The sequence below is a fragment of the Durio zibethinus genome, chromosome 19 (genome assembly GCF_047325235.1).
Source record: "Durio zibethinus cultivar Kanyao isolate XHJ-2024 chromosome 19, ASM4732523v1, whole genome shotgun sequence".
NCBI classification, from domain to species: Eukaryota; Viridiplantae; Streptophyta; class Magnoliopsida; order Malvales; family Malvaceae; genus Durio; species Durio zibethinus.
Window position 1 is genome coordinate 20,864,133 of NC_143180.1, and position 72,089 is coordinate 20,936,221.

Here is a 72,089-nt window from a genome sequence, read left to right on the forward strand (position 1 = left end):
ATTAATTATAATTTAACGTTATGTAGAGTTCATAAAAAAATTATGTAGAATCTACACTTTTAAATAATGGACTTTATATAAATTTTTATTGTGATTGGCTAATTACAAAATTGCAATAAAAATTATTTGTGAAATGAACCAATTTTTTTTACAATTAGTTTTGTTCAAAGCCAGTAGTTTTCCAAATAAACAAACAAGAGTACTCTTCACCATGGTATAAAAATTCAAAACGGAGGAAAAGAATAAAATAGTTATGGAAATTCATTGAGATTTAATAGTTTAGTCTCACACAATGATTGTCAAAATGTTTTTAGGATAAATTTGAAAACATGTTGAACTAAATTCAACTCAAAATTTTAGTTTGGGAAAAAATGTTTTGTATTTTTGTTAATAATTATGTTTTGTATTTTATTGGCTATATACTATTATTAAAAATTTTGGATTGAATTTAACTACAGTCAAACACTGACTATAATTAAATATTAAAAATGAAAAATATTTTGTGATGATAAGCGCTTGAATTTTTCATATAAGCCTCCACCCTTCTATTTTATCCAATTAAGTCCTTAAAATATTATTTTTTCCCTAAATAAATCTTTAAAGTACAATTTTGTTCCATGAAGCTCTTTTTTAAGATGAAAACTGCGAAAAAAAAATTATTTCTTGCCAAATCAACATATATGTCGTAGTTCTTTCTATGATGCCAACATCTGCATTGCATGTATTTGAAAAAAAAAAAAAACCTTTGAGATGCGATGCTAATATGGCCTACTATATAAGCTATTCATTACATACCATGTAAATGATAACTCAATTTAAATTTTTATATTTTTACTGTGAACATTGATTTCACAAAGACAATTATTACCATTGATGTGATAAAAAAAATGAATTTAAGTAGTTCTATGTAAAATAAGACAAACAAGAATAATGCTTTATACTATCCATTGGACAAAAAAAAGATAAAAATTTATTCGAGAAATGTGAGAAAAGTATGATATTTTTTAGCATTTTAGTAAAAAATAAGTACAAGTTAAACGTATAAGATATACTTCAAAATCATCGCTCTAGTCCATTTCAAGTGTACTCAATATAATTACAACTAAATTTTGAATGATTTAAAAGGCAGGGAGTGAAAAAAAGTTAAAAAGATGAAATTATAAAAAATCATGTGTTGAGTGTGTATAAGAATAAATGGCCAATAAATAATAAAATCAAAAGATTGTTGTGTGAAATTATGTTTATTGTAATTTGGTGTAGTCACCAATTGTATTCTTTGCTTGTTCAAACAAATAAAAAAAATTATATTAGAATTACTGTAGCATTCCAAAGTGAAAGTACTGTAGCAAATCCGTACAACAATATTACAATTGATATTAAAAGTTGAAATTTTACGTCAGGCCATTAGTTACATTTTAGAAATAGGAAATCCTAAACATACAAATTTAGTGCTTAAACACAGCTATTTTATGTCACAGCCAATTCACTACAAAAGCTATATTATTAGAGTGCTTAAACATTTTCAATACAAAGAAGAGAGAAAGAAATAGATTGAAAACAAATACACGTGCTTAGAATTGTTCTTCAAATTGTTATCACTTTAATATTAGCCACTGCAAACTTCATGATCCCATAATTCTCCCAATTTTATGATTGAGAAAGGATTGGCCAATGGACACGATTGACGGGTAAGGGCTTCAGCAACTTGTTGCATGGTTGGCCGAAGTTGGGGATTGCCATTCAAGCATGCAAATGCTAGCTTTGTAGCAGATACAACATCCTTTGCAACTTGTCTTACCGGTGGTGAAAGACGTTGGTCTATCACATCTTTAAGTAAAATCTGTTGGTTGTCATTTGGTACTGATGTCGATGTTGATGCTGATGAAGATGATGGTAAATATGAAATCAAATCACCAGGATGCCTCCCCATAAATATTTCCATTGTTAGCACCCCAAAACTGTAAACATCACATCTTTCATCTATTTTCATTGTATAAGCCAACTCTGCTTAGAAAATATATCTAATCAATGTGCTTTATTAAGCAAGAAATATATCTTATCAATACACTACTATGTAAGAATAAAGAATATTGAGAAGATTATAAAAATAATGTTGTAAAAAAGTTGTAAATGTTTAGAAGATTATTTGAAAATTGAAAAGTTCTAATAAAATTTTACATTTAGTTTATGAGTTTGACATATTGAATATTGAAAAATTAAGTGTTAAACTTCAAAGATTCTTTACACATTCGATACTTAAATTATAGTAAAATTATTAATTTGGTTCTTAAAATTTGAAAAGTTACAATCATAATACTACTTGAACTTTGTTTTAACGCATCAATTTGCACACAAAATTAACACTTTTAATTGAACAATGACATGTTTAAAGTATCTTTTTTTTTAAAAAAGATATCAATAAATACCTGGAGCTATGTATCCGAAAGTGCCAGCAAGTGAGGTCCAATTGGAAGAGTCGAGCTTTAAAAGTCTGGCTGTGCCGAAATCCGAGACATGAGTCTCATAGTCCAAATCCAGAAGAACATTGTTGCTGGAAATGTCTCGATGAATTATCGGTGGTGAATGGTCATGATGCATATAAGACAAGGCATTGGCCACTCCTTTTACAGCATTTAGCCTCTTCTCCCAATCCAACTCCATTGCCTTGTCCTTGTTGCTTAACACCATTCTCAAACTTCCCCTTTCTACAAACTCATAAACCAAAAATGACTTCTTTGGATGTGAACAAAAGCCATACAGCTTCACAATATTACGATGCCTTATTTCTGATAAAGCATGAATCTCGCTTTCAAAGGCTTTCAAGTTGTTGGAAATCATGCTATCTTCAGATTGGTGAAGTTTCTTCACAGCAACCACCTCACCAATGGGTAGCGCAGCTTTATAAACAGCTCCATAGCCTCCTGAACCAATGCAGTTGTTGGAGCTGAAATCTTCAGTGGCTTCAATAATGTTCTCATAGAGTATTCTTCCATTATATCCCCACAATGTGAAAAAATCTCCAAGTTGTGCCTCGATTGACTCAGATTTTCTGGTTTGGTTCTTTTGGCAAAGAATAAGGAAACTTCCGGCCATGATAAATAGCAAAAGCAGAATACCAAAGATTGGAATCACAATCAAAATGATGAGTCTGGTTCTTTTTCTATGACCCTTTTTGTTGCTAGTGATAGGAACACAAGGCATTAATCCAGTGGCATTACCACATAGGCCTCTATTGTTTCTTAAGGCATCAAATGGAGCCTTATGAAATGCCTTAATGTTGGGAATAGGGCCTTCCAATTGATTGTAAGAGATATTCACAACCGTCAAGCTTTGCAAATCATTAAAAGAATTTGGGATGGAACCATTGAGCATATTGTGAGAAAGGTCCAATATTTCCAAGGAATGTAATTTTGCAAGCTGTTGTGGTATCTCCCCAATAAGTAAATTCTGACTTAAATCTAGATTTCGAAGGCCATTTATATAGCTTACTGAAAATGGAATGCTTTCTCCAAGTTTATTCTTGCTCAAATTCAATTCCAATAACTTTGAGCACTCTCCAAGTTGATTAGGAATCGGTCCACTCAAATTGTTTGATGCCAAGTTAAGATATTTTAGATTTGAAAGAACTCCAATCTCTGGTGGAATTTTGCCTGAAAATTGGTTGCCACTTAGCAAAAGTTTGTACATCAATGTCAATGCTCCCAATTCCTTGGGAATCTCACCAATGAGATGATTTGAAGAGACATAGAGTTCGTGTAATTGAGTTGCATGCTTCAGCTCAGGTGGTATCTTTCCAGAAATCTTATTATTGGAGATCCGTAGGCTTGTTAGATTATGGCATTGCCCCCAGTTTGGCGAAAGTTCACCATAAAATTTGTTGTTGCTTAATGCAATATAATTCAAATTAGGATATATACCAAAAGCTTCTGATATATTTCCTGTCAACTGGTTTCCTTCAAGCCTAACTCTGTATAAGCTTTTGCAGTTTCTTAAACTTGATGGGATCGGACCCCTCAAATTGTTGTTAATAGCCCCAAGCATTTTGAGTTGTCCACCGAGGCATACATTCTCGGGTAATGGACCACTAAGATGGTTGTCCGATATTTGGAATGATTCCAAATGAGTAAGATTGCTGAACGAAGGAATTGGCCCTGATAAATGATTATAACGAAGACTTAACACCACAAGCCTCGTTATGTTTCCAATTGAAGCAGGGATTGAACCAGAGAAACGGTTATTGAACAAACTCAATTGATTGAGAGATTTAAGCATTCCGATCTCTTGAGGTATTGAGCCAGAAATCACATTTCCATTAAGTAAAAGACTGGACAATTTGGTCAAGTTTCCTATGGAAGTGGGGATGACACCATTGAGATGATTTGTTAACAACTGCAACGTGTTAAGAGATTGAAGCAATCCTATTTCATTGGGGATAGAACCAGAGAGCTGATTTCTATACAGATAGAGCCATACCATGTTACTTAAGTTTCCTATAGATGTTGGAATAGGACCAGTTAGTTGGTTGCTTGAAAGATCAAGCATATTAAGTGACTTCATCATTCCAACTTCTTTAGGTATGGAACCATTGAGCCTATTGTCAACGAGGATAAGTCGGGACAAATTATGCAAGCTTCCAATAGAAATAGGTATTGGACCGGTGAGATTGTTTGCATTAAGGGCAAGTATAGAAAGTGAACTCAACCTTCCGATTTTAGAAGGAATACTTCCAAAGAAATTATTCTGTGACAAGTCAAGCTCAGTGAGCTTGGAAAGGTTGCAAACCTCTTCAGGTATAGAACCACGTAGACGGTTAACATAGAAATAGATCTTGGAAACTGAACTCAACTTCCCTATTTCTTGTGGAATGGAACCATTGATCTCATTATTTGATAAGGAAATCAACTCAAGACTTTTCAGTAAGCCAATTTCGGATGGAATATTCCCAGAAAAAGTATTGTGTGACAAGTCAAGGTGGATAAGCTTGGAAAGGTTCCCAATGTGTGAGGGAATGGGCCCATACAGTGAGTTGTTACGAAGGTTAACCCACACCAGGTTAGGGAAGAAACAAAAGTTAAGACTATGAAGTGTACCTTTCAAGTTCAACATATGATCTGGAAGGCTTAGATCGGTGATGGTTCCAGCCAAGTCGCAAGTGATTCCGACCCAGTTGCAATGGCTGCCTCCAACCCACGAAGAGAGCAAAGTTTGGGTGTTGTTGTCAAGGCTAGCTTTCCATTTTAGAAGAGTTTCTGTTTCATTTGCAGCAATGGAGGATGAAGAAGCAAAAACAGAGGGAGACTGATGCGGGACAACTATGAGGAAGAACAGGGCTTTGAATGGTATCATGAAAGATGCCATGATTTGGATGGTTCAAAAAGTATTGTTTGTTAATTGTTGTAAATTACATTGGCTGGCATGGTCAGGTATTTATGCAAAATACTAGAGCATTTCAGTCTCTACGAAACATCCAAGTGGAAAAATGTAATTTTAAAATCTGCGGGTCTTTTACGTTTAAATCAATTTCTTTGAAATTTCTTTATAAAAGAAATTCTAGTATAGAAAAACATTTTAAATATTGATATTTAAATTTTAAATTTATTGTGATTATATAAGTTAATTAAATTAAATTAAAATTTTTTTTGTAGATAACTGATTACTGATTTTTTTTTTATTTTCTTTTATAAAGTAAATAAAAGATGATTTTATTTTGGTTGATTTGCGCTTATTTCTGTGACTTGCATGCATGGACAGGTATTTATATGTGCAAAGGAATTGAAAAGTCACAGAAATATACACCTCAACATGGCAAGAAATTTAGGGCATGCCCATCTTGTACGTCTGATGGATGTTGAAGTTTAAGAATTTGAAATCCGGAAAGTGGACATTTTCTTTCATATTTATTCTAATCTGTCAATATTTTACTAGAACTTTCATTTTGCTTCAATTTGATTGGTAGCTACTCATCACATGTTGGATGCAGTCCATAGCTCACTGCAAACACTTCATTGGAAAGTTTTAAGTTGACTTTCAATTGTTTGTTATGTGTGAAATATTTTAGAGCTTATGCGTGGACTTGAAATTCTAATTCATTCAAAGTCCATATATTTCGTTTCCACGTTCTCAAGTTTGAATTAACCATAATACACTCAAATAGACTTTACCAAGAAATATGGAATCTGAATTTCAGCAATTCCACAAGAACGAAAATCAAATTCATACATGTATACTCAACACCAAAAGGAAATAACTATTTTTTTAAATTTAAATACTAATATAATAATTTATGCTATTATTATATTGTGACCTGTGCAATAAATGAAATAATTTTATCTACTTAATATAAGTATATACATATAAATTTTTTTTTTCAAAATTATATTCAAATTTTTAAAATTTATAATATATATAAAATTCATATATACTAACTTGTCTTAAAAAAATAAATTATTTGATAAAAAGCAAGAAAAATGTCATGTCTTCCCTTTTAACTATTTTAACTACAATAATATATATACACATAAGATTATATCAAATGAAAATATATTATGTCTTAAAAAACAAAACATGTATATTATTGAATGATGAATTAAATAATAAAAGAATTATTAACATACTTTCACTTTGATAATCTTAATCAAATTGTTGTACAAAATATGAAAAATAATAGGAGATCTATGAAAAAAATAAATTGAAAAAAGAATATTATTTTTCATAAGAACCAAATTGCAACAGTAATAAAATATATCTTGGAGAAGAAGTTGTGACCAAAAAAAAAAAATCGTAATAGTAATAAAATATATAAAAAAGTTGCAAATTGAAAATAAAAAACTGTTTAACAAATTGCATTTATAATCTTAAATTTGTAGAAAAACTATTGTTGGCAATTAAGATTGAATAGGTAGCTTTTAAATTAATTTTTTAAAATTTAAAAAGGATATAATAAGTGATAAAGATGAAATCAAATTTTTTGTATATATTTAAAATATAAATTTAAAAATTAAATTTGAGATGAATATAATCCTTTTTATCATCTTACTATTTTAAAGATTTAATATGAAAAATTATTTTAACCTTTAATGTCTTACATAAGTTTTTGAAAAAAATATAATTTTTTATTGATTCAAAAAGGATTATTGAAAATTTTGAATACATTTAATCTTGTAATTTTTAAACATGATGAAAGATTTTTATAATTAAATAATTTCTTAAATAAGTTTGTTTGATAAACAACTAAAATTATTTATTATAAAGATAGAATCCATATTTCAAATTTTTAATTTTAAAAAAACATATCTAGATTGATTTGATTTTCAATTATAATTTGAATAATTTTATTATTTGAGAAATTTAGGATTATCTAACTTGTAATTAAAAGAAATATCATACTCTTTTAAAAAGCTACCTTATGTGTTATTCAAAAAATTGTCCACATAAGCATCACAAGTGTCCATGTGACAAATTTTATTATGTGTATATGTATGTTGTAATCTGTTAATGTATATATATTATATTACATCTTATAAGATTATTTGATGAAAATTGCTTATGTGGATGTCTAGGTAGATGGTCACTCCGAATAACACATAGGATAATTTTTATATTATTTTATTTATTGAATAATTTTGAATAAATTATTTAATTTAATATTTTGAATAATTATTTAACTTCAAAACAAAATCTATCTGAGATTAAAAATTTTGTATAAATTTTAAATTCAAATTTATTAAATCATAATTTATCTTTTCTTTTTAAATTTAATTACAGCTCCAAATATGTATACTTAATAAATTTTTATTTTTTGCCGAAATAATTTTATTTAATAAATTAATTAAATTTAATATTTTAGATAATTATTTAAATTTAAATAAAATTCTATCAAAGATTGAAAATTTAGCATAAATTTTAAATTCAAATATATTAAATCTTAATTTATCATTTTTTCAATTTAATCATGATTCTAAATATATATATGTGTGTGTGTGTTTAATAAATTATTATCTATTGCAATTAGAATTTGAAACCGAAAATAAAAACCATAAGGGAGACCATCCCATTCAAGCCAAGATTATTTTATTTGTTATTATTAGAATTAAAAATTGAAAAAGATAAGTTTTTTTTATTTGACAATTATGGTTTATTGGTTACGATAGGAATTAGCAAAAGTTAGAAAGAAGTGGAAGCCACATTATACTCATAAACAAATAAGTCCATTTTCTATCTTTATTATTCCTCATAATATGGTTTATATTGAAATTAATAATTAAATAAAAGAAAATAGACTGAAATTTAAATTGGTCAGGTATTAAGATTTATTTAGAACTTATATATTGGTTGATTCTAAGTTAATGAATTATTAATTAGAAAGTATGTACTACTAAACTAATATGATTTTACATCTTTATATGAAAAGATAAGACATTTGAATGTTGTTAAAAAAGTTCGATAAAAGGGTGATTTTGTTTTTGGAAACAAATATAATGTTTTATTTATGTTTTAATTTAAATATTTTTTATATTGCATATTTTGTTAATTTATTTGTTTCTCTTTAGCTCATTACTTTTTTAATTTTGTTTAAATTGAGTATAATTAACTTTTCATATTATATTTTTTTGTTTTATTTATTTTTTTAATGTTTTTATTCTTTGTTAATTCATTAACATATTTGCTCTTATCATTGTATATTTTTAATCTCGATAAATTAATATATAAATTTATATTTTCCATTTCCTTTCGAGAACTTTTTGTTATTGAATTTTTTTTATATACAATGGATGGTATGAGAAGAACCATGATCACTACTATATCTGATCCACCAAAAATATTCTAAAAATATAGGTGATACGTACCCAGGGAATTAGCTACGTAATGTTGAGTGGGGTCAACCCTAGAAAAGTTTTTTTTATGTACACATGTTAGGGCAAAATTTTTATGATTTTCTCATATTGACCCCACTAGAATTAAAAAAAAAAAAAAAAAAGCTAATAGAAGGGGACAAAAAAGTGTATTTTTTTTATCCTTTTTTTTTTAATTATAACAATGAGTATATATGCAGTTTTCAAGAAAATCTTAAAAAGTCTTTCTACTCTGTATTATAAATATAGTCATACACTTTATCAAAAAGAAAAAAAATGGAAAAACACATTTAAACATATTTGATTAAAATGTGAAATGCGGCATATGTTTAAATATATTTGTCCTATGTAAAAATGAAATCATGCATTTATTATGCATAAAATTATTTTTTAATTCTAACTTATTCAGAAATATCTGTCTATTATTGTGTCCAAATACATCTTTTGCCTTTTGCTTTCGGAAGTAATAGGTAAATAACAAGCAAAAACTTAATCTTTGAAGTAAATGAAGCTTCCTGCTTTAGAAAGACATTCTTCAAGCCTAGTCGGGGCTGAACCATGGAGCTGACCTAGGAAGCCTCTTCTTTTCCCCATTGAAATCAGATGATCTTCCCTGACTGACTCTTTCATCTATTTGGTTTATCGCCAATAATGGATAAGGCATATATAATAATGAAAAAGATTTGTTTACATTCGAAGTTTTCAGTTTTCCTTTTCTTGTTGACTGTTCTAGATATTATCCAATAGTGATGTCCTGCCTAGTCATTCTTTCAGTTGTGCAAAAATCATACTCTAGAGGTCCCTCTGTTTCCCTTCATTTGCTTTCTTCTTTATTTGCTGATGCTGTTATCAGAATATATTCTTACTTGAATTTTTGCTACTGGCAGTATGCTATTAGTCGACCGAACAAGTTAGGTCAGGTGAAATTATAAATTAAACACTATTTTTGTTATTTATTTAAATATATATTAAATATATTAAAAAATAAATCTTATTAGGCTTTGAAATCTCTCCAGTCGAATATTAAACTACTCAAATTAAGTTTGACTTATTATTCTAGTAATTAGAATTTAAGCTTGATTTGATGATAAATAAATCAAATAATTCATGAATAGCTTGATTTGTTTATATTTTTACAACATTGTTTTTAAATGTTAATTCAAGAGACTGTAGACATGTCTGAGAGAAAGAAAAAGAAAAGAATTGAAATACCAAATCAAAATAAATTTTGTTGAACTCAATTTTAACTCCATTTATATTCTTTAAAATTTGTAATGTAACTCAGTTTATATCCAATTTATTTTTTGAAATTTGCTTTGTTTTGTTTAAATCACGACACAATAATAATGATAAAAGAAATTTCGGTTTTTATTCATTTTTTTTGGACATTATGAAAATACAAATCATTTTAATTATCTTATTCGTGTATACTAATTTTTATTTTTTTACTTGGCCAATTAAATTGTTAAAAATGAATTTATTTCAAAATTCTAAAAATTCGAAACGTATATTTTTCTTATCAAAACATAAAGAAAAAGTAATCGAAAAGAGTGTTCTTCTGAAAAAAAAAAAAAAAAAGTAAAACATTAGGCTAAAAGCCGAATGCCAAACGTTTTTTAATTGAATAGTAGCTCGAAAAGTTTTGAAGTAACCTATTCCAGGAAAAATGTTTTGGACCGTTGATCTGAACCTATTTTTGTTACAACCGTTGATTTGCTCATAAAAAAGTAAGTTCATTCCTTCCTTCCCCACGGTCTCACTTTGCTCTCAAAATCATCGATTCGGGTAAAAAGCCAATTTTCCTTTTATTCTGAATTTGTCGTTTTGTCGATGATTCTGATGCTTTACTTTGTATTTTTCATGGTTTTGTTCGGTTGAAAATATAGTACTGATTTTTAAATTTACAAAGCTTTGATTCGTAATGGGTTTTGCTTGTATGGGTCTTTATGGCACGTTTGGTCTATTTTTTTAGAAGGGAAATTTGAATTAATGATGGGTTTTCTTCATTGTTTTTGAACATTTTCTTTGATCAAATTCTGGGAAATTAAGATTATCTTGACATGAAATTTTGGTTTTGTTTTTGGTTCTGTCTTGTCTGAATCTTATGGCCAAGTAATTGTTTTGGTTATAATGATTAGTGAGTGAAACCTTTGTTCTAGTAATTTTGGTTGGTTTAAACTAGTATTCATTTATAGTTTAAAAGATACGATTTTCAACAGGATTTTGTTTGACCAGCTTGAATTGAATAAGATCATAGAAAAGTTTTTGACTGTTCTTGAAGAAAATGCCATAGTTTTCCTTCGGTACTATCTGTTTATTATTGCTTTATTTTGATTCTGGGTTTGCTGCTATCCATATTCGTGGAATTGAGCATTGTTGATCATGTGGAACAGGCATTGTAGGGTTATATTTAACTACAATCTGGTAGATTTTCAATTAGTTAAAAACTAATATTTTTCAATCTTTTTGTTTGGATTGTTGAAATTTGGCTTGATATTGGGATAGGACTAAGTTGATTTTTGAATTCTTCAAGATTGATAGACTGTTTCTTCTTACTCTAAGGACATTGGTTTCATTGCGAATTACTTTTTTTCTTTTTTTTTCCTTTTTGTTGCATTTCCCTTTTGATTGCAGTTGCAAAATGTTTCTCAAGGTGCAGTTGCCAGGGAATGTCATAATTCCTGCTGACAGCTTGGATGCCAAAGGCTTGATGCTCCAAAAGGCTATAGTGGTCCGCCTTTTGGATGAATTTGCTCGCAAGAAGGCCACCAAGGATCTTGGATATTTTATGGCTGTAACAACTCCGGAGTGCCTTGGGGAGGGCAGATTTAGAACTCTGGGGATGTGCTTTTCACTGTTGTCTTCAGTGGGATCACCTTCAAGATGTTCAGAGGAGAGATTTTGGAAGGAGTTGTACACATAAAACATGGAGTTTTCTTGAAGCTGGACCAATCCAGAACATCTATCTGTCTCACGTAAAAATGCCCGACTACCATTATGTGCCTGGAGAGAATGCTATCTTCATGAATGACAAGCACTCGAAGATTGAGAAGAATGTTGTCATCCGATTTATTGTGATCGGAACAAAGTGGATGGAAGCAGAGAGGGAATTTCAGGCATTGGTAAGTTTGCAAGGTGACTACTTAGGACCAGTTTCCTGAATATAACTTTTGCTTCATCTTTGTATGATTCAGATGTACTTGTTACTGCTTTCTTAGGAAGTAGTTCACAGTAAGAGTGTTGGATGTTGAACTATTCGAGTTGTTGTAAATTCGACAGGACAAAGATGTTGAATTCTAGAGCTTACTTATGATGTTAGCTTTGTATAACTTGGTTCGGTTAAGTCGGTTTTTGGTTTTTTAAAACTGAATTGAATCAACCAACTGAACAATTGCTCACCCCTAGTCAAGTCTCGCTTTCCATTTCATAAGGGTTTTTGTTTCAATGGATGGAGCAGTGAATATAAAGTAGTGAAGGTAACTATGTTTATTTATTTAGAGTCAAAATCAAATTGGTTTCACATTTCTACATTTGTTATAGAGAAGAATTAATAGAAGTAATTTGTCACGGGTCGAGACTCAAGCTACGAATCTGCGCGGCTCCGAGACCCGGACATTCACCCTTCCGGCATCCCGAATCAGCCTGACCGCCACAGTTCACACCCTTGTGAGGTATTGTCCGCTCTGGCCCCCCTGACCTCACGGTTTTGTCCTACAAAAGGCGCCTCGCAAGGAAGAGATGGTGTGAACCCTTTTATACCCCAGTGACCCTCCTATTATGTTCGATGTGGGACTCAGGACTCCCCCTTAGGTCCGTGACATTCCCCCGCACCAAACCTCGTGACGCCCTCGTCACGGAGGTTGGCCACCCTGCCTACCTCCCTCGAGGTGCTTGGCGTGGATCGAACGGTTTAGGGCTGGCTCTGATACCACTTGTCACGGGTCGAGACTTAAGCTCCGAACCCGCGCGGCTCCGGGACCCGGGCATTCACCCTTCCGGCGTCCCAGATCAGCCTACCTGCCACGGTTCACACCCTTGTGAGGTATTGTCTGCTTTGACCCCCTTGGCCTCACGGTTTTGTCCTACAAAAGGCGCCTCACAAGTTTGGGATTAAGTCTCTACATATATATCATTCTTTATCCACACATCCTCCTGATGTGGGATTGGGGACGTTACAATCTTCCCACCTTTAATGCTTGACGTCTCTGTCAAGCCGAGTCCATCCACAGGACCAAGATCACACCAGACCATCGTGTAGCACTTAGTGACTCCCATGGCTCCACCGTGTAGCACTTAGTGACTCCCACGACTGCGGACTGGTGACCGCTCTAATACCAAATGTCACGGTCCGCGCGTTCCTCCTACTGAAACCACGCGTCCGTGCGGCACCAAGACTACTCGTAGTCTAGGTCAGCCTTCACCGTGTCCATTTTTCCATGGACGGACCAATTCCAGTCCTACAAGCCGCATGCCCATGAGCCTTTTCTGGCTCTGGCCTCGTAGGGTCGCTCAGTTCGAACTCTATAGGGAGGAACCCACTCCCCTCATACATCAGTCCACGATCCTCAACTTAGCCCCCGAGCACCCAGCTCGGCTCGCAGGGCTTTAGATCTCAAGGTCCGATCATCGATCGCCCTTAGGGACACACAGTCCCGGTTCTCATGGCCTTGAGGCCTCTTGACATGGTGAGAACCCAACACCATGCCCGCCCGCGTCATACACAAGCTCCTATATTGAGTTTACGCAAGCACCCCACTTAAGCTGGTCAGCAGCCAGCTCGAAGCCTCTAGGCTCATCTCGTCCCACGAGACTTGGTTCTTAGGGCTTAGGCCCTTAGCATCAGTATCGGCCGCCCACAAGCATGATTGACACCCTACATCATGCTAGTCCCGTAAGGGGACCTGGGTGTACTGCCCCAGCAGTAGCACACCAGCCCGACTGGCCACAAGGGTCTAGCAGCGTGCCTACCTGCTAGCCCGCACGCCCCTTTGACTCGATGGCATCCCTCCTACGTAAACACCATCACATGATCCTTCCGGCTCGAGGAGGGGAAACCGAGGGGCCTAGCGATCTCTACCGCCTAACCCCATGGTTCAACGCAAAGGCGCGATACGAGGCCCGTCGGCCCCAACCGTCCCCAAGTCTACCTTACCCGAGGAAACATTGTGCCACGCTCGTGACCCTACGATGCCCGCCCACCTAGCCACCACTAGTGACTAGGAGCAGCTCACTTCAGACTAGCCAGGCCCCCGCCTGCCCGCTAGCCAAGGGGGTGGTGGAGAGCTGACACCAGATCATCCCCCTATAAAGAGCATTAGAGATTTTCCCAATATGTTACCAGTGACCGTAAGAATGTCTGAAACGGGGACACTTTTCTGCCCAGCCATCTCAGGGCCTTTCTCCGGCTAACTCAGGGCCCGTAACCTTCCTCTCGGTCACCATTGCTCCTTGATTCTGCTCATTGCTCCACCAACCCACTCGAAGGTGCCCGTACATGGCTTAGACCGACAGCACCTGACTGGCTAGCTGGTCCCAAGGCACCGGCGTAATGTCTTATACTTACCTATGGAACTCGGGGTTTAGGACATGGACCGTCCACACACGGTATTCCCAACTGATTCCCATGCTTAGAATGCCCGCACATTGCTCCCACAGATGGCACCCGCCAGGCTACTTGGCTTGAGGGTGTCCGACCACTGTCCCGAATTTCCCCGCGTATCTTGCAGCCCAGGGCTTCCGTTGCCCCCACAACATGTTAGCATCATGTTCCAAAGCTCCGAATGCACGCCCGCATTCCTTAGAACCACTTTCCCGCTAGGTCGGACTCGACCACTACTCGGTTCAAGGTCAGTCATGGCAGGACCAAGGCCTGACCATGACACTCTCCCCCACTTACTATGTCGATGCCCTCATCGATGCCAAGACCACACCCAACTATCTTGTTGCACACAGCCGACATTTTACTCATATGTCTCTCACTTGTGCCCTCAAGAATTGGGTCGAGGTCCCGTCACATGAGGCACCGCCCACAGTACTCGTCCCTTGTTGATGTAGATTGGTCACGTTGCCGTACTCGTGCCACTTTGCTCTGTTCCTGTTCGAACCATCTAACCTTATCTTGGTTGTTCCATATGGGCCATACCATTGCTTCATCTCTTGATCATGTCATGTTACGACCTTGAGGCACCCTTATTGATCAATGACCCTCAGTAGAATGAATGATCACCCGCTTTGCCACTCATTGGTACGTCCCGCCGGACGCGACCCCTCACACCAACTGCACGCTTGCAGCATCAACCCACTGATGCGCCCCTCTGGACGTGGTGCTTAGGTCAACCGCACTCATATGGCACCCTACATGATGACCCTAGCACAGTGGCATTCAAGCACTTTGGTCATCTCCCAACTTGGGTCCTCTCGGCCCCTCCAAGGTCACCTCTCTAGGTGTGGCCCTCTGGCCAACCGCCCTCACGACGGCACCTTAACGCGCGCTAACTTGGTTTCTGCTCCTAGTCTGCACACTATGCTCCATTTGTTCAAGCTCACTTTGTCTTGGCTCAGTCTCACTGGGAGTTGACAGGTCTCTCCCACTTTTACTCGAAACTCAGCACAGCATTATGCGCAACCCTGTCTCCTCGATGGTTCTATTGCTCAATAGTTTTGACTCTGGCCCAGTTCCTAGGGCATCCCAAAATCCACTTATACTCAGAGATCCACTGATCTAATAGCACTTCTAGCCCACTGATTTGCTTGACTCGGGGATTCACCCGCTCGATCCTCAAGGTCCAGTGACCTGCACGTCTGAGGCCTTGTCAACTGGCCGTTTCCCTTCGCTTGTTCCATTGGATTACATCCTATCGTGGCCCACTGACCACCACTACTCATGAAGCCTTCCCTTTCGGCCAATACAAGTTCGATATCTTGGTTCACACACACACTCTCATGATCCTCTGACCACAAGAACTCACGGTCCACTGACCAACGCAGCTCATGGTCCACTGACCATCCCGCTTGTGGCTTCAATCTTTAGCCACTTCATACTCTTCTGTGTAGTAGTCTCATGCTTGGACCCGAATACTTCGGCTTGCACCCCCGCTGGGGCACCTGCACCATACAGCAAGTGCACACATTAATAATTAATCTTGCAACTCGACACCTCCTGCCCCTCAGGACAAGGTTCACTCGGCCCACATGGCCTTACGCAACACCATTTCATGGTGTAAGCCCCTTTTCGCATCTCGGTCTCACTACGGTTTCTTCCACCGTAAAGGCATCACCTGCCGCAACATATGCCAACACCTTTTTTCTAGGTGAGGCTAGACTCTGGTGCCCTTTTTCTTGGCATCCAAGAGTTTACTCAAGAGCCATTTTACATAGGCCCAATATTTCCCGCAGCACGCATCGTTGGCTCTTTCCCAAGCCCCCATAGGCACAAAACCCGCATTTGTGTCTCGATAGCTTCATTTGAGCTTGGCACCACTACATTTTCGCATCATTAGGCCCACACATCGGGTCGCGTAACTCTCTCCACTGAGCCAACCTAGGCTCTGATACCACTTGTCACAGGTTGAGACTTAAGCTCTGAACCCGCGCGGCTCCGGGACCCGGGCATTCACCCTTCCGACGTCCCGAATCAGCCTGACCACCATGGTTCACACCCTTGTGAGGTATTGTCCGCTCTGGCCCCCCCTGGCCTCATGGTTTTGTCCTACAAAAGGCGCCTCGCGAGGAAGAGATGATGTGAACCCTTTTATACCCTAGTGACCCTCCTATTATGTTCGATGTGGGATTCAGGACTCCCCCTTCTTGTGAGGTATTGTCCGTTCTGGCCCCCCCTGGCCTCACGGTTTTGTCCTACAAAAGGCGCCTCACAAGGCGGAGATGGTGTGAACCCTTTTATACCCCAGTGACCCTCCTATTATGTTCGATGTGAGATTCAGGACTCCCCCTTAGGTCCGTGACATAATTGCTATGCTTTAGTTAATTGTTTATAGAATCCATTTTATTTCTCATGTTTTGGTACTTCTGCTTCTAAGATCATACTTTGTTTCTCAATCAACTTCTTTCTATATTTAGTTAATTCAATTGGATAGCAATCAATAAATAAAATTTTAATAATTTTTCTAAAGAACACTAATATTTTCATCTTACAATATAATAATTATAATATTATATAACCTTAAATCTGTCTAGATATGAACTTGATCCAATCTAATTTAATTAGAAAAAATTAACAATCAAAATGTGCTCAACTCAAACTTAAAATTACTTAAACTTGAATTAATATGAATTCGAAATGATTTGAACTTAAATAACTCGAAAAATTGATTCAAAATTATTGTTTAAAATAAATTGATTTGATTTCAAAATATAATAATTTAAACTCAAAATAATCCAAATCCAATAATCTTAATTTCAAATAATCTTAGTATCATCTGAATGATTTATACCCACAATGATCCAAAATTTCTTTTACTCTAATAATTCATATGAAGTAAAATGACACATAAAATTGCCACCATCATATCTATAAATATTTTTCAAAAATTATTTGTACAACTAAATTCAATATTTCAAAAAATGTCAATTTGATGTGCGACTAATTAATGTAGAGATAATTGGTAACACTCTGAAAATTTTGAGTAAAATGTATTCATCCATCGATTGCCATAAGATTTTATACAATTATATCAAAGCAAGATTGTTTATTATATTATTTCCTCATTTTATAAACTATAAAGAAGTTTGCAAAATTTCTGAAAATCCCCCTAACAATGCAATCATCATGGAAGACATACCTGCAAGGCATTGAGGCAACTTCGTCTCCAACCAAGAACTCCTCTAAACAAATGGTACATTGTTTATTGGAACTCAAATCCTCAAGTCTTCTCCTTTTCTTGATGAGTAAAAGACTATCTTATCGTATCACTAAATATTATTTTTTTCAAAATTTGAATAGAAGACTAACTAGCAGGCTTAAATGAATAAATATGGGCCATGTTGGTAGGCTATTTGTGTTACAGGCCTATTTAGTTTTATTTGTTTCTTTTATGAAATATAAGTTATTACCCTTATACTAAACGAGAAAGAGAGAGAGAATTATGACCTGTAGTATCCAATGTTCACGAATTACAGCTATGTTAAGTATTCTGCTAAGAATTACAAATGATGAAAAGGAACATTGTATACGGTTTTGTCAAGAAATATCAGCAGTTATTCTCTCTTCTATAATTCTTTCTTCTTTTCTCTTTCTCCTTTTTTTTTTCTTCTGCGATCTATCTATTTTCGTTATTTGAAAAATTTAAGCTGCGTCATTTTGATATCAAAGCATTGACCTGGAGATCATGGCGGACGGAGTCTCTACTAGGATGCAAAAGGAAATCCAACAAAATGAACAGGAAATCTCTAAGCTCTAGATGAAATCCAGTAGATCGATGCAAAGATGGAAAGGAAATTTAGGGAGATACATGTCAAGATGGAACATAGGTTTGGAGTGATGCAGAATAAACTACGAGAGCATTTGAAAAAGTTGTTAGTAGCTCGATGTCTAACAAGCAAGAGGGGGACTTTGTCTCTGTTAGCAAAACACAAAGGAAGCGGGGAATAGAGCCTGTTTCTGATTGCGATGCAGACAAACCTTCATCGAGTGGAATGATGTTCAATAGTTCTTCACATTCAGATCAACCCAGGTACTTGTTTTGTAATTCATGTAAGCTGTTTAATGGTCATGATTTCAGGGTTGGGTTTTGAAACTAGAATAGCACTTTGAGGTTGACAGCGATTATATTGATTAACAAAGTTTTTTTTGAAAAATTAACACTTGTCTTATTAGAGTATATTTATAAAAATTTAACAAATTGAATAATTATTTAAATAGATATAATGAGTTTTTAAAAAACCCACTATTTGTGTTTTTGTATAAAATAATAATCCAAATATTAAATGGATATAACAACTTTAAAAATAATTTGTAAAATTAAAAATTACCATAGTAATGCTAAAATATGTATAATTTTTTTGTATTGTGTAAAGTTCAAAAAAAATCTTATGTAAAACCCATACTTTTAAGTGGAGGACTCTGACACAATTTTTTTTAATTGGCTAATTACAAAATTGCAATAAAAATTATAGGTGAAATTAACCAATTTTTTTTGCAATTAATTTTGTTCAAATCCTATCGTTTATCAAAGTAAATAAAATAAAAGTACACTTCACCATATTATAAAAAAAAAAGGGAGAAAAAGTTATGAAAATTCATTGATATTTTATTTGAAAACATGTTGGACCAAATTCAACTTTAATTTTACTTTGGGAGAAAAACGTTTTGTATTTTTATTAATAATTATGTTTTGTATTTTATTGGCTATATATTATATTATTGAAATTTGGATTAAATTTAATTACAATCAAACCTCCGCTTTAATTAAATATTAAAAATGAAAAATATTTTGTGATGATAAGTCCTTGAATTATTCATATAAGCCTCCATCCTTCTATTATATCCAATTAAGTCCTTAAAAAATTATTTTTGTCTAATTAAATCTTTAAATTATAATTTTGTTCCATTAAGCTTTTTTTTTAGATAAAAATTTGAAAAAATTATTATTTCTTGCCAAATCAACATATATGTTGTAGTTCTTTCTATGATGCTGACATTTACTAGCATATATTTGAAAATAAAAAAGCTCTTTAGATGTTAATGTCGTCGAGCCATTCATTATTTATTATATAAACGATAATTCAACTTAAATTTTTATATTTTACAATAGGAACATTGACTAAACAAAGACAATTATTGCCTTTGACATGGTAAAAAAAAATTAATTTTAGTGGTTTTCATGTAAAATAACACTTAATTAAATAAAGATAATGTTTTATGCTTTTAATTGGATAAAAAAAGATAAAAGTTTATTTGAGAAATTTGAGAAAAATTCAATTTTTTTTAGTGTTTTAGTTAAAAAAAAGGTACAAATTGAAGGTATATACTTTAAAATCATCACTCAAATCCGTTTTAAGTATACTCAATACAATTACAATTAAATTTTGAATGATTTAAAGGGTAGGGAATGAAGAAACGTTAGAAGGATAAAATTATGAGAAATAATGTGTATGAATGTGTATAAGAATAAATGGTGAGTAAATAATAAAATCAAAAGGTTATTGTGCGAGGTTGTGTTTATTGTAATTTGGTGTGCTCACCAATTATATTCTTTGTTTGTTCAAACAAATAAGTGATACTAAAATTGTTGTAGCATTCCAAAGCGAAAGTACTGTAGCAAATCAGTACTACAACTGAATATTACAATTGATACTGAAATAGGAAATTTTGAATATACAAATTGAGTGCTTAAACACAGTTATTCTATACCATAGTCGATTCACTACAAAAGCTTTATTACAAGAGTACTTAAACATTTTCAATACAAAAAAAGAAAAAGAAATAGATTGAAGTAAATACATGTGCTTAGAATTGTTATTCAAATTGTGAGCACTTTAATATTAGCCGCTGTAGACTTCATGATCCCACAATTCTCCTAATTTTATGATTGAGAAAGGATTGGGCAATGGAAGTGATTGACAGTTAAGGGCTTGAGCAATTTGTCGCATGGTTGGTCGAAGTTGGGGATTGCCATTCAAGCATGCAAATGCTAGCTTTGTAGTAAAGACAACATCCTTTGCAACTTGCCTTACTGGTGGTGAGATACGTTGGTCTATCACATCTTTAAGTAAAATTAATTGATTGTCATTTGGTATTGATATTGATGTCGATGTCGATGCTAATGTTGATGACAATGACAAACATGAAATCAAATCACCAGGATGTCTCCCCATAAGTATTTCCATTGTTAGCACCCCAAAACTGTAAATATCACATCTCTCGTCTATTTTCATTGTATAAGCCAACTCTGCTTAAAAAAATATAACTAATCAATGTGTTTTATTAAGCAATAAATATATCTAATCAAATACACTATTATGTAAGAATATTGAGAAGAATATAAAATAAGATTGCATGAAAATTGAAATTCAGATTTTAAATAAGATTTTACATCTAGTTCATCAGTTTAATATATTGAATACTGAAAAATTTTGTGTTAAAGTTTAAAGATTAATTATACATTTTTATACTTGAATTAGAGTAAAATTCTTTGATACTTAAATTTAAAAAGTTACAATCGTAATACTACTTAACTTTGTTTTAACTAATCAATTTGCACACAAAACTAACACTTCTAATTGAATGATGACATGTTTAAAGCATCTTAAAAAAAGAGATATTAATAAATACCTGGAGCTATGTACCCGAAAGTGCCAGCAAGTGAGGTCCAATTAGAAGAGTCGGGCTTTAAAAGCCTGGCTGTGCCAAAATCTGAGACATGAGCCTCATAGTCCAAATCCAGAAGAACATTGTTGCTGGAAATGTCTCGATGAATTATAGGTGGTATATGGTCATGATGCATATAAGACAAGGCATTGGCCACTCCTTTTACAACATTTAGCCTTTTCTCCCAATCCAACTCGATTGCCTCGTCCTTGTTGCTTAACACCATTCTCAAACTTCCCCTTTCTACAAACTCATAAACCAAAAATGAGTTCTTTGGATGTGAACAAAAGCCATACAACGTCACAATGTTACGGTGCCTTATTTCTGATAAAGCATGAATCTCGCTTTCAAAGGCTTTCAAGTTCTTGGAAATCATGCTATCTTCAGACTGGTGAAGTTTCTTCACAGCAACCACCTCACCAATGGGTAGCGAAGCTTTATAAACAGCTCCATAGCCTCCTGAACCAATCCAATTGTTGGAGCCGAAATCTTCAGTGGCTTCAATAATGTTCTCATAGAGTATTCTTCCATTATATCCCCACAATGTGAAAAAATCTCCAAGTTGTGCCTCGATTGACTCGGATTTTCTGGTTTGGTTCTTTTGGCAAAGAACAAGGAAACTTCCAGCCATGATTAAGAGCAAAAGAAGAATACCAAAGAGTGGAAGCACAATGAAAATGATGACTTTGGTGCTTTTTCTATGACCGTTGCTAGTAGCAGCGACAGCACAAGGCATTAGTCCAGTGGCATTACCACATAGTCCCTTATTGTTTCTTAAGGCATCAAATGAAGCCTCATGAAATGCCTTAATGTTAGGAATAGGGCCTTCTAATTGATTGTAAGATATATTCACAACAGTCAAGCTTTTCAAATCATTAAAAGAAGTTGGGATGGAACCATTGAGCATATTGTGAGAAAGGTCCAATTTTTCCAAGGAAAGTAATTTTGCAAGCTCTTGTGGTATCTCCCCAATAAGTAAATTCCAACTTAAATCTAGATTTTGAAGGCCATTTATGTAGCTTACTGAAAGTGGAATGCTTTCTCCAAGTTTATTCTTGCTCAAATTCAGGTCCAATAACTTTGAGCACTCTCCAAGTTGATTAGGAATCGGTCCATTCAAATTGTTTGATGCCAAGTTAAGATATTGTAGATTTGAAAGAACTCCAATCTCTGGTGGAATTTTGCCTGAAAGTTGGTTACCACTTAGCAAAAGTTTGTACATCAATGTCAATGCTCCCAATTCCTTGGGAATCTCACCAATGAGATGATTTGAAGATACATCGAGTTCGTGTAATTGAGTTGCTTGCTTCAGCTCAGGTGGTATCTTTCCAGAAATGTTATTATCGGAGATTCGTAGGCTTGTTAAATTATGGCATTGCCCCCAGTTTGGCGACAGTTCACCATAAAATTCGTTGTTGCTTAATGCAATATAATTCAAATTAGGATATATACCAAAAGCTTCTGAAATATTTCCTGTCAACTGGTTTCCTTCAAGCCTAACTCTGTATAAGCTTTTGCAGTTTCTTAAACTTGATGGGATCGGACCCCTCAAATTGTTGTTCATAGCCACAAGCCATTCGAGTTGTCCACCGAGGCATACATTCTCGGGTAATGGACCACTGAAATGGTTGTCCGATATTTGGAATGATTGCAAATGAGTAAGATTGCCAAGCGTTGAAGGAATTGGCCCTGATAAATGATTATAGAGAAGATATATTGCCATAAGCTTCGACATGCTTCCTATGGAAGCGGGGATTGAACCAGAGAAATTATTTTGACTCAACTCCAAGTCAGTGAGAGATTTAAGCATCCCTATCTCTTGAGGTATTGACCCAGAAAACATATTTTGATCAAGGTAGAGGGTGGATAGACTGGTCAAGTTTCCTATGGAAGCAGGGATTGAACCAAAGAAATTATTTTGACTCAACGCAAAGTCAGTGAGAGATATAAGCATCCCTATCTCTTGAGGTATCGACCCAGAAAGCATATTTTGATAAAGGTAGAGGGTGGATAGACTGGTCAAGTTTCCGATGGAAGCAGGGATTGAACCAGAGAAATTATTATGAGTCAACTCCAAGTCAGTGAGAGATTTAAGCATCCCTATCTCTTGAGGTATCGACCCAGAAAACATATTTTGATAAAGGTAGAGGGTGGACAGACTGGTCAAGTTTCCTATGGAAGCAGGGATTGAACCAGAGAAATTATTTTGACTCAACTCCAAGTCAGTGAGAGATTTAAGCATCCTTATCTCTTGAGGTATCGACCCAGAAAACATATTTTGAGAAAGGTAGAGGGTGGATAGACTGGTCAAGTTTCCGATGGAAGCAGGGATTGAACCAGAGAAATTATTTTGACTCAACTCCAAGTCAGTGAGAGATTTAAGCATCCCTATCTCTTGAGGTATCGAACCAGAAAACATATTTTGATAAAGGTAGAGGGTGTACAGACTGGTCAAGTTTCCTATGGAAGCAGGGATTGAACCAGAGAAATTATTTTGACTCAACTCCAAGTCAGTGAGAGATTTAAGCATCCCTATCTGTTGAGGTATCGACCCAGAAAACATATTTTCATAAAGGTAGAGGGTGGATAGACTGGTCAAGTTTCCTATGGAAGCAGGGATTGAACCAGAGAAATTATTTTGACTCAACTCCAAGTCAGTGAGAGATTTAAGCATCCCTATCTCTTGAGGTATCGACCCAGAAAACATATTTTGATAAAGGTAGAGGGTGGATAGACTGGTCAAGTTTCCTATGGAAGCAGGGATTGAACCAGAGAAATTATTTTGACTCAACTCCAAGTCAGTGAGAGATTTAAGCATCCCTATCTCTTGAGGTATCGACCCAGAAAACATATTTTGATAAAGGTAGAGGGTGGATAGACTGGTCAAGTTTCCGATGGAAGCAGGGATTGAACCAGAGAAATTATTTTGACTCAACTCCAAGTCAGTGAGAGATTTAAGCATCCCTATCTCTTGAGGTATCGACCCAGAAAACATATTTTGATAAAGGTAGAGGGTGGATAGACAGGTCAAGTTTCCTATGGAAGCAGGGATTGAACCAGAGAAATTATTTTGATTAAGCATCCCTATCTCTTGAGGTATCGACCCAGAAAACATATTTTGATAAAGGTAGAGGGTGGATAGACTGGTCAAGTTTCTTATGGAAGCAGGGATTGAACCAGAGAAATTATTATGAGTCAACTCCAAGTCAGTGAGAGATTTAAGCATCCCTATCTCTTGAGGTATCGACCCAGAAAACATATTTTGATAGAGGTGTAGAACAGATAAGCTGGTCAAGTTTCCTATGGAAGTAGGGATAGAACCACGTAGATAGTTATCGAAGAAATAGATCTTGGAAACTGAACTCAGCCTCCCTATCTCTAATGGAATGGAACCACTGATCTTATTACTTGCTAAGGAAATCAACTCAAGACCTTTCAATAAGCAAATTTCGGATGGAATATTCCCCGAAAAGTTATTGTATGACAATTTAAGGAAAGTGAGCTTGGAAAGGTTGCCAATGTGTGAGGGAATGGGCCCATACAGTGAGTTGTTACGAAGGTTAAGCCTCATCAGGTTAGGGAAGAAAAGAAAGTTAAGACTATGAAGTGTACCTCTCAACCCATAATCTGGAAGGCTTAGATTGGTGATGCTTTCAGCCTTGTCGCAGGTAATTCCAACCCAGCTACAATGGCTATCTCCAACCCACAAAGAAGAGAGCAAAGTTTGGGTGTTGTTATCAAGGCTAGCTTTCCATTTTAGAAGAGTTTCCAGTTCTTTAACTCTTGTAAGTGCAGCAATGGAGGATGAAGAAGCAATAAGAGAGGAAGAGTGAAGCAAGACAAGTAGGAGGAAGAGCATGACTTTGAATGGTAGTAGGAAAGATGACATGAGTTGGGTAGTTCAAAAATGATATTTTGTTAACTGTTCTAAATTACATTGGCTAGCATGGCCAGGTATTTATGCAGAATTGAAGAGCATTTTGGTCACTATGAAACATCAACATCAAGTGAAAAAATCCAACTTCAAGACTACATTTAAATTAATTTTGTTAGATGATGATTATTGATCTTTTAAGTTTAAAGGATGATTCTAGTTTTAGCTTGCACTTATTGTTAATCAAATGTTAAAAAAATCATGATAATTATTTTAAATGAAAATTATATCCTATACATCAATCAAAATTTTAAGTTCTATAAATGAGTTTATAAGATTACTAAATATTATCATATCATAAATAAAAAATTATGTAAAGAAATTAATGAATTAAATATTTTATATAAAATTTTTTAATTTTATAAATAAAATTAAAAAATTGACATGTGTTTTTTAAAAATATATCTAAAAAAATTAATGAATTGATTAATTATTATACAAATATATGCATATAAATCATTTAATATAATTTGTAAAATTTAAAACTTTTATCATCAATTTGTATTAAATAATAATTAAATTATTAAATGAAAATGAGACAGCTATGTAGATTATAAATCAAAAGTGAAATCAATATATAAGATAATAATTTTAAAATGTATAAATTTTTATTCATTTAATTTGGTTTAGACCAATTTTTTACCCAGTATAATCTTATCCAAGTCTTTTGGCCTCCTATTTCTAACATGTTCATCCTACAAATAAATTATAGGCTGAAGGATTTGAAAGAGCAGTCAACATTATAGTATAATTAGAGATGTTGAATGGGTTAGATGATTCATTATATGACATGATTCAATATGATATAGTTTATGTTTGGGACAATTCGTTGTTAAGTAGTTAGATTGGGTTACGCAACTAAGTTAAAAGATTTCAAGTCTATGAAACAATATGGTATAGTCCATTAAGGGCCATTGCCAGTACATAACACGTAAGTCAACATGGCACAACACATAAATCCAGTCATGCTATGTTGGCCATAATTGTTTTAAGTGGACTCATAGTTTTTTAGTGTATTTATGTTAATTTTTTATAATGTAATGAAATTATAACTATTTTAATATTTTATTGATAATTTATAAAATAAAACCATACTAAATAAATATATTTATTAAATATTTAAATTATTAATAAGTAAATTATGTTTAACTAGTGATTAAAAAAATAAAATGATAAAATTAAATTAAGACTTCAACTTAAAACAAATTCAATTAACAAAATACGATTTAGACGTTGCGAAGCCACGTCATTCGTTATGCAACTTAAAATAGGATGCCTGCTATTACAAGTTCTCTAATATCTTTGATGTGAGATGAAAAGGACAAATCATTATTTTAGACCTTTTCAAATATCAACTTAATGCACTGCACCAGTCAAGATTGAAAAATCTGACTAAGATTTACCCATACTTAAAATTAAAATAGAATTTAATAATAATTAATTTTAAAATGTCAACTTAGATGTTGTGAAGCCACGTCATTCAAGTTATGCAACTTAAAATAGGATGCCTGTTATTACAAGTTGTCTAATATCTTTGATTGTGAGATGAAAAGGACAAATCATTATTTTAGACCTTTTCAAATATCAACTTGAAAAATCTGACTAAGATTTACCCATACTTAAAATTAAAATAGAATTTAATAATAATTAATTTTAAAATGTCAACTTAGATGATGTGAAGCCACGTCATTCAAGTTATGCAACTTAAAATAGGGTACCTGTTATTACAAGTTGACTAATGTCTTTGATTGTGAGATGAAAAGGACAAATCATTGTTTTAGACCTTTTCGAATATCAACTTAATGCACTGCACCAATCAAGAACAGAAAATCTGACTAAGATTTACCCATACTGAAAATAGTGGGAAGTAATTTTAACTTTAAAATAGAATTTAATAACAATTAAATTTTAATTTTAATTTAATTAATTCATACAATGAGATAATATTCAATATAATATATATATATATATATATATTATATAATAACATACACAAACATATTTGTCATATAAGTGCTTATGTGGACAACTTTCTTAAATGACTATTAGAATAGTTTTTCTAAAAAAATAAGATAATTTCCTTTAATTACAAATTAGATAATTTTAAATTTATTCGAATATCAAACATATTCAAAATATAACTGAAAATCAAATCAATTTAGATATATATATTCTGAAATTAAAAATATGAAATATGGATTTTATTTTTTTAATAAATAAGTTTTGTTGTTTACCAAATAACCTTATTTAAAAAATTATTTAATTATCAAAATCTTTCAAACATGTTTAAAAACTACAAAGATTAAGTTTATCTAAATCTTTTAACAATCTTTTTTATTTGATTTAAAAGTTTATCTTTTTAAAAAATTTACGTAAGACATTAAAAATTCAAGCAATTTTATATAAGATTTTGAAAATTCAAAAACTTTTCATCTTAAATGTTTAAATAATAAGATTATCAAAATGATTATATCTATTTGAACTCTAATTATCAAATTTATATTTCAAATAAATGTAAAAAATTTAATATTATCTTTATCACTTATTATTCCATTTTAAATTTTAAAAAATTAATTTAAAAATTATCTATTTAATCCTAATTGTCACTAAAGAATTCTTCTACAAATTTAAAACTACAAATGTAATATGTTATACATCAATTTTTTTATTTTCGGTAACTTTTTTCTAAGGTATATTCTATTACTATTGTAATTCATTTTTTTTCTTTGTAAATTTTTTTTAAGATATATTTTGTTATTACAGTTTCATTCCTATAAAAATAATATTTTTTTCAATTTATTTTTTTTTTCATATATTTTCAGATGTTTTTCATATTTTGTATAATAATTTATTCAAAATTACTAAAGTGAAAATGTGTTAATACTTCTTTTATTATTTATTTTATCATTTAATAATATATATTTTTATTTTTAAAAAAAGACATAACTTATTTTTATCTGATATAATTTTATAGGTGTATAAATATTATTGTAAACAAAAATATCCAAACGAAAGACATCATTTTTTTTGCTATTTTCACAAAGTTTAGTTTTTAATGATAAGTTAATATATATAATTTTTATATATATGTTATGAGTTTTAAATATTTGAATATAATTTTGAAAAAAAAACTAATTTATATATATATATATATATATATATTCATATGAAGTAAATAAAATTATTTGGTGCATTGTATGGATTATAATCTAGTTAACTTATAATTCAAATTCCAATATGTATAATTTTTTAGTCAAATGTGAGATAATTTTTAAAATGTAATTTAATTAATTCATACAGTGAGATAATATTCAATTAGTTTAATAATAATCCAAATGCTTAGAAGACAAAAAAGTAAAAAGAATTTCTGTAAACATTCTCACTATTTAATTTCCAATCACAATCTATCACCAACCAACCGCAGCACCCAACAAGCACCAATTATAATAAATAAATACCTCGGAAAAATCTTAAATTCATTAGTATACTTTAATATTTGATAAGTTTGTACTTAGATTTCATTTATTGTGCTCAGTTTCTTTTTCATAATAATAGAAATGACTTAATTTCTTATTTTTAATTAATCATATATACTGACTAATTAAATTGTAAAAACATTTTCAACAATTAAAGAAAAATGTTTAAGTGAAAAAAACGATAGGAATATATTTATTTCTTTATGTAATCAACATTTAAAACAAATCCAATCAAGTTGTACTCCACAGCAAAAGAAAGCCTTTGAAAAATGTCATTACTAACGTTAAAACTATCTAAACAAGTAACCGGTTTTGATTACAAAAGTTAAATGATGTGGCTTGATAAAGTTTGAAGTGTGGAAATGCTGTTGTCATTTCGACTGCTGCTAGTGTTTTCCTTATTTGAAATGAGGTTTTAGATTAATTTTTTGTAAGTGAAATTGTGAATTTTTTATTAATACATTAAATAAAATTTTATATTAAAATTTTAAATTAATAAACTAAAAAAATTATGTTACATAAATCGAATTGAACATCTAAAATAAAAAGCATAAAAACATAAAATAAAAAAATTTTTAGAAGACATCTAATTTAAAATTAATTGATCTTAAATAAAGAGTTTTTTTATAATAAAATAAACTATTGTGTCGTATGGAATCAATAAAACCAACAATAGCAACTAGATACAAAAATATATAGTATGAATTGTATGACTTTTAATTTTTTAATAATATTAGTTAGAATTTTATAAATTATAACAATTATATAATTTATAATTGATTTTATATATAAGTATCTTTAATTTCAACAAATGCAAAAAGATACCTAACTAGTTGCTGCTAATGGAAAGCCAAAACAAAGTGCATCCTTAGCATTTCAAATTTATTGAGTATTGAGCTAGCTAAGTTCTAGGTAAATTAATCTTAACGCTATTCAATGTAAATTTATTATAAGTTATCTTTGATGTCTATGTGATTTGTTTTGACTTTGAATAAAAAACCTCTCTTCATCATAGATTTTTTAGTATAAAAAATGATGCTGATTTAATCAATGGATTAAAATTTGAGAGAAAAGTGAAAACATTAAAAATATGTAATTATGTTATTTTATTTTAATGTTTTTTTGATAAGAAAATTTAAAAAATAGATATATTTTTTATTATTTGATAAATATTATCTTCAATTAGTAAGCTAAATCGAGATATAACATGAAGTGAAAAAGTAAGAATTGAATTTATTTCATATAAGATTTGGAGTTTTGATTCTTATAATATTTTATTTAATATCTTGGAATCAATTATTTGATAATTAAAATGAATTTATAATTTTAAAAGCCATACCATTTTTTAAAATATAAATAAATCAATTGAAAATTTTTAATCAAATTATTAATTTTAACACATATTTATTAGTAGTTTCACCAACACATTAAAAATAAAAAATTTAGATAAACTTTTTGAAGTGAAATTTGAAAAATACTTTGCTAAAAGTAGTTTAATAAAAAATTTAAATTAATAAATTGATGAAGTTGAAAAAAACCAATAAAAATGTAAAAAGAAATAAAAAATATCATTTATAATTAATTTTAATTAGTACTATTTAATGGTTAAAATATCTATCTAAAAAATATATCAAAAATTTTTAAATAGTTTTTTTCAATTTTGTTTACTTGATTTATGAAACAAAATCTTTCAACTTATCGATTTTAATATTTTAATTTAATTTTTATTTAATCATTTTGAAATAAATTTAAAATGATTTTAGATTTTATTTAAATTTGTTTCAAAATTTTTTATTGGGTTTATCATGTTATTTCATACTGGATCCAATTATAAATTATTAAAATCAATTTATGCAAAATAAAAAACCATTTCACTTTTTATTAAACACCCACTTCAAGCCAAAAAATGAAACTTTAAGTCTACTAGTCTTTTACATTTAAATTAATTTTGTTGAGTTTTTTTAATAAAAAAGTTACAATATAAAAATATTGTAATTACTGATATTTAAATTTTAAATTTGTTGTGATTATATGAATTAATTAAATTAAATTATAAAATTTTTTTCATGAGTATTGATTATTTTTATTTTTTCTTTTCTTTTAGAAAGTAAATAAAGGAAGATTTTAATGTAAAGTATGAGTTAAAAAAATTTCATGATAATTACTTTAAATGAAAATTGTCTGATACATCAATTAAAATTTTAAACTTGATAAATGAGTTTATAACATTACATTAGGTAATAATTAAAAAAAAGTTAAGTACATAGAGAAATTAATGAATTAAAAATTATATAATATAACTTTTTTAAATTTAAAAAAATTAAAAAATTGTCATGTATTTTGTAATAATATATTTATAAAAATTAATAAAATTTTAAAAACTCTATCATCTATATATATCTATATAAAATAACAAATTAACAAATTAAAAATGATCTAATATAAATTTTTTAAATTTTATAAACAAAATTTAAAAAAAATTAACAAGTATTTTATAATAATATATTTATAAAAATTAGTAAATTTTTAAAAACTCTATGGTCAATATATATGTATATAAAATAATAATTTAATTATTAAATGAAGATATCAGTGCTAAAAACTATAAATCAACAATCAAGTCAATATATAAAATAATAATTCTAGAATATGTGTAAATTTTTATTCATTTAATTTGGTTAAAGTAAATCTTTTATCCAATACAGAGTCTTATCCAATTCTTTTGGCCACCCATTTCTAATATATTCTTTTCCAAAATTATTTGTACAACTAAATTCAATATTTCAAAAAATGTCCATTCTGATGTGTGACTAATTAATGTAGAGATAACTAGCAACACTTCGAGAAATTTGAGTAAAATGTACATCAATTGCCATAAGATTTTATACAATTATATTAAAACAAGATTGTTTATTGTATTATCTCCTCATTTTAAACACTGCAAAGAAGTTTGCAAAACTTACGAAAATTCCCCCTAACAATGCAATCTTCACGAAAAACATGCCTGCAAGGCATCTAGGCAACTTCGTCTCCAACCAAGAACTCCTCCAAACAAATGGTTCATTGTTTCTTGGAACTCAAATCCTCAAGTCTTCTCCTTTTCTTCATGAGTAAAAGACTATATTGTCGTATCACCAAATTTTATTTTTTTTTCAAAATTTGAATAGAAAACTAACTTGCAAGCTTGAAATTCAATGCCATCAATGACTCATCAATCACATGAATTTTACATATAAGCCTCCATCTTTCTATTACAATTAAGTCCTTAAAAAATTATTTTTGTCTAATTATATTTGAGTATAATTTTGTTTCATTAAGCTCTTTTCTTAGATGAAAATTGCAAAAAATAATATTATTTCTTCTCAAATCAACATATATGTCGTATTTCTTTTTATGATGCCAACATCTACATAGCATATATTTGAAAATAAAAAAGCTCTTTAGATGCTAATGTGGCCTGTTATATGAGCCATTCGTTACATATTATGTAAACAACAATTCAATTTAAATTTTTATGTTTTGCAATATGAAAATTGATTTAACAAAGATAATTATTACTGTTGATATGGTAAAAATAATGAATTTTAGTGGTTTTCATGTAAAACAAGACTTAATTAAAAAAGAATAATGTTTTGTGCTTTCAATTGGATTAAAAAAAAGATAAAATTTTATTTGAGAAATTTGAGAAAAGTACAACATTTTAGCATTTTAGTAAAAAAATGTACAAGCTAAAGGTATATATTTCTAAATCATCACTCAAATCCATTTCAATTATACTCAATACAATTACAATTAAATTTTGAATGATTTAACAGGCAATGAATGATGAACGGTTAGAAAGATGAAATTGTGAGAAATAATGTATATGAGTACGTGTAAGAATAATTGGCGAGTAAATAATAAAATCAAAAGGTTATTGTATGAAGTTGTGTTTATTGTAATTTGGTGTGCTCACAAATTATATTCTTTGTTTGTTCAAACAAATAAAAAAGTGATATTAGCATTGCTGTAGCATTCCAAAGTGAAAGTACTGTAGCAAATCAATACTACAATAGAATATTACAACTGACAAAGTTGAAATTCTAAGTCTGGCCATTAGTTACATTTCAAAAATAAAAAATCTTGAACATATAAATTGAGTGCTTAAACACAATTGTTTTATATCATAGCCGATTCACTACAAAAGCTTTATTACTAGAGTGCTTAAACATTTCAATACAGAGAAGAGAAAAAGAAATAGATTGAAAGCAAATACACGTGCTTAGAATTATTATTCAAATTATTAGCACCTTAATATTAGACACTGTACACTTCATGATCCCACAATTCTCCCAATTTTATGATTGAGAAATGATTGGGCAATGGAAGCGATTGACGGGTAAGGGCTTAAGCAACTTGTCGCATGGTTGGCTGATGTTGGGGACTGCCGTTCAAGCATGCAAATGCTATCTTTGTAGTAGAGACAACATCCTTTGCAGCTTGCCTCACTAATGGTGAGAGGCGTTGGTCTATCACATCTTTAAGTAAAATCAGTTGGTTGTAATTTGGTATCGATGTCTATGTTGATGCCAATGCCAATGGCAATGGTGGCAAACAAGAAATCAAATCACCTGGATACCTTCCCATAAGTATTTCCATTGTTAGGACTCCAAAACTGTAAATATCACATCTCTCATCTATTTTCATTGTATAAGTTAACTTTGCTTAAAAAAATATTTCCAATCAATGTGTTCTATTAAGCAATAAATATATCTAATCAAATATACTATTATGTAAGAATATTAAGAAGATTATAAAATAATGTTGAAAAGAAATTGCAAATGTTTAAAAGATTACATGAAAATTGAAATTCAAAGGTTTAAATAAGTTTTTATATTTAGTTCATTAGTTTGATATATTGAATATTGAAAAATTAAGTGTTAAACTTCAAAGATTAATTACACATTTGATACTTGAATTAGACTAAAATTCTTTGATATTTAAATTTGAAAAGTTACAATCTTAATACTACTTGTAGTTTGTTTTAACACATCAATTTGCACACAAAACTAAAACTTTTAATTGAATGATAATATGTTTAAAGCATCTTAAAAAAAAAAATATTAATAAATACCTGGAGCAATGTACCCGAAAGTACCAGCAAGTGAGGTCCAATTGGAAGAGTCAAGCTTTAAAAGCCTGGCTGTGCCAAAATCTGAAACATGAGCCTCATAGTCGAAATCCAAAAGAACATTGTTGCTGGAAATGTCTCAATGAATTATAGGTGGTGAATGGTCATGATGCATATAAGACAAGGTATTGGCCACTCCTTTTACAACATTTAGCCTCTTCTCCCAATCCAACTCCATTGCCTCGTCCTTGTTGTTTAACGCCTCTCTTAAACTTCCCCTTTCTACAAATTCATAAACCAAAAATGAGTTCTTTGGATATGAACAAAAGCCATACAGCTTCACAATGTTACGATGCCTTATTTCTGATAAAGCATGAATCTCGCTTTCAAAGGCTTTCAAGTTGTTCGAAGTCATGCTATCTTCAGATTGTTGAAGTTTTTCCACAGCAACCACCTCACCAATGGGTAGCGCAGCTTTATAAACAGTTCCATAGCATCCTGAACCAATGCAATTGTTGGAGCTGAAATCTTCAGTGGCTTCAATAATGTTCTCGTAGAGTATTCTTACATTATATCCCCACAATGTGAAAAATTCTCCGAGTTGTGCCACCATTGACTCAGATTTTCTGGTTCGGTTCTTTTGGCAAAGAATAAGGATACTTCCAACCATGATAAAGAGAAAAAGAAGACCAAAGAATGGAATCACAAAGAAAAAGATGACTTTGGTTATTTTTCTATGACCGTTGCTAGCAGCAGCGACAGCACAAGGCATTAGTCCGATGGCATTACTACATAGGCCTTTATTGTTTCTTAAGCATCAAATGAAGCCTCATGAAATGCCTTGATGTTAGGAATAGGGCCTTCTAATTGATTGTAAGATATATTCACAACTGTCAAGCTTTTCAAATCATTAAAAGAATTCGGGATGGAACAATTGAGCACATTGTGAGAAAGGTTCAATATTTCCAAGGAATGTAATTTTGCAAGCTGTTGTGGTATCTCCCCAATAAGTAAATTCTGACTTAAATCTAGATTTTGAAGACCATTTATATAGCTTACTGAAAATGGAATGCTTTCTCCAAGTTAATTCTTGCTCAAATTCAGGTCCAATAACTTTGAGCAGTCTCCAAGTTGATTAGGAATCGGTCCACTCAAATTGTTTGATGCCAGGTTAAGATGTTGTAGATTTGAAATAACTCCAATCTCTGGTGGAATTTTGCCTGAAAGTTGGTTATCACTTAGCAGAAGACGGAACATCAATGTCAATACTCCTAATTCCTTGGTAATCTCACCAACAAGATGATTTGAAGAGAGATCGAGTTCCTGTAACTGAGTTGCATGTTGCAACTCTAGTGGTATCTTCCCAGAATTGGAGATTTGTAGGCTTGTTAGATTATGATATTGTCCCCATTTTGGAGAAAGTTCACCATAAAATCTGTTGTTGCTTAATGAAATATAATTCAAATTCGGATACACAGCAAAAGCTTCTGATATATTTCCTGTAAAGTTGTTTCCTTAAAGCCTAACTCTGTATAAACTTTTGCAATTTTTCAAAGTTGGTGGGATATGACCCGTCAAATTGTTGTTGATAACCGAAAGATTTGCGAGTTGTCCACCCTTCCATAAATTTTTGGGTAATGGACCACTGAGATGGTTATCTCCTAATTGTAATGATTGCAAATGAGTAAGATTGCCGAGCGTGGAAGGAATTGGCAGTGATAAATGATTATAGGTAAGATATATCTTCATAAGCTTCGACATGTTTCCTATGGAAGCAGGGATTGAACCAGAGAAATTATTTTGAGCCAACTCAAAGCCAGTGAGAGATTTAAGCATCCCTATCTCTTGAGGTATCGATCCAGAAAACATATTTTGGTAGAGGTAGAAAACAGATAAGTTGGTTAAGTTTCCTATGGAAGCAGCGATTGAACCAGAGAAACTATTCTGATTCAACGAAAATTTAGTGAGAGAATTAAGCATCGCAATCTCTTTAGGTATCGACCCAAAAAACATATTTTGATGAAGGTAGAGATTGGATAAGCTGGTTAAGTTTCCCATAGAAGCAGGGATTGAACCAGAGAAATTATTTTGACTCAAATCAAAGTCAGTGAGAGATTTAAGCATCCCTATCTCTTGAGGTATCGATCCAAAAAACATGTTTTGGTAGAGGTGGAGAACAGAAAAGTAGGTCAAGTTTCCTATGGAAGCGGGGATAGAACCACGTAGATAGTTATCAAGGACATAAATCTTGGAAACTGAACTCAGCCTCCCTATCTCTAATGGAATGGAACCACTGATCTCATTACTTGCTAAGGAAATCAACTCAAGAACTTTCAATAAGCAAATTTCGGATGGAATATCCCCCGAAAATTATTGTATGAAAAGTCAAGGAAGGTGAGTTTGGAAAGGTTCCCAATGTGTGAGGGAATGGGCCCATTCAGTGAGTTGTTGCGAAGGTTAAGCCTCATCAGGTTAGGGAAGAAAAGAAAGTTTAGACTATGAAGTGTACCTTTCAACCCATAATCTGGAAGGCCTAGATTTGTGATGCTTTCAGCCTCGTCGCAGGTAATTCCAACCCAACTGCAATGGCTGTTTCCAACCCACAAAGAAGAGAGCAAAGTTCGGGTGTGGTTGTCAAGGCTAGCTTTCCATTTTAGAAGAGCTTCCGCTTCTTTACCTCTTGTAAGTGCAGCAATGGAGGATGAAGAAGCAAAAACAATGGAAGAGTGAAGGAGGATAAGTATGAGGAAGAACATGACTTTGAATGGTATCAAGAAAGATGACATGATTTGGATAGTTCAAAAAGGATCTTTTGTTAATTGTTCTAAATTACATTGGCTAGCATGGTCCGGTATTTATGCTAAATACAAAAGCATTTTAGCATGAAACATCAAGTGAAAAAATATAACTTCAAAACCGACAGATTTTTTATGTTTAAATTAATTTTATTAGATGATGACTATTGGTCTTCTACGTTTAAAGGACAGTTTTAGCTTTAGTTTGCACTTATTATTAATCAAATGTTCAAAAAAAATCATGATAATTATTTTAAATGAAAATTATATCTTATACATCAATCAAATTTTATATTCTATAAATGAGTTTATAAGATTGCTACAAACAATTATTTTATAAATAAAAAATCAACTATGTAAAGAAATTAATGAATTAAATATTTTATATAAAAATTTTTAATTTTATAAATAAAATTAAAAAATTGGCATTTTTTAAGAATATATCTGTCGTAACGGTTTTGAGACCGCCAAACGTAAAAGATGATGTTTTAAAATCGAAAAAAATAAATAAGAAGGAGTCGCCACCAATCTTTGTTAGGGTGTGATTGGCCACCCAAAAGTTTATCTTTTTAATAAAACTATAAAAACGGGTTTAAAGTTTATCAAAAAGATCAATGTTGGTCTACGAAAAAAAACCAGATTGGGTCCGGGAGTCGATTACGCATGGGGAAGGATTAGCACCCCCATAACGCCCATAAATTGGTACCATTCAATTATGCGCTATTTTCGATGTTGGATAAAAATAATTTTAATTTGAAATTTAACTCTAATTCCCTTCAAAAAAAAATATTTTTGCTAAAATTTTTATTTAGGAATATTGGGAAAATTTAAGTTAAAGAATTATCTTGAAATTCTCCAACATCTAGGCAGAATTTAAAATAACTCTTTTCACTTAAGATTTAACACAACAATCCTCAAAATGAAATAACATTCTTTACAGAAAATTGTTGATGACTCTCCAACATCTAGGCAGAGTACCAAGAATTATTTCTTTTGGAATGTTATTTTTATTTTATTTTGTAATGTTTCAAAAAGAAATTTTTTTTTTAGTATTATTTTTTTATTAAAAAATATTTTATCAGTGAATTAAAGAGAGAGTAATGCAATCAATTATTGATGATAACATGCTAACGTATATCATGCTAATGAATGTCATGTAAAATGAAGTGCAATTTAAGAGTTGGATTCTTAAATATAATGAGACCACCCCGACTCTCCAACATCTAGGCAGAGCTTAGGTGCGACTGTTTATATTTAAGATCCCAATTTTATTATACTTTTTTATTTATTAATCTTATTATTAAAAAATACAATTTAAGAGTTGGATTCTTAAATATAATGAGACCACCCCGACTCTCCAACATATAGGCAGAGCTTAGGTGCGACTGTTTATATTTAAGATCCCAATTTTATTATACTTTTTATTTATTAATCTTATTATTTATACGAATTAAGAAATCGTGTGAAAAGACTTCACGAAGTAAAATTTCCTAAATACCCCATCATCTAGGCAGCATTCGGGAACAAATTGCTTCAAATAGAATTTTCACACGTGTCCTTAGGATTTTTTTTTTTAGGACTTTGGATTTCAAGGATTTTGGATTTCGAGGGGTTTAGGATTTAATGGATTTTGGATTTTTAGGGGTTTTAGAAACTTAGGATTAAGAAATGATGCTTAAGGTTTCGTTTTTAAGAAAATACGAACATCTCTGAAAATCCCCAACATCTAGGCGGATTTTTGAAGCAAGTTCGATTTTAATAATTTTTTAAAATTAATGAAAAAATTTTTTATGTTTATTTATGAAAAATTATTAACAATAATTCCCCAACATCTAGGCGGAATTATTGTTTTAAAAAAATATTTTTATTCCCTCCAACATCTAGGCAGGGAAAATGATTATTATTTTTTAAAGCATTTTAATATATTTTTAATTATTATTTATTTTTAATTTTATTATTATTAAAATAATTAAACATTTATTCTAACAAACTTATAAATTTATCATGCATAAATATAAAATATAACAAAAATAATAATATAAAAAAATTTAGAAAATTCAAAAAAAAAAAAAATTTTTTTTTTACCTGAACCGGACCGGTCAACGGTTCGGTCAACGCTGGTCCGGGCGGTCTGACCGGTTCGGCGGTTGGATCGGCGGTTCGGTTCGGTCTGGTTGGTTCGGCGGTTCAGTACCGATTCGGTTTTGTCTGGGCGGTTCGGTTCGGTCTAGTCAGACCGGGCAGAGCGGATGAAGGAAGCGGGTCGCGGGTCTGGCGCGCGGACCCCGGGTCGGGTTGCGGGTCAACGCGCGGATCCTTCTTTGGTTAAAACGGCGTCGTTTTTGGTTTTATTGAAACGACGTCGTTTTGGATATTGATAATTTATATAAAAGTCAAAATTTTTTTTTTGCGTCATTTTTTCGGTCTTCAGAAAAAACAACCCTCTTCTTTTTTTTTTTTCTTCTCTCTTTTTCTTCAGCCGCACCCCGGCCGGCCGTCGGTGCCGCCGCCGTTTGCCGGTCGTCGACCGTCGTCTCCGGTGGTCGGAAAAACCCCAAAATTCTCCCACGAACTCTTCTCGACCCCCTGAGCACAGATCTGACCTCCTTTTCACCAAAAACGGCCTTGATTCGCGTAGATCGGGTTTTGAAGTTTTCGGTTTTTCTTCTCTCTTTTTTTTTTTGGCGAAACTGATGATTTCTTGGCTTTTGCAGGTGGCTCGACGCTGAGGTTCCTCGCTGTAGGCGAGGACTGTGTTATTTTTTTGGTTTTTGTTTTCATTTTTTTTTTTTTGGCTAGATCTGTTTGTGTAGTTTTAGGGGTAGCTGTGTGTTTGAAAATGGGTTTTTGTTCTTTTTGCTTGAGAGCTCCCCAAAACCGACCTCCAATGAGGAAAATGGCTGGGGATTTTAAAGGGTTTCGATTTAGGGGGTTTAGGTGGCTATGGGGTAGTTTGTTGGTGGCTATAGGGTGGCTGGTCGAGAGGCTGGTCGGGAGGCTGGTCGAGTAGTTGGTCAGGGGTTGGTTAGACCAGTTCGGCGCCGTACCAACCCCTTGACTTTTTCTTATTTTCGTTTTGTTTTTTTGTTTGTTTTGTTTTTTTTTGTTTTTTTGTTTGTTTTGTTTTTTTTGTTTTTGTTCGTTTTGTTAAATATTATTATTAAAAATCAAACGGTAGACCCGGACAAAACCGGTGTCTACAGCTGCCCCTCTTTGCACATTACTGAGAATCAGGAATAGGGCAAAGACAAAGACAACGATTTTGTTCGAAAGCGAATTCTCTTGGAAAAGCTCCTCTCAGCAGAGGCTCAACGACTTTAAAATCTCATTTGAAAAAAGCTTCTTTCAGCAGAGGCTCAACAATTTTAAAAATCTCATTTCGAAAAAGCTCCTCTCAACAGAGGCTCCACAACTTTAAAATTCTCATCTTAGAAAAGCTCCTCTCAACAGAGGCTCCACAACTTTAAAATTCTTATCTTGGAAAAGCTCCTCTCAGCAGAGGCTCAACAACTTTAAAATTTTCATCTTAAAAAGCTCTTCTCAGCAGAGGCTTAACAACTTTAAAATCTCATTTTGGAAAAGCTCCTCTCAGCAGAGGCTCCACAACTTTAAAATCTCATTTAGAAAAGCTCCTCTCAGTAGAGGCTCAACAACTTTAAAATTCTCATCTTGGAAAAGCTCATCTGCTCTCAGCAGAGGCTCAATAACTTTAAAATCTCATCTTGAAAAAGCTCCTCTCAGCAGAGGCTCCACAACTTTAAAAATTTCATCTGAAAAAAGCTCCTCTCAACAGAGGCTCCATAACTTTAAAATTTCATCTGAAAATCTCATCTTAAAAAGCTCCTCTCAGCAGAGGCTCAACAACTTTAAAAATTTCATCTGAAAAAGCTCCTCTCAACAGAGGCTCAACAACTTTAAATTTTTTTCTTGAAAAAGCTCCTCTCAACAGAGGCTCCACAACTTTAAAATTTCATTTTGGAAAAACTCCTCTCAACAGAGGCTCCACAACTTTAAAAATCTCATCTTGAAAAAGCTCCTCTCGACAGAGGCTCTACAACTTTAAAATTCTTTCTTGAAAAAGCTCATCTGCTCTCAGCAGAGGCTCAATAACTTTAAAATCTCATCTTGAAAAAGCCCCTCTCAGCAGATGCTCCACAACTTTAAAAATTTCATCTGAAAAAAAGCTCCTCTCAACAGAGGCTCCATAACTTTAAAATTTCATCTGAAAAAAGCTCCTCTCAGCAGAGGCTCCACAACTTTAAAAATCTTATTTGAAAAAGCTCCTCTCAGCAGAGGCTCAACAACTTTAAAATCTTATTTGTTTTCAAATTTGAGTTTTCATCTTTGAACAAGTAAATTCCTCTCTTTTGAATTCCTTTGTTTGATCATTGTCTTTACCAAAATCTTATTTTTTTTCATTAAGAAAAGGAAAATTTCTATCTTTGTTACAACTTCTCATGGATGCATGTACTGAGTGCTCCTGATGCAATGCATGTAATGCAATCAAAATCGTTCATTGTAGTAAAAAGGTTCTCAAAATCTCTCGCTTTCAGCTTCTTTTATCCAAATTCTTATATGACCAATCTGTCTTCAACATTTGACCACAATATTTTTTCTTCAAAAGTCTGCAACATCAATGTCTTGTCATGCTTTTCTCATCCTTTTTCATTTGCTTTTGTCAACTTTAAAAGTAATGCTGAGATCTTTCATGTTTGTTTTTCTTTTCATCATTTTAAGTTCAAGACAAATAAAATGTAATCACACATTTCTCTGATGGACAAAAAATATCAAATAAGGATAAAGGAAAGGATAGGCATTATTTTAAATGAAGGATAATGTATTTCTTATGGCTGATAACAAGTGTATGTCAAAGTGTTTGAATTGAAATAAAGGTGTCAAAAGAATGATCACAAGATAATCATGAACAAAATATTCTCAGATTCTTTCTCTAAAACTAAATCAGATGACTTCCTTAATTATTCAGAGTTCATCAAACTACACTTGCCCCTGCATTGTGAGATCTTTTCTTGATGATGCTTTTACTTCACATCTAAGCCACCTTTTCAGGTTTTCAACTTAGATAAGTCATCATTTTTTTCTTTTTTCTTTTTTTCTTTTTTTAAGTAAAATATTTCTTCACAACATCTGAATTTATTGGGGTAGGCAAATCACCTCCGTCCATTTCTGCCAAAATCAATGCCCCGCCAGAAAAAGCCTTTTTCACCACATACGGGCCTTCCCAATTTGGTGTCCATTTCCCCCGATTATCATGTTGATTTGGAATGAATCTTTTTAGCACTAAGTCTCCTTCCCTAAAGCAACGGGGACGAGTTTTCTTGTCATGTGCTCTCATCATCCTCTTTTGATATAATTGACCATGACAAAGTGCTGACAGTCTTTTCTCTTCAATGAGGTTTAACTGCTCGTAGCGATTTCGAACCCATTCTACTTCCTCTAACTCTACCTCCATCAAGACTCTCAGTGAGGGAATTTCCACTTCGATCGGTAGCACAGCTTCCATTCCATATACCAAAGAGAACGGTGTGGCCCCAGTAGATGTTCTAACTGATGTTCTATAAGCATGCAAGGCAAAAGGCAACTTCTCATGCCAATCTTTATAAGTTTCGGTCATTTTCTCCAGAATTCTCTTGATATTCTTATTCGCAGCCTCCACTGTCCCATTCATTTTTGGACGATATGGTGCCAAATTACGATGACGGATCTTGAACTGAGTGCATACTTCATTCATCATTTTGTTGTTCAAGTTTTTGGCATTATCAGAAATAATTGTCTCCGGAAGCCCATATCTGCATATTATCTCTCTTTTTATGAACTTACATACCACAGATCGGGTCACACTAGCATATGATGCAGCTTCTACCCATTTGGTGAAGTAATCAATCATCACAAAAATAAATCTATGCCCATTCGAAGCTTTTGGAGTAATGGGACCAATGACATCCATACCCCACATTGAGAATGGCCAGGAAGGAGCTAGAACGTGTAATGTTGATGGTGGAGCATGAATCTTGTCAGCATAAATCTGACATTTATGACATCTCCTAGCATAATCAATACAGTCACTCTCCATTGTCAACCAATAATAGCCAGCCCTCATAGTTTGTCTAGCCATCATATGACCATTTGCATGTGCCCCACAAATTCCATCATGCACTTCTTCAATAATCTTCTTTGCTTTAGCTGCATTTACACATCTTAAGAGCACTTGATCTCGACCTCTTTTGTAAAGGATATCTCCATCAATGAAGAAATTCATAGCCAATCTTCTAATAGTTCTCTTATCATTTTCTGTTGCATGTTCTGGGTACTGCTGGCTTTTAATGTATTGCATGATATCATGATACCACGGCCTTCCATCAATTTCTTTTTCAACACCTGAGCAATGTGCTGGTACATCTTTCACATTCAGCTTGATGGGTTGGATTTCAGTATTTGCATCTATTTTGATCATTGCAGCTAGAGTAGCTAGTGCATCAGCAATTTGGTTTTCCTCTCTAGGTAGATGCTCAAACTGAACTTCTTTAAATTGCTTGACTAACTCAGAGATGTAGTTATGATACCGAATCAACTTAGAGTCTCTTGTTTCCCATTCACCTCGTAACTGATAGATGACTAAAGCTGAATCTCCAAACACATCTAACACTTTGATCTTCTTTTCAATTGCTGCTTGTAGACCCATAACACAGGCCTCATATTCAGCCACATTGTTTGTGCAATTAAAATTTAATCTGGCTGTGATGGGGTAATAATGTCCATCAAGAGATATCAAAATTGCCCCAATATCATGACCCAAAGCATTAGCAGCTCCATCAAAATACATCCTCCATGATTTTTCAACAGGTTCATTTTCTTCAATGGCCATCACATCTTCATCAGGAAAATCTAATTTCATTGGCTCATAATCTTCGACTGCACGATCAGCAAGGAATTCAGCTATTGCACTCCCTTTAATAGCTTTTTGAGTCACGTAAATGATATCATATTCTGAAAGCATAACTTGCCACCGTGCTATTCTTCCTGTCAATGAGGGCTTTTCGAAGATATACTTAATAGGATCCAGCTTTGCTATGAGCCAAGTAGTGTGATAAAGCATGTATTGTCTAAGCCTTCGAGCTGTCCAGGTTAATGCACAACACATCTTCTCTAATGGTGAATACTTTGACTCATAATCAGTGAACTTCTTGCTCAAGTAGTAAATTGCTCGTTCTTTCTTATCAGTTTCATCTCTTTGCCCCAACACACATCCCATTGAATTTTCATGCACTGTCAAGTATAAAATCAAAGGTTTTCCTGGCATTGGTGGCACCAACATAGGTGGATTTGACAAGTATTCTTTGATCTTATCAAAAGCTTCTTGGCATTCGTCATTCCATTCTCCAGGATCATGTTTTCTGAGAAGCTTGAAAATAGGATCACACTTATAAGTGAGTTGAGAGATGAAGCGAGCAATATAATTTAATCTCCCTAAGAAACCTCGCACTTCTTTTGAGGTATGAGGAGGAGATAAGTTTTGAATGGCTTGTATCTTATCCGGGTCCACTTCGATTCCTTTTTCGCTGACTACAAAGCCTAATAGTTTTCCTGATTTGGCTCCAAATGTACATTTGGCAGGATTCAACTTCAACTGAAATCTTCTCAACCTGTCAAACAGCTTTTTGAGATTGACTATATGATCCTCTCTTTCACAAGATTTTGTAATCATATCATCCACATACACTTCTATCTCTTTATGCATCATGTCATGAAAAAGAGTCACCATTGCTCTTTGATAAGTAGCACCAGCATTTTTCAACCCAAAAGGCATGACTTTGTAACAGAATGTTCCTCACATGGTCACAAATGTAGTTTTCTCCATATCATCTCGAGCCATCTTGATCTGATTATAGCCTGAGAAACCATCCATAAAGGAAAACGTGGAATGCCTAGTAGTATTATCTACTAGAGTATCAATGTGAGGTAAAGGAAAGTTATCCTTGGGGCTTGCTCTATTCAAATCTCGATAATCGACACACATTCTCACTTTTCCATCCTTCTTAGGAACTGGCACTATGTTGGCTACCCATTCAGGATATTTTGCCACTTCTAAAAATCCAGCATCGAATTGTTTCTTCACTTCCTCTTTAATTTTCAGCAGCATCTCTGGTTTCATGCGCCTTAGCTTTTGCTGCATCAGCTTACATCCTGATTTTAAAGATAACTTGTGCTCTACAATATCAGTGCTGAGTCCTGGCATATCTTGGTAAGTCCATGCGAACACATCTACATATTCTCGGAGTAGCTCTTCTAGCTTCTGTCTTTCAGCTGGTAAAAGAGATGTACCAACTTTGACCTCTCTTTTGTTCTCACCATCTCTCAAATTTACTGATTCAGTAATTTCTTGGTGGGGTTCAATTGGCTTATCTTCATGTTCTATCAATTTTAACAAATCAAGAGGCAGTGTGTAGTTATCTGAATCTTCCTCATTATCAAGTTCATCAACATGAATTAAGTTTTCAGAATCAAATTCGAGATTAATGCCATGATTATCCTCATGTTCATTGTTTGGGACCCTGCAAAAGGGTAATATGGAGAGAATATTGGCACACAAAAATAGAATGACAAGAAAATGATGGAAAAAAAAAAGAATGGAAAATAGAATGAAAATGAAAATAACAGAAGAAATACGGATGCATCTTCTAAGTCTTTTATTAAAATGACAAACATAAACACACCATAAAAGATCTCCTAATACTCGTAGAAAGTAATTAGGGATTTAAAGTTTCACATTACTTTTCTAAAGTTTTGAAAACAATAGGCAGCTCTGTAACTTTCCAATTATCCAGCTCAAAATCTGAAGGACAAGGGTACACGAACAGATCTTCACTTCGACTCTTCTTTTCTCCATCATCCACCATTTGAATGGCCAACTCTAAAAATTTTTCCACAAATCCTGCACTTGGGGTTCCCGATAAATCTGGATAAATGTATCCTCCCGAGTGAAAAGAATCATAGAGGTATGGAATGACTATGGGCTCTGACTCCGGCTCATATCCCTTAAGATTAGCTATCCTCTTATCTCTTTTCTCATTCACCATTCTTACTCTGTCCCCTCTTGTTGGTTTATATCCCAAGCCAAATCTGTCTCTCTTTTCATATATGGCTGATGGCTTCGTGATTCCTTGTAATTTTTTCTCAAGTCCGCCTTCAGGTCGCCATCCCATCTTGGTAAGCTGTTTGACTACCATTTTAGTAGTCGTAGATAAGTGTGGCGAATACAATTTAGATCCTTCAGCTATATATGTTGCATTGGCAACCTCGAAAGATCTATAAGAGCATTCTAAAGCTTCATCTGTTGATTCCACATAAGGAGTATTTATCGGTTGAGTTACCAATAAATCTTCTTCTCCTGCCACACATGTTAGCTTTCCTTTAACAATGAATTTGACTTTTTGATGTAATGAGGATGGAACAGCACCTGCCATATGGATCCACGGTCTACCCAATAAACAACTATATGAAGGAGAGATGTCCATGACCTGAAATTTCACATTAAAAGTACATGGGCCGATCTGTAATGGCACTTCTATATCTCCCAGCACTTCTCTTCTGGTTCCATCAAAGGCTCTCACTATCATATGACTAGGTTTCATATAAGATCCATCAACAGGGAGTTTTGCCAAAGTAGTCATAGGCATAACATTGATGGATGAGCCATTATCAATCAAAACCTTAGCCATTATATGACTTTTACATTTCACAGTAATGTGAATAGCCCTGGTACTTCCTCTACCCTCAGGAGGAATCTCTTCATCATTGAAAGAGATATAGTTTGAAATCGTCAGATTACCAACAAGTTGTTCCATATACTCGACGGAAGCATTGTGAGACACATATGCTTGATTTAGCACCTTTAATAAAGCATTACGGTGTGACTCTGAACTGAGCAATAATGACAATAGCGAAATTCTAGCTGGCATCTTGTTAAGCTGTTCTACCACGCTATACTCACTATGTTTTATTAACTTTAAAAATTCACCTGCTTCACTCTCAGATACTGGCTTCTGACGTTCTTTTTCTGGGGTTACATCAAGACCACTCTGACTTTCATTTTCTTCTCCTACCTTGGCTTTTTCCTTTCTAGCTTTTTCTAGAGCCTCTGGGGTATAGCACCTGCCACTTCGGGTTATGCCTCCTACACCCGTTATATTGGCAGTATCTGGGTTGACTACAACATCATAATCATACTTCCAAGGTACTGTTTTATCATTCTGATATGAAAAAGGAACAGGAACTTTAATTGTCACCACTGGTCGAGAGACGGGCTTTTCTAGCTTCGATGTTGGTTTCTCATCATAATAGATAGTTACTGGTCTACGCCCAAACTTATTCTTTGAATCAATGGTAGACACTTTCACCAACTCTTCTCTCTCTTGGTAAAACTCCATTCGACCTTCATCCATCAATTTTTGCACCTTTTGACGGAATTGGTGACAATTCTCGATAGAATGCCCCATAACACCTCTGTGATAATTGCAACTTTCAGTTGAGTTAATTACTTCAGAGCAATTTTGAGGTTTTATTGGCTTCAACATGTCAGCTTTGACCAGGACTTCGAACACCTTAGCCATAGGAGTTTTGACCTCCTCTATTCTTCTTTTCACATAGCTTGTTTGCCCATCAACCAAAGTATTTATTGATGGTTTGGTATGATTTGGTAGAGGGTTCCCATTGACATTTGGAGTCCCTTGTTGGCTGGTATCAAAATTTAATACTCCTTCATTGATTAACTCTTGCACTTTACGCTTCAAAGCAGTACAGTTCTCAGTGGAATGACCTGGATTCCCATAATGATAATCACAACGTGCATTGGGATCATACCATTTGGGAAACGGAGGTTTCAAGGGTTTAATAATAACAGGAGCAAGCAAATGTTTCTCAACAAGTCGAGGATACAAATCTGTGTATGTCATGAGAATTGGGTCAAAATGAGGTCTTTCTCGATTGTTATTATTCTGTGAGTTTCTTTGATTGCTGTTTGGGTAGATTGGTTGAGTAAATGGTCGAGCTGGAGGTACAAGGGTGTAATTGGATGGTTGAGGGCTAAAATTTGGTCTGGGTAGCAGTTGTTGGGGTGCCCGATAATGGTATGGTTGTTGAGATATTTGGTTTGTGGTAGGGTAGTAATGGGGGTATGGGTTATACGAAACAAAAGGATGGTGTGGGGGATTTGTGTGAGTGACAACATGTGTCTCCTGCTCTTTCTTCCTTAAGATAGCTGTCTTCTTTTCAGACCCTTCAATTTTACCACTTTTGATAGCATTCTCTATCATCTCTCCTGAAATTACCATGTCAGAGAAATTTTTCGTGGCATTTCCCACCAATCTGTCATAATACAGGGCCTTCAGTGTATTGACGAATAGCACAGTTATCTCTTTTTCAGTCAGTGGTGGTTGGACTTGGGTTGCTGCATCTCTCCACCGATGTGCTTATTCTTTGAAGGTTTCTGTCAATTTTTTCTCCATATTTTGTAATGACAGTCTATCAGGGGCTGTATCCAAGACGTGCTTATACTGAGCAAGAAAAATTTTGGCCAAGTCTTTCCATGAACGGGTCTTGCTTCGATCTAACTGCATGTACCATTTAGCTGCTGAACTAGTCAAACTATCCTGAAAACAGTGTATCAATAGTTTGTCATTATGGGTATGACCCGTCATCTTTCTACAAAATATGGTGATATGAGCAGATGGACACTTTGTCCCATCGTATTTTTCAAAATCTGGGGTCTTAAATTTTGGTGGGATAACCAAGTCAGGCACTAGGCTGAGCTCGTTGGCGTCAATAACCCCATAAGTGTCATTACCTTCAACCGCTTTAAGCCTCTCTTCGAGCTGATCATACTTATCTTGAATTTTTGAATTTATAACAGGTTCTGAGATTTCGTGAGACTTTTCTTGCTCCACAGGGTCGTCAAGATTTGGTATCATGATAGGATCAACTGGGATGGGTCCCGAATTGGTATTCAAATGGGTCGGCTGCTGATTTACAGAATGATTGACATAGGGGTATGGCTGCGCACTTGGTGGTCGTATGTGTATACCCCGAGGAACTTGAACCTGAACTTGAGGTGGGGTGAATCCAGGAGGGTACAATGGCTCTTCTACATTAACCTCATCTCCTGTCCTTGATACACCAGCGACTCCTTTTCCTTTCATTGATCCAATCAACAGTTGTCTTAATTCAACCATTTGTGCCTCAATTCTTTGTTGTATTTCCATCACTCTTTCTTGTATTTCTTCCTGTACCCTTTCGACCCTTTCAAATCTAGCTGTATTTTCTTCTTCCATGGCTCGAGTCTGGGAACGAGTATTATATCTATGTGAAATTGGTAGGTTGTGGCTCCTTGGCTTTGCTATCCTTGAACCTTAGTTTATTAACCATGAATTAGATCGCATGATATAATGTCGTTGATATTATTATTAGTATGAAAATGCATGCATGAAATGAATGAAATGCAAATTAGGGTATTGTCTTGGATCGATCGAAATAAAAAGAAACTTTCATTAACCATGGGAGTCTTTACACATCATCCGATCATTCTTGCATTAAAGCCATAAAAACATTTGATTTGAGCATATTGCTCCCTAGCTTCATGCAAAAAGTGCAATAATCTTTGACTGTGGCCTTGGGTTGGTACAATCTCTCGTTCCAGCGCTTTCGCCTTTTCAACCATGTTGCTTGCTTTTCGGATAGCCTTGTAGATTTGAGCAGTCAGGTGTTCGATGTATTGCTGCCTCCCTAAACTTTCCGCTCTCCACATCTCTCGAGCATCTACCTCCATATTGCAAGTGCGAGCCCAATAATCTTCTCTATCTTGCCACTCAGTCAAAATCTCGTTTATGTGCCTCTGATTGCTTGTCAATTGAAGCTCCAAACTCATTAATTCATGCTCTAAGGTTTTTTTCTTGCTTTGCAAATCGGAGTTCTTGCTTTGTTCCATCCTTAGTTCAGCTTTTAGTTTTTCACTTTCTCTTTGGTGCCTTGCTACCTTTTCAGAGGCTCCTGAAAGTTTTTCTTTCCATTCATGTTGCTCTTTGGTGAGTGTGGAGATCATTTCTTTATTCTCTCGAGCTCTGTTCTTCCAATATTCCACCATGTCCCGTAGTTCTTCCACATCTTTCTTGGATCCCTTCAAAGGTCTACTATCCAATCTTAATTTCTTATTTTCTTGATGCAGATCTTGCAGATCCTCTTTCAATACTTTTCGTTCTTTAGTCAACTTCTGTACTGCATCATTTTTCATCATCAAATCATATCTTAGTTGGTTAACCTGATCCATCATAGCCACTTTTTCTTTCTCTAACCTTTTCTTTTCGACCTCAAACTCTCGTTGAGCGATCTCAAGAGTCGACAATACCGGTACTGAAATAGGAGCCGACAACTTCTCTGAAACATCAGCTGGTAAAGGCCTAATTTCGTTAACTCTTTTCATCCTCCACGCAAGGTAACCTTCAGCAACATTATCTGCGAGTCTAGCTGGGCTCATTCGGTTGACCTGCTTCCATGCTTTGATGATTTCACGAACCCTTTTCATATAACCGGGTGTTCCGTAATCAAACTCAAGTGAACTAAGCCTATGAGTCATAGGGATGAACTGTCGTGAATCATATTGTCTTTGAACCATAAGGGGCGCGTAACTCACTGCCCCCCATATTCCTAACAGAGGTACCCAGGACTCGTCTCCACAACTATATAAGATAGCCATCGGAAGCATCCATGGTGCCCTCCATGTTACATCTTCGCTAGTGAGCTTTAAAAAGAATGCCAACCACTGACTTTTTGTCCAATCTTTTCTCCATTCTTTAGTCATAAACTCCTTGATAGGACTGAAATGCAAGGAGAATGGTCGAAATGATGTCTTCTCTTTTCCCCAAAAATGGCTTCTGAGCCAGATAAACAGTAACTGAGCACACCTCATAAATCGTCCTTCACCCTTTCTTCAACAAAAATTAAGTGATCTAATAGTTTCTGCCAAAATAGTTGGTGAAGGGTTTATGCCTTTATCTAATTGCTCAAAGAAATCAACCACTGATGCTTCTATATGTCCTAAAACCTTAGGAAATATCATCAATCCATAGATGGCCAAAGCAAACACATCCAACCCCTGATCGGTATCAATATACTTTCTTATGTACTCGAGCAAAAAAGCTAATGGAATGATGTCAACCCTATTTTTTTCTTTCTTGTGCTTGTCTATCTCTTCAACCTCCACTTGCATGATCTTGGCTAATTTTTTTCTATATCCGGTGGTCTTATGCTCTTTCCAATAGATCTTGTCTTGATTACAAGACTCTATCCGGAGTAAAGAAGAATATTCTTCGATCGTGGGAGCCAAATCTTCTTGGTTGAATACAAAGCATCGATAAGATGGATCCCAGAATTGTATTGCGGCTCTCATTAGCTGTTCATCAACCTTCACAGACATAAGCAGTGCCACATCCCCGTATTTCTTGGAAAAAGATTCTTTTTTCTCTATTCTCCACTGTTTCCAAATGGCTTCCAATTCTGATATATTATTCTGACTGAGATCCATATGCACTGACTGTGGTAGCTTCGATATATGACCATCTACTAAGCAATCTCCTTCTTTCCCCTGAGTACCTTCTGAATGGCTCTTGACCTCTAAGTAGCTCTTACACACAGACGACATCCTTTAGGTTTTTTGAAAGTTTTTTTTTTTTCTGTTGAAGATTGGTCCAAAACAATACCCTCTAAAAATATAGTACCTATATGATGTATGCAACAAAATTGAAGACAAATCAATAATGTAAATAAAACAAATAGATAAAACTGAGTAAATGAATGAACAAGCATATCAGAATATACGCAGTGTCCTAATTTAGATAATTTTCTCGTAAAAGGGACAGTATGGCTCTATCCTAAAGTTAGACTTTAGGGCTCACTATATGCCGGGTTAAGATTTACAAGTCTAAAGGTTCCCAGACTATTCCTCACATCATTGTCCACCATAGACTAGTAAAGCTCCCCGATCCTCACCCATTACAGGCTACGAACGGAAAGGGTTCAATCTGAGTGGAAGTGTTTCTTTAGCAAATGCGGAGGTTATCACCTCACGAGAGCGTAGCTACTTTACTTCCTCCTAAAAGGATGGAGCCCGGGTATAGAGCTCATGTATGCAAGTGAATATGCAAAGTGTGTGCAAGGTAATGTATTAATCAAAATAACATGAATAAATCAAAAACAAAATCAAAATGAAGTAATAATTAGCACATAATTTATTTCATTTATTCACATGACTATTTTCAAAAAATAAAAAAAAAAACTAAATATCAAATAAAATCAATTAAATCCAACCATTTTCAATAGCGCATAATTAAAATTTTGGCCTGACTCTCAAAAGTCCCCAGTGGAGTCGCCAAGCTGTCGTAACGGTTTTGAGACCGCCAAACGTAAAAGATGATGTTTTAAAATCGAAGAAAATAAATAAGAAGGAGTCGCCACCAATCTTTGTTAGGGTGTGATTGGCCACCCAAAAGTTTATCTTTTTAATAAAACTATAAAAACGGGTTTAAAGTTTATCAAAAAGATCAATTTTGGTCTACGAAAAAAAACCAGATTGGGTCCGGGAGTCGATTACGCATGGGGAAGGATTAGCACCCCCATAACGCCCATAAATTGGTACCATTCAATTATGCGCTATTTTCGATGTTGGATAAAAATAATTTTAATTTGAAATTTAACTCTAATTCCCTTCAAAAAAAAATATTTTTGCTAAAATTTTTATTTAGGAATATTGGGAAAATTTAAGTTAAAGAATTATCTTGAAATTCTCCAACATCTAGGCAGAATTTAAAATAACTCTTTTCACTTAAGATTTAACACAACAATCCTCAAAATGAAATAACATTCTTTACAGAAAATTGTTGATGACTCTCCAACATCTAGGCAGAGTACCAAGAATTATTTCTTTTGGAATGTTATTTTTATTTTATTTTGTAATGTTTCAAAAAGAAATTTTTTTTTTAGTATTATTTTTTTATTAAAAAATATTTTATCAGTGAATTAAAGAGAGAGTAATGCAATCAATTATTGATGATAACATGCTAACGTATATCATGCTAATGAATGTCATGTAAAATGAAGTGCAATTTAAGAGTTGGATTCTTAAATATAATGAGACCACCCCGACTCTCCAACATATAGGCAGAGCTTAGGTGCGACTGTTTATATTTAAGATCCCAATTTTATTATACTTTTTATTTATTAATCTTATTATTTATACGAATTAAGAAATCGTGTGAAAAGACTTCACGAAGTAAAATTTCCTAAATACCCCATCATCTAGGCAGCATTCGGGGACAAATTGCTTCAAATAGAATTTTCACACGTGTCCTTAGGATTTTTTTTTTTAGGACTTTGGATTTCAAGGATTTTGGATTTCGAGGGGTTTAGGATTTAATGGATTTTGGATTTTTAGGGGTTTTAGAAACCTAGGATTAAGAAATGATGCTTAAGGTTTCGTTTTTAAGAAAATACGAACATCTCTGAAAATCTCCAACATCTAGGCGGATTTTTGAAGCAAGTTCGATTTTAATAATTTTTTAAAATTAATGAAAAAATTTTTTATGTTTATTTATGAAAAATTATTAACAATAATTCCCCAACATCTAGGCGGAATTATTGTTTTAGAAAAATATTTTTATTCCCTCTAACATCTAGGCAGGGAAAATGATTATTATTTTTTAAAGCATTTTAATATATTTTTAATTATTATTTATTTTTAATTTTATTATTATTAAAACAATTAAACATTGATTCTAACAAACTTATAAATTTATCATGCATAAATATAAAATATTACAAAAATAATAATATAAAAAAAATTTAGAAAATTCAAAAAAAAAAAAAAAATTTTTTTACCTGAACCGGACCGGTCAACGGTCCGGTCAACGCTGGTCCGGGCGGTCTGACTGGTTCGGCAGTTGGATCGGCGGTTCGGTTCGGTCTGGTTGGTTCGGTGGTTCAGTACCGGTTCGGTTTTGTCTGGGCGGTTCGGTTCGGTCTAGTCAGACCGGGCAGAGCGGATGAAGGAAGCGGGTCGCGGGTCTGGCGCGCGGACCCCGGGTCGGGTCGCGGGTCAACGCGCGGATCCTTCTTTGGTTAAAACGGCGTCGTTTTTGGTTTTATTGAAACGACGTCGTTTTGGATATTGATAATTTATATAAAAGTCAAAATTTTTTTTTTGCGTCATTTTTTCGGTCTTCAGAAAAAACAACCCTCTTTTTTTTTTTTTTCTTCTCTCTTTTTCTTCAGCCGCACGCCGGCCGGCCGTCGGTGCCGCCGCCGTTTGCCGGTCGTCGACCGTCGTCTCCGGTGGTCGGAAAAACCCCAAAATTCTCCCACGAACTCTTCTCGACCCCCTGAGCACAGATCTGACCTCCTTTTCACCAAAAACGGCCTTGATTCGCGTAGATCGGGTTTTGAAGTTTTCGGTTTTTTTTCTCTCTTTTTTTTTTGGTGAAACTGATGATTTCTTGGCTTTTGCAGGTGGCTCGGCGCTGAGGTTCCTCGCTGTAAGCGAGGACTGTGTTATTTTTTTGGTTTTTGTTTTCATTTTTTTTTTTTTGGCTAGATCTGTTTGTGTAGTTTTAGGGGTAGCTGTGTGTTTGAAAATGGGTTTTTGTTCTTTTTGCTTGAGAGCTCCCCAAAACCGACCTCCAATGAGGAAGATGGCTGGGGATTTTAAAAGGTTTCGATTTAGGGGGTTTAGGTGGCTATGGGGTAGTGTGTTGGTGGCTATAGGGTGGCTGGTCGAGAGGCTGGTCGGGAGGCTGGTCGAGTAGTTGGTCAGGGGTTGGTTAGACCAGTTCGGCGCCGTACCAACCCCTTGACTTTTTCTTATTTTCGTTTTGTTTTTTTGTTTGTTTTGTTTGTTTTGTTTTTTTGTTTGTTTTGTTTTTTTTGTTTTTGTTCGTTTTGTTAAATATTATTATTAAAAATCAAACGGTAAACCCGGACAAAACCGGTGTCTACAATATCTATAAAAATTAATAATTGATTAATTATTAATTATATAAATATATGCATAAAAATCATTAATTTAATTTCTAAAATTTAAAATTTTTGTCATCAATTGTATTAAATAAAAATTTAAATTATTAAATGAAGATGTGACAGCTATGTAAACTATAAATTAATAGTGAAGTCAATATATAAGATAATAATTTTAAAATGTATAAATGTTTATTCATTTAATTTGGTTCAGGCCAATCTTTTCTCTACTATTGAGTTATGTCCAAATCTTTTGGCCTCTCATTTCTAATGTGTTCATGGTGTAAAATAAATTATAGGTCGGAGGATACACAAGAATCGTCAATATTATAATACAATTAGAGGTGTGTTAGACGACTTATTATACGACACAATTAGATATGATATTAATCATGTTTGACATGATTCGTTATTAAGTAATTAGATTGAGCTAAACACGACGCACATATGTGTAAAGTGTTGGACTAGAATATTAAAGGCCATTGTCAGTATATAAAATGTGGGCTAGTAAAACATGACACGACACACAAATCCAATCATGCCATGTTGGTCTATACTTTTGAATGTATTCATGTTATTTTTTATATTGCAATATTAATAAATAAATTATATTTATCTAGTGGTCAGTAAAAATAAAATGATAAAAATAGATTAAGATTTCAAGTTAAAACAAATTCAATTAACAAAGTAAATTATTATAGGATGAAAAGTATAAAATAAATGTGCAAGACAAAACACATTATATATGTGAATCATCGTAGGATGAGAATAAAAAATAGAATAATAATATTATATTTTGTAATATCTTTTATATATATGTATGTGTTTTTTAAAATATTAGGATTATAATTCGATATTTTTATTTAGTAGACTCTATTACCCTTCTCCATAGATGTAAGCATTTTGTCAAATCACATAAATTATGTGACCTTTTTATTTTATTTTACTTTTAGTTATCTCTTGCATGTTATTTTTAATAATAATAAATAATTTTTTTAAAAAATAATTGAAATTTTGAAAAATTATTACCAGGTTGTGCTTAGCCCATCTCAATACGAAAAATAGTATTGTACTTGACATAGCACGACCCACGAAGATCATAATTCATGTGTCGTACTGGACTATAACTTTAGTTTTCCTAAACCGTGCCATGAAAAAATAATTTTGTTGATAAATAACTAAAAATAAATAAAAAAATAATATATTAAATATTTTTTAATTTTTTATTAATAATGTAATTATCTATTTTTAGTTAAAATAATAGTATAATATAATACTAAATTGTATTTTTAATTTGTAATATAATATTTAATTATTAATTTTAATATAATAATAAAATTTATAAAATAATAATTTTTAATTCATAATAAAATAATAATTTCATTTATTTATAAAATTTATTATATAATAAAATTTCTCATTTTATTAAGTTAAAAAATTATTTCAAAATTTATTAACTAAAAAATAAATAAATAAAGCAAAAATGTCAAATATGTAAAAAATATGGTGTGATTAGTTTAAGTCCCACTAAAGCCAGGTGAACATAATCGCTATCCAAACAGCAAAGAAAAGTGTAATTACATTAAAAATGTGCTTAAACGAATTAAATAATGACATCAATTCATTCTAAACGAGAGTTTAAATGAAATTTTGTAAGTGAAATTTGTCAAATTTTTATTAAAAATATTAAATAAAATTAAAAATAAAAATTAACAATCTAAATTAATAAATTAAAAAAATCTTGTTACATAAATTAAATTGAGCATCTAAAATAAAATTAGAAAAGCATAATATAAGGAAATATTTTGAAAGGCATCTGATTTAAAAATAATTGATCTTAAATAAAGAGTTAATAAAATAAACTATTGTGTTGTGTGGTCTCAATAAAAACAACAATAGCAACTAGAGAAAAAAATATATAGAATGAATTGTGCCACTTATAATTTTTTAGAAATAATTAAATACCTCATAAAAATTCAAAATTCATTAGTATAGTTTAATATTTGATAAGTTTGTACTTTTAGATTTCTTTTTCATAATAATGGAAATGACTTAATTTTTTATGTTTAATTAATACTATATATTGACTAATTAAATAGCAAAAAAAATTTCAACAATTAAAGAAAAATGTTTAAGTGAAAGAAAAACAATAGGAATATATTTATTTCTTTATGTAATAAACATTTAAAACAAATCCAATCAAGTTATACTCCACAGCAAAAGAAAGCTTTTGAAAAATGTCATTACTGAAGTTAAAACTATCTAAACAAGTAACCGGTTTTGATTTACGAAAGTTAAATAACGTGGCTTCACAAAATTTGAAGGGAGGGAATGTGGTTGTTGTTTCGAATGCCGCTAGTATTTCCCTCCATTTTAAATGAAGACTTGAGATGAAATTTTGTAAGTAAAATTGTGAATTTTTTATTAAATATTTTAAATTAAAGCTAAACTTAAAATTTTAAATTGATCAAATAAAAAAATCATGTTACATAAATCAAATTAAGCATTTAAAATAAAAAACATAAAATAAAGAAAATTTTTTAAAGGCATCCGATTTAAAATTAATTGATCTTAAATAAAAAATTTTTTCCTTCATTTTAAATGAGGTTTTAGATAAAATTTTGTAAGTAAAATTGTGAATTTTTTTATTAAATATATTAAATAAAAACTAAAATTAAAATTTTAAATTGATGAATTAAAAAAATTGTGTTACACAAATCAAATTGAGCATCTAAATTAAAAAGCATAAAAACATAAAATAAAAAAAATTATAAGATATCCAATTTAAAATTAATTGACCTTAAATAAAGAGCTTTTTCATAATAAAATAAATTATTGTGCCGTCTGGTATCAATAAAAACAACAATAGCAGGTAAATATGAAAATATATAGTATGAATTGAATGACTTATAATTTTTAATAATATTGGTTAGAATTTTATAAATTATAACAACAATAAGATTTATAATTGATTTTTTGACATAAAAATTATTATCAATTCAAAAAATGCAAAAAGATACATAAGTAGTTGTTGCTAATGGACAGCCAAAAGAAAGTGCAACCTTGACATTACAGATTTATTGAGTATTGAGCTAGCAAAGTTCTAGGTAATTAATCCTAATGCTATTCAATGTAAATCTAATATAAACTATCTTTGACATATATTTGATTTGTTTTGACCTTGAATGAAAAACCTCTCTTCATTATAAATTTTTTAGTACAAAAAATCGATGTTGATTTAATCAATGGATTAAAAATTTGAGAGTAAGGTGAAATCATTAAAAATATGTAAATATGTTATGTTTTCAATGTATGTTTGATAAGAAAATCTGAAAAATAGATAAAAAATATTTTTTTATTTATTATTTGATAAATATATCTTTAATTTGTAAGCTAAATCAAGATATAACATGAAGTAAAAAAGTTAAAATTAAATTTATTTCATATAACATTTGAAGTTTTGATTCTTATAATATTTTATTTAATATCTTGGAATCAAGTTATTGGATAACTAAAACCAAATTATAACTTTAAAATCCATATTGATTTTTAAAATATAAATAAATCAATTAAAAATTTTTAATCAAATTATTAATTTTAACACCAACTTATTAGTAGTTCCACTAACACGTTAAAAATAACAAATTTAGATAAACTTTGTAAAGTCAAATTTGAAAAATTCTTTACTAAAAGTCATTTAATAAAAAATTTAAATTGATAAATTGATGGAGTTCAAAAAATTTAATGAGAATGTAAAAAAATATATATATATCAATTCTAATTAAATTTTGATTAGTATTTATTCAACGGTAAAAATATCTATCTAAAAAATATCAAATTTGACTTATAAATTTGTAAGTCAAGAAAAATTAGATTATTTCAAGTTTAAATTTTAAAATTTAAGTAGTTCAAAATTTAAGTCATTTTATAGATTTAGTATTACCTAGAAGAGTTAATACAAAACATACTCTTTGAACTAAGCATATTCTTTGAACTTATTCTATCATATTTTTTGAACTAATCAAACATATTAATACAAATTCCTTCTTTGATCTATTATAACAATCAAATTTCATAATACATATTATATTCTATTCCTTTTATTTTTTATTCTCACAAAATACAAATAACCATTATGATGTTCACAACAAATAGATTCGTTTTTGGATTCGGTTTTCTCTGTTTAATTTTAGCTACTTACTATGTTTATACATGTATGTTTGTGTGACAAATATAATCAAATTGCTACAATTTTAAATGATTAATTTAAGCTATTTAAATGAATATATAAACAATTTTTGATCAATTTTATTAAATTGTCCTTTAAAGCATAAAAAGTCTTTCAAAAAATTCTAAATTCACCAATAACATACATTTTTAAGTTTTGAATAACTTTTAAATGATTAATATCTAACGCTAAATTTTGATAATGTACGGCCTTTCTTTAGGGTGCCACATGAAATTCATCTATTTTTCTTTTTTTTTTCTTTTCTTATTTAATAAATTTTTTTGTATTTAATAAATATTTTTATTTTATTTTTTTGTGTGTGGACCCATAATCTAGAAGGCTGAGACTGGTGATGCTTCAAGCCTTATCGCAGATAATTCCAACCCAATTGTAATGGCTATCTCCAACCCACAAAGAAGAGCAAAGTTTGGGTGCTGTCGTCATCTCCAGCTTTCCATTTAGACTATTTCATTTTCTATGACACACTCACGTCAAAATGAAAAAATGCAACTTTAATACTACCGGATTTTTTATGTTGAAATTAATTTCATTAGATTTTTTTTTAAAACAATTGCAACATAAAAATTTTTAAATACTGATATTTAAATTAAGTGAATTAAAATTTAAATTTTCTCATAAATATTGATTATTGGTATTTTTCTATTTTTTATAATAAAAATATTTTAATTTAGTTCGTGCTTATTTTAATCAAAAGCATTGGCTATAAAAGTTTCATAATAATTTTTTTAATGAAAATTATTTGATACATCATTCAAAATTTTAAACTCGATAAATGAGTTTATAAGATTAATACATATCATTAGGTCATAATTAAAAAAATTAAGTACATAGACAAATTAATGAATTAAAAATTATCTAATATAAAATTTTTTAAATTTTATATACAAAATTAAAAATTGACATGTATTTTATAATAATATATTTATAAAAATTAATAAATTTTTAAAAACTCTATCATCTATATATATAATAATTTAATTACTAAATGAAGATACCAACCCTATAGACCATAAACCAACAGTCAAATTAATTTATAAAATAACAATTCCAAAATATATAATTATATAAAATTTATTTATTTAATTTGGTTCAAGCCTATCTTTTATTTAATATGGAGTCTTATCCAATTCTTTTGGTCTCTCATTTTGACCTCTCATTTCTAAGGTGTTTGTTCTAAGGTGTTCATGGTGCTAATTAAATTATAGGTGGGGGGATACGTAAGAGTCAGTCAACATTCAATAAAAAAGACCTAAATGAATTAAATGAAAATTTGTAAGTATAGTTTTAAAATCATACACATTTTTTTCGTAGTCTCTAAAATTTAATTTCTTTTTATTTTCATTCAAATAAAAAATTAAATTTTTATTAAATTTGGATAAGATTGACATCTCTAATGTAATGAAAATGATTTAAGATCACTTGAATGGGTGATAAGATTAACTTTGGTGAGATTAAAAATAGCAATTAGATGAGGTACTGTATTGATGAAATTAAAATCAATTGTCAAGATATGTGTTTCCATGCAAATATACAATGGAAGAGAGATAAATTATAATTAGAGGAGAAATCATCATTAAATTTGCATGTAATAAAAATTTTAAATTATTTAACATTTATAAAATTAATAAATTATTTAAAAATCAGTAAATTATTTTTATGTCAAATAATAATTTTTTGATAAATAATTAAAAACTAGTAAAAATAATAATATCTTAAATGATATTTTTTCTTTAATTTTTTTATTAATGATGTAGTTATCTATTTTTAGCTAAAATAATAATATAATATAATACTAAATTTTATATTTAGTTATTAATTTTTTATATAATAATAAAATTTATAAAATAATAACTTTTAATTCAAAATATAATAATTTTATTTATTTATAAGTTTATTACATAATAAAATCTTTCATTATATTAAATTAAAAAATTATTTCATAATTTATTAACTAAAAAAAAGACCAAAAATGTCAACAGTGTCAAAAGCTCACCACACCCCTTTCCCATTAATGCAGTTTAAGTCTTTCACTTAAGTCACGTAGACATAATTAGATCGTGCCTTTGTGATCCAAAAAGCAAAGCACAGTACAATTGTATCAAAAAGTGCTTAAATGCATTAAACAGTGACATCAATTCATTTTAAATGAGGTCTTAGATGAAATTTTGTAAGCAAAATTTGTGATTTTTCCATTAAAAATATTAAATAAAAGCTAAAATTAATTAATTTAAATTAATGAATTAAAAAATTGTGTTACATAAATCAAATTGAACATTTAAAATAAAAGCATAAAATAAAAAAATTTAGAAGGCATCCAATTTAAAAATAATTGACCTTAAATAAAGAATTTTTTCATAATAAAGTAAATTATTATGTTGTGCGGCATCAACAAAAGCAATAATAGTAACTAGATACAAAAATATAGAGTATGAATTGTAGGACTTATAATTTTATAATAATATTGGTTAGAATTTTATAAATTATAATAATACTATGATTTATAATTGATTTTATGACATATAAAATTATTATCATTTTCAACAAATGCAGATTTATCAAGTGTCGAGCTAGCCAAATTCTAAGTAACTAATTCCAATGCTATTCAACGTAAATTTAATATAAGTTATCTTTGATATTTGTGTGAACTGTTCTGACTTTGAATAAACAATTTATTTTCATCATAGATCTTTTAGTATAAAAAAAAATATCGATGTAGATTTAACCAAAGGATTAAAAATTTAAGGGGAGAAAAGTGAAAACATTAAAAATATGTAAACATGTTTTTTTTTTTAACGTGCGTTTAATAAGAAATTTTGAAAAATAGATTAAAAATATTTTTTATGTATTATTTTAAAAATATATTCTTTAATTTGTAAGCTAAATCAAGATATAAGATGAAGTGAAAAAGTTAGAATTGAATTTATTTCATATAAGATTTGGAGTTTTGATTCTTATGATATTTTATATAATATCTTGGAATCAAGTCATTTGGTAATTAAAACAAAATTATAACTTTAAATCTATATCAATTTTTAAAAAATAAATAAATTCCAAAAAATTCGAATCAAATTATTAATTTTAACACTGACTTATTAGAAGCTCCACCAACACATTAAAAATGACAAATTTAGATGAACTTTTTAAAGTGAAATTTGAAATTTTCTTTACTAATAATTTAATAAAAAAATTAAATTGATAAATTAATAGATTTCAAAAATAAATAAAAACATAAGAAAATATAAAACTATCATTTATAATTCAATTTTAATCAATAATTATTTAACCGTAAAAATGTCCTTCTAAAAAATAAATAAAATTTTTTTCAAATTATTTTCAATTTTGCATAATCAATCTATGAAATAAATTATTTTAAATTATTGGTTTTGATTTTTAATTTTAATTATTTTAATTATTTTCAATAAAAAAATTTATAAACTTTACCTTAACTTCATATAAGTATTTTTCCATTAAAAATACCTACAGAAGTTGATTTTGTCCCAAAAAATTGAATTTATTTTGAAATAAATTTGAAATGATTCTAAATTTTGTTCCAACTTGTTTGAACTTTGTAATTAGGTTTATCACGTTATTTTTATAATAGATACAATTATTATTATTTTAAATTAATTTGAGCAAAATACATCAAGTGAAAAAATGTAACTCCAAGACTGGTGGGTCTTTTATGTTTAAATTAATTTCATTGGATTTTTTAAATAAAAAAGTTGCAATATAAGAAAATTTATCAATACTAATATTTAAATTTCAAATTTATTGTAATTATATGAATTAATTAAATTAAATTTTCAATTCCTTCATAAATATTAATTATTGATATTTTTTCTTTTTCCTTTATAAAGCAAATAAAAAAAAAATTAGTTTAGTTTGTGCTTATTTTAATCAAAAGTACAAGTTAAAAAAATTTCATGATAAAATTTTAAATGAAAATTATCTTTTACGGCAATTAAAATTTTAAACTCGATAAATGAGTTTATAAGATTACTACATATCATTAGGTAACAACTAAAAAATTAAGTACGTAGAGAAATTAATGAATTAAAAATTTTATAATATAAATTTTATAAAAAATTAACATGTATTTTGTAATAATATATTATAAAAATTAGTAAATTTTCAAAAAACCCTATTGTGTGTGTGTATATATATATAAAATAATTCCATTATTAAATGAAGATACAATTCTATAGTCTATAGATCGACAGTCAAGTAAATATATAAAATAACAATTCTAAAATATGTATAAATTTTTATTGAGTTCAAGCCGATCTTGTATCCAATATAGAGTCATCTATTTCTTTTGGTCTCTCATTTCTAACATATTCATGGTGCTAATTAAATTATTGGCCAAAGAATACACAATAGTTGTATCCACTTTTTTTGACCTCTCATTTTTAGCCTGTTCATGGTGTTAATTAAATTATTAACTAAAGGATATGCAATTATTGTCAACATTACGTTGCAATAGGAAAGACTTAAATGAATTTAATAAAATTATGTAAGTAAAGTTTATTAAATTTTTTATTAAAAATAATTAAATTAAAATTTTAAATTGATAAATTACAAGATTTTTTTGATAAATGAATCAATTTATTCATAAAAAAAAAAAAATAGAGCAAGTCTACTTCAAAAAACCAAGATCAATCAATTTAAAGATTACAATAGTTTAACCAAGTACCACAATGAATTTAAATGATTTCAAGACCCCAAGAATTGCACACAGCCCAATCTTTAGAAGAAATACGAACCAAAAGTTAGTTTCCCATTTTTAATTGAATTGTTTCTTAGTTTCCAATTTTTAATTGAATTGTTTCCTTAATGGAACCATAAATGGCATAAATTGGAAGATCTTATTATATATCAATGTGCAAAATTTCAAAAATTTTAAAATAAAATTGATATATTTTTTAGATAGGTGAATTCTATCAATCTATTAATTTGACTTTTTTAAAAACATTTTTATTAAATTAATTTTATTAAAAAACTTTACGAAATTCACTTAAAAAAATTTTATTTACGTTTTACACATGATGCAATATTCTTCTTCCTTTAGAAGACAAAAATGCAAAAATGGTAAAAATTTTAGGATTATCATTTTATATGTCAGCAATAATTTTATATATTGATAATGATATTTTTAAAATTTAAAAAAGAGATTAAGGAGTTGACACGAATTTATTTAATTTTAATAATTAATTTTTTAATTTAATAAATATATTTTAGTAGAATACTTTTCAATACTCTAATTCTACTATCAGTATGTAGAATAATTTTTTATTTTAAGTATTTGCATCACAAAAGATTTTAGTTCATCAATAATTATGTAGTCTGTCAGTTGAATTGAATTCTTAATTCAAGTGGTCATGGATTGATTATCGACAATATCATGTTCAAAAATTTATTTTTAATTAAGTACAGACCTTAGAATAAATATTAACTCAATATTTCAGATTTTCTTAAATAGACTCAAGTACGAGAAAAATTGCTGGTTAAATTAGATTATTTCAAGTTTAAATTTTAAAAAATAAATAGTTCAAATCATTTTATAGGTTCAATTTTTGTCTAGAAGAGTTAAAATTCTACAAGGTTTTAAATAAAAACATACTTTTAACATCTTCCAATTAAAGATATCATATTACTTTTTTTCACTTTTATGATAGATTACTTCACTATTAATCACTCTTTTTAAAATTTTTAATATTATTCAATCATTTCAATATTATTAATAATATTTAAGACTATCAATTTAATATTAATTCATATTTAACTTTTTATATTGCATTACTATTAATTAATTGATTATTTTTCTTAATTGATAATTTTTATAATAAATTATAAGGGTAAAATGATTTTTTGAACTTATTCTATCATATTTGTCATAACGTCTAGATCCGGTAATCTATCGCTAGACATTGACTTAAAAGAGTCGCCACCAATCTTTTTTATTTAGATGCGATTGGCTACCTAAGGAATCTATCCTTTCAAGGAACACCTAAGTTTAAGGGTTCCTAAAAGAATAGGTTCGGGTCTACTAACTAGAACATGGTTCGGGAGTTCGGTTATGTGTGAGGAAGGTTGTAGCACCCTTACAACGCCCATCGAAAGATGGTACCAGCTTAATTTTGTGTTATCCAATAAGCCTTAAAAATTTACCAAGTAATTAGTTATTGAAAATTATTCTCAATTGACTCTAATACTTTTAGCAAAAAATTGAGAAAATCCCTTACCTCAAGAGTATGCAAGAAAACTACTGTTTCACTTGCAGAGGCTCCATCGTCGGATTATTTAACATTAAAAAAAATCCAAAGAAATAAAAAAGGAAAAGAAAAATGATCGCTTTTGTACAGGAAAAATTGATACTTTCAACTTCTCCCCAAAATATTTTTTAGAAACTTTAATTTCGAGAAAAATTAATACTTTTAACTTTTCCTTAAAAAAAAACCTTTTTTTTTAAAAAAATTTATTCTTAAAGAAAATTGATACTTTCAACTTTTCCCTAAAAATATTTTTTTGAAACTTTAATTTCGAAGAAAATTGATACTTTCAACTTTTCCTCAAAACCTTTTTGAAAATTTATTTTTAAGGAAAATTGATACTTTCACCTTTTCCCCAAAAATATTTTTTGAAAACTTTAGTTTCAAGGAAAATTGATACTTTCAACTTTTTCCTACTTTCAACTTTTCTTCAAAAAACCTTTTTTGAAAATTTATTTTTAAGGAAAATTGATACTTTCAACTTTTCCCTAAAAATATTTTTTAGAAACTTTAATTTCGAAGAAAATTGATACTTTCAACTTTTCCTCAAAACCTATTTTGAAAATTTATTTTTAAGAAAAATTGATACTTTCAACTTTTTTTCAAAAATATATATTTTTTTGAATTTTATTTAAAGAAAATAAAATAATAAAATAAAAATAAAAATAAAAATAAAAATAAAATAAAGTAAAATAAAGATAAAAATAAAAGAATATTAAACAATTCTAATCTACTAATAATAATAAAAATAATAAATAAATAAATAATGAAAAAAAAACCTGGGAACGGCTAGGCTTGAGGAAAAAAAACAGCTTGGAGACTCGGCTCGGGATTCTAACACACCAAAACTTTTTTTAGCTTTTGTTTCTTCTCTGTGTCTGTGTTTCTCTATGTGTTTTCTTCTGTTCTTCCAGCACCTATTTATAGAGATTGATCATAAGAGTTTTTGATCAATCCCAACTCTTTCTAGGATTTGGATTCAATCTTTGAATCCAATCCTAACTCTGCCAATTCCCAAATCACAACCAAATTCATTCCAATTTTTTTATCCTAATCTTAACTGAAAATTAATCAAAATAAAAAGATAAATATATTAAAAGATAACAAAAAAATAATTAGATAAATAAAAGAAATAGATAAATAATAATAAAAAATAAAAGTAGATAAATAATAAAATATTAATAGATAAAAAATAAAATATATATTAAATAATGAAAATAAAAATAAAAACCCATTGGGGCCAACTAATTGGATCCTAAACCGAGTCCAATGGGCTTAGACCCAAATCCTATTGGATCAGACACAATAGGTTTAGGTCCGGACTAAATAGGGTGTCTATAACTGCCCCTCTTTGCACATTTTTTGCGAAGCAGGAATTGTGCAAAGACGTAGATACCCATTCAAGACTCAACTTGACACTTTTTTTGTTTTTTTTTTCTTTTATTTTATTTTGTTTTGTTTTTTTTTTTGTTAAAATTTTGATCAAAGCTCCTCTAAGGAGAGGCTTAATGACTTTGAGAAACATAAACAAAGCTCCTCTAATCAGAGGCTTAATGACTTTTGAAAAATAAACAAGGCTCTTCTAATCAGAGGCTCAATGATTTTGGAAAAATAAATGGCTCCTCTAATAAGAGGCTCAATGACTTTGGAAAAATAAATGGCTCCTCTAATCAGAGGCTCAACAACTTTGACAAGTAAATGCCTCCTCTAATCAGAGGCTCAACGACTTTGAAAAATAAATAAATTCTCTAAGCAGAAGCACCATGACTTCAAAAATAAATGCTCCTCTAAATAGAGGCACCACAACTTTGAAAAGTAAATTACTCCTCTAAATAGAGGCAACCATGACTTTAGAAAATAAATTGCTCCTCTAAACAGAGGCAACAGAACTTTGAAAAGTAAATTGCTCCTTGACAATCATGTCCAAAAGAGTTATAGATCGTGATTGAAGGAATTTGTAATGGGAACTCAAGGATTCACAATTTGAGTTCAACATTCAGAGGTTCAGATTCGCAAGAACCTTCTAACTTCGTAAGAATTTATTAAAATTTGATTCTCAAAATTTCAGTTTCATTAAAATTTGCAAGATCTCAAGATTCGCATTTGCAACTTGCAAGGCTCGCATCAAAGATCCTCATTTGAATTTTAGAGGCTCACATCCAAAAGTTCAAGGCTTTTCAAAGGTTATCATTTGGCAAACTTGGAATTCATATCCAAAAATCTAAAGCTTTTCATTTGAATTTTGGAAATTCACATCCAAAAATTCAAAGCTTTTCATTTGAGTTCAAAGGCTCACATGCAATAAAACTTAGAGTTTCACATCTAAGTTCAAAGTTTTTCATTTAAAAAATTTAGAGATTCATATCCAAAAAGTTGAAGCTTTGTATTTTGGAGATTCACATCCAAAAGTTCAAAACTTTTCATTCTAATTCAAAGATTTACATTCGATGAACTCTAGGGTTTCACTCCTCAAAGATTCTCATTTTGAAACTCAAAGATTCTCATTTGAGTTCTCAAAAATTCTCATTAAAATATTCACAATTTCTTTTTCAAGTGACTCAAAAATTTGCATGAATGAATGTTATGACCAAAGATGCAAATGTCTTTTTAATGATGCAAATGCGGCAACCTATATTCTCACAGTGCCATGCATGTCTAAACAAAGTTTAATTCATCAAATTATGTGCATGTACTATTCAAATGATGATGTCACCATGATGCATGTAATGCAGATGTCTATGTAACAAAATTCTAAATAATTGTGGTGATATGGCTCTCAAAACTCTACCATTTCGCATGTCTTCCTTATTCAGTTTCTCAATACTTCGAAACAAGTTTCATCAATCGATCATCACTTGACCACCATTCATGGACTTCTAAGCACTAACAAATTTCAGAACAAGTTTCATCCACCATCATTGAGTCATTACTCATAGGTGTCTCAGCATTAACCATTCTGAACTAGGTCGCACTCATAGGTTTCTCAACCCTAACCATTCCAAAACAAACTTTGTCCACTGATTATTTTCATCATTCAATCATAACTTGCAATTCATGTCGACTAATTCATCCTTGTACTCATCACTCGGTCATCATTCATAAACTTCTCAGCATCAGTTTCGTCTATTGCTCCATATCATTTTCATCACTTAACCAAACTCATAGGTTATATCAACCAATACATCCCCACATGCATCATTTGATTATACCACTTTTCAAGATTTGCTCCATCTTCATTTTATTGTCTAATCTATCATCATATTCTTCATTTGTCGCATCATATGTCTTTTTAAATCATCTCTTTTAGGTTTTTACCATTTTTTCATTTTGTTACCACCATCATCTTAGATTTCTTTTCAAATGAATGCAAGACTCTTTTAAGCACATATTCATTCATTCATTATCATTTTAATTCTTGACAAATACAATGCAATCAAGCATTTTCTCAATTCATTCTAGGGTGTAACAATAAGAGAACACAAGGTGAATTATGATAAAGATAATTAATGAAGATATATTTTGGTACAAAACAAATAGGAAAGGAAATAAATTGGATACATGTCATTGGGATGAATGGTATGTCCAAATGATGAATATTCAGACAATTCTCCACATTATTCTAAGATTCTTTTTCAAAAACTCATTCCATTTACTGTTGAAGTCATCTTGAGCTTTGTGAACTTTGCCTCAGTCTTTGAGGGATCTTCAGATGTCTTTGATTTTCCATCCATATGAACCATTTGACTTAGACCTTTTTCTACCCAAATCACCTTTTCAGGTTTTCAATTTGAATATTTTTTTTTCATTTTTTCATTTTTTCATTTTCTCATTTTTTCATTTTTTTCCTTTCTTTCTTTTTTTTTCTCTATTTTTTATTTTTTCTTTTCTTTTTTCTCATTTTTCATCCATTGTTGATATCTTCCACACATCAAACTTTAGAGCAATATGGCATGATTCCATTATTTCATCATGAGCATGTCTTTGCCCAATATATGATCATTCAATTTAAGCATTCACACTTGATCCAAATGGACTTTTCAAGGTTGTAATGTAGGTCAAGGTGAGGGGTCATAAAAGAAATGGATATAATAGGCTCAAAACATGTATTAAAAATGTTCAAAACTAAAGGATCATTTGATGCAACTTGGCATTTTGCCCCCACATCATTTTACTATTTTTCTCACACAAAGGATTCTCATTACTTTGCCCCAAATCATGTGTGGCATTTATTTTTTCTTTTGCTTTTCTTTCTCTTTCCATCTTTGAGACTTTTTGTGATATATTTTTTTTCAAAAATTACCTTCCAGTGTAGAGGGTGATCCTTGGTTGGAGTTCTTTGGAAAAAGAAATCATAATAGGCTCAAAGGGGTAGCAATGAATGGTTTTTTCGAGTGGTAAAAGAAATATGGCCATTTTTCATCTCAATTTTGGATACCTTTCTTGAACATCATCTATTGAACAAAACTCAATGAACCTGTATAAAAGATTGCACATCTTCAAGACATATCTATTTCACCTTTGGTAACAGCTTACCTTTTGCTCAAATCATCTCCTCATATTAACGTAGATAAGTTCTCAAAATTAAATCCCAGAATTATTGTTATCATTATCTAAATATTCATCATCTGAAATTTGAGAATGGGAATGTAAATTTATGAAAGGTAACAGAGCATGGAGTAATGGTCGAGTGAAAGAGAAAATGTAATGAAATGCATAAACTTGCCTTTATTAAAATGATAACAAGTGAAGTCATATTGCAAAAAAAAATCTAACATTATTCGAAAAGAAATCTTAAAATGACAAAAAAAAAACTTTTAACCAGCCTTATCTCCATTCTTCAAAATTGTTTCCCTATACGATCAGGTGAAGAATCTCTATTGGCATCTTGCTCTTCAATTCATTGTGACTCTCCGGACCCTTTTTGACCAATGTGTTCTTGATTGTCACTCAGAGCACTAACATCAGGTGTTGTTGCTTTTCCTTGATCAAAACTTACCATTTTATCATTAATCAACCGTTGCACCTTATGCTTTAAAGCAGTACAATTTTTAGTAGAATGGCTAGTAATTCCATAGTGGTAGTCACAGTGGGCTGTAGGATCATACCACTTAGGATAGGGTGGCTTAAGTGACTCCACATGGCTGGGGGTAATCAAATGGCTATTATAGAGTTCTCGATATAACTCCATATAAATCATGGGGATTGGATCAAATACAGATTTTTCTCGAGTAATCCATTGTTTTTGTGAACCACTTATTGGGTTAGTAGGGCGAATTTGGGTTCTTACAAAAGCTTGAATATTAAGGCTATATGTAAGATCTTGAAGGCTAAAAATTGATCGGTGTGTGGATGAATAAGGTGGTTGTGGAACTAGCTGGTATGGGTAGGATGAGGCATTATTCACAGCAAGATAGTACGGAGAGTAACCTTGGGGTGGATAGGGTTGGTAACCCCTGAATTATTGTCTATCAAAGCTCACAGCTTGAGCTTCAGTTTCTTTCTTTTCTGATGCCTTTTTAGTTTCTCCTCCTTTCAACTTGCCATTTTTTATGGCACTTTCAATAATTTCTCCAGATATCACCATGTCGACGAAATTCTTTGTTGCATTCCCTATCATTTTTTTTATAATAGGGAGATTTCAAAGTGCTGACAAATAACACTGTAATTTTTTTCTCAGTCAGAGGAGGCTGTACTTGAGAAGCAATATCCCTCCACCTCTGGGCATACACTTTAAAAGTCTCATTGGCCTTTTTCTCCAGGTTTTGTAAAGACAAACGATTAGGGGCCAAATCCATGATATGTCAATATTGACTGATAAAATCATGGGCCATGTCACTCCAAGAACAGATGCGATTTCTGTCTAATTGGATATACCACTTAACAGCAGAACCAGTAAGACTGTCTGAAAAAACATGCATTAGTAGCTTTTCATCATGAGCATGGGCTACTATCTTTCGGTAATACATGGCAATATGAGTTTTTTGGCACTTTGTGCCATCATATTTTTCAAATTTTGGTACTTTGAACTTAAGAGGAATGACCACATCAAGGACTAAGCAAAGCCCAGCAGCATCGACTGAACCATAGAAACCAATTCCTTCCATAGCCCGTAGCCTTTGTTCTAGCATACTAATTTTGAAATTTTTTTGAGCTTTCACTTTTATCTTTTCCTTATCTTTTCCTTTCAGTTCATCCAGATCGGGGATTTGAATTGGTTCAATTGCCTTTTCAGTAAAGACAGGATTCACATAGCTATGGTAATGCCCTGGATTAGAAGTTGATGGCATTCCAGGATATGTAGGATATGTGTAGTGTTGTGGTGGAACCTCTTGTGTAGATTAGGCTTGAGGTCGACCAAAACCAGGTAGTTATAAGGGGTCAGTCACTACTTGCAATATAAGACTTTGTTGGCTTGTGTTCTCTTCTACTCATTTTCCCTTATTTAATTTGTTGAGAGCATCCAAAATTTTACTTAACTCATTCTCAATCTTTTCCTGAGCTTTTTCCAATTTTTCAAATCTGTGAGAGTTTTCCTACTCCATTTGTCTGGCTTTGCTTTTGTGTTATATTGATGGGTTAGGTTGCTTAGTGGGGCTATCCTTGAACCTATAGCACCACAATTATGATTAGAAATGCTATGCTATGCTTCATGTATGATACGTTGATGAATGAAATGTACATTTTCATGGATGAAATCTAATATGAAATGGATGCAAATAATAATGTTAAAACATGATCATGCGGATGCATAAAATCAGACAAACAACATGGTTAGTTTCATAGATGAAATGAAAGTGATGCCGATGCATAATGTTACATATGATAATAAAAATGATGCACAAAATCAAACAATAAAAATGATTAGATAAACATTCTTCTTGTGTCATAGTTTCTATCATTGGGTAAAAAGGGCTCTATCTTAAGTTTAGGCACTTCTAAGGTTCAACATATGTGGTTCAAGGTTAAAGTCTAAAGGTTTCCAAATTGCTCCTTACATCATTATCCATCAC

At 31.5% G+C, this 72,089-nt stretch overlaps 4 protein-coding genes and 1 pseudogene across 4 annotated transcripts; 1 reads left to right on the forward strand and 4 right to left on the reverse strand.

Moving 5' to 3' along the window:
* Positions 1 to 1,407: 1,407 nt before the first annotated feature.
* LOC111309944 (uncharacterized) lies at positions 1,408 to 5,424 on the reverse strand. Its single transcript, XM_022908967.2, has 2 exons — positions 2,427 to 5,424; positions 1,408 to 2,004 (listed from the first exon to the last, which is right to left on the reverse strand). The coding sequence occupies exons 1-2, from the start codon at positions 5,356 to 5,358 to the stop codon at positions 1,607 to 1,609; spliced, it is 3,330 nt and encodes a 1,109-aa protein (XP_022764702.2). The 5' UTR covers positions 5,359 to 5,424; the 3' UTR covers positions 1,408 to 1,606.
* A 5,911-nt stretch (positions 5,425 to 11,335) lies between these two features.
* On the forward strand, positions 11,336 to 12,119 carry LOC149513522 (DNA-directed RNA polymerase V subunit 7 pseudogene; annotated as a pseudogene).
* Positions 12,120 to 20,102: 7,983 nt separating this feature from the next.
* On the reverse strand, positions 20,103 to 25,066 carry LOC149513523 (uncharacterized). The gene is made up of 5 exons (XM_089748199.1): positions 24,651 to 25,066; positions 23,154 to 24,170; positions 22,939 to 23,099; positions 21,142 to 22,866; positions 20,103 to 20,758 (listed from the first exon to the last, which is right to left on the reverse strand). The coding sequence occupies exons 1-5, from the start codon at positions 25,064 to 25,066 to the stop codon at positions 20,352 to 20,354; spliced, it is 3,726 nt and encodes a 1,241-aa protein (XP_089604325.1). The 3' UTR covers positions 20,103 to 20,351.
* A 7,907-nt stretch (positions 25,067 to 32,973) lies between these two features.
* LOC149513524 (MDIS1-interacting receptor like kinase 2-like) lies at positions 32,974 to 34,469 on the reverse strand. Its single transcript, XM_089748689.1, has 4 exons — positions 33,880 to 34,469; positions 33,701 to 33,825; positions 33,198 to 33,290; positions 32,974 to 33,104 (listed from the first exon to the last, which is right to left on the reverse strand). The coding sequence occupies exons 1-4, from the start codon at positions 34,467 to 34,469 to the stop codon at positions 32,974 to 32,976; spliced, it is 939 nt and encodes a 312-aa protein (XP_089604815.1).
* Positions 34,470 to 41,041: 6,572 nt separating this feature from the next.
* On the reverse strand, positions 41,042 to 51,199 carry LOC111284343 (uncharacterized). Its single transcript, XM_089748690.1, is given in 10 exon segments — positions 41,042 to 41,117; positions 42,460 to 42,520; positions 42,730 to 44,974; positions 45,449 to 45,466; positions 45,882 to 46,684; positions 47,030 to 47,111; positions 47,457 to 48,913; positions 49,111 to 49,771; positions 49,868 to 50,486; positions 50,841 to 51,199. Coding segments are annotated over 10 exon segments (6,381 nt in total).
* Between the last annotated feature and the right edge of the window lie 20,890 nt (positions 51,200 to 72,089).

Bases quoted from the DNA above. Each gene is read 5' to 3' on its own strand.
- LOC149513524 (XM_089748689.1), bottom strand. From the start codon at position 34,469: ATGCCTTGTGCTGTCGCTGCTGCTAGCAACGGTCATAGAAAAATAACC. The intron at 33,826-33,879 runs GTCTTATATGCA...AGACATTTCCAG, and splicing joins AAAGGAGTGGCCAATACCTT to CAACAATGTTCTTTTGGATT. The intron at 33,105-33,197 runs GTGATTTGATTT...TTTTACTTAAAG, and splicing joins ACTTATGGGAAGGTATCCAG to ATGTGATAGACCAACGCCTC.
- LOC111309944 (XM_022908967.2), bottom strand. From the start codon at position 5,358: ATGGCATCTTTCATGATACCATTCAAAGCCCTGTTCTTCCTCATAGTT. The intron at 2,005-2,426 runs GTATTTATTGAT...TTTTCTAAGCAG, and splicing joins TTTCGGATACATAGCTCCAG to AGTTGGCTTATACAATGAAA.
- LOC149513523 (XM_089748199.1), bottom strand. From the start codon at position 25,066: ATGTCATCTTTCCTACTACCATTCAAAGTCATGCTCTTCCTCCTACTT. The intron at 24,171-24,650 runs CTTTTCGGGGAA...TTATCAAAATAT, and splicing joins CTTAAATTGTCATACAATAA to GTTTTCTGGGTCGATACCTC. The intron at 20,759-21,141 runs GTATTTATTAAT...TTTTTTAAGCAG, and splicing joins TTTCGGGTACATAGCTCCAG to AGTTGGCTTATACAATGAAA.